Below are 72089 nucleotides of genomic sequence, written 5' to 3' on the forward strand. Positions count from 1 at the left end.
CTTGCTGAAAACGGCATGAGTCGTTATATGCCTATGAGGGCTCTACTCTACTTGTACACGTCATCATTCGTAAGGAACGCGTGAGTGTAGTGTATATGTCTTACTGAAGTGGAACAAGGAAACGACACGGTAAGGAGGTGACGGATGAATGCCTATCTCCTTGACAGGGTTCGATCCCCGCCTCCATTAACATGACGGGATGAATATTTGTTGCTAAAGGCTGCCGACAGTGTTACAGTTTCTACAGTGAAAGTCGTGCTTATCATACAACTCGTATTCCCAGAGCCTGCCAGTCACTGCAATTGCGGGCTAAGTCTCTGCTGCTCTGTCAGCATCTTCTGCTAGGGATCCTGTAATTGTGATCAGCAAGCGGAGTCCATAAATCGACCCTATGCTATGTTTCTGTAAAGCTGGAATGTTAATTCAAGGCGACATGGTGTCTGGTTTGAAATGCATCACGTGTCCTCTTGCTGTGAACTGCACCGTATAGTGTTATCAGGAAAGGAAGCAATTACCCTTCAGAATCTTCCGTTCATAATTTCTAATTTTGGAAAACCGCAAGAAAAGTTATAATTTAGACTAATAAACACCGTAAAGAACGTTCGGCTTCCAGAAAAGTTGTCGAATTTCTTGCATAGTCGAGCAGCTGTTGGTTTCTCAAAGTAGCATGCAGCTCTATGAAATTAGTTTCAACAGATATTAAAAAGGAAAGAATGATATAAACTACGAGGAAAATAGGAATTTCATCTTGTCCATGGAATCGGCGACAATGTTTCTAAAAATTGCATGTTAATATGCACAGAGATCAATATGGCTAAGAAGAAAAGGAAACATATTATCTTCCGTTTTGTAGTTTATATAACGACGGATCAGGTAAATTGCTGGTGGCCCTCGCCAGCACGGTTATTCTTGGTTCCGAGTTCCGTGAGGCTTGTGATCATTTACTGCCGCACGGCTCTGGTGCAATTCGCTTTATTTATTTATTTAACGACGCTGTCAGTAATTCAGAATATAAGTGTCGAATGGCTGGATGATAGTGATGGCGAATTCGGAGCAATACGGAAGGAAGCAGATGTGACCCAATTCAAGGTTTTATTTTAGAATTTGCCTGGACGGATTGACAGAGACTACGGTAAACGTCAATCAGAATAGTCTGTGTCTCGGTCGAGAATCGAGCCCGCTACCTCTCAAATATAAGCCAGAAGCGATCGACTTTCTCAGTAAGAAGCACGTCTGATTAACACAATACGAGCATTAAATGCTGAATTCCCTAACAGCAAACTTGCTTGTAATATGTTTTAACGGGATTTTATTCGTAAACTACCGTATTAATTAACCAAGATGTATTTTGGAAAGTTATGGCAAGATTCACAGTGACTTAAGTAATTTCAATTTGGAGCATACTAGAATTAAATCCTCAAGTTGTATCATTATTAATGTACCATTTCTGTGAGTTTCTTTACATGTCGGAGAAAGCTTCAAAAATCGTAAGTTTAGCGACGTAATTTATTTCGAGGATTTAGTCTTTGTTACAATTGCCTTCGTTATGCCTTCACGGCAGTCGTCTACAGCAATGGACCTGGTATCAACACTGGCCTACGGTAATCGCACTCACATTCAATACAGGATCCTACCCACGCGATATCACAATTCGTGCTATGGACGCTATCTGTTGTGTATGGAGGAAAGTCTCTTCATATTTATTCCAATCGTCACCTCGATATATCGCCGTCCGCAGTTTGGATGGCTGCCTGCAGGGTGGGGAGCCAGGGGAGAGACATACGAGTGTGATGCAAGCCACAGCGAGACAGCAGAAATACAACCGTACATCTTTACGCCTGTCACGCAGACCAATGAAAAAGCTGAAAGCAGCTGGTGACAGAACCGAGGGAGCAGGGATGCTTGGCTAAGCTTGCTCTGCCATGTATGCATAGAAACTGCAGCGTGTGAACCTGATGCCGATAATGAGACTATAAAAACAGTAAAAACAAAGTAGTGTTATGCGGATTGCATTTAGTAAACAAAATATTTTAATGGAATAGGTAGTTCTATAAATTTATAATGACTTGCTTTCATACCAGATGCAGAAGTTATAACCGTCAAATGAGAAGGAAAGGTATTATGTTGAATGGTTAGGAATATGGAGGGATGCGATTGGGGAATATTTAAAGGTGCTGACTGGAGAGGCTAAGAAAGACCACGAAAGATCTCTGTTAAAAGAACCCTATAACTCGGCACAGAACCGAAAAACATTTATCACTATATCAGCTTGAATAAATTGTAGCTGGGACCTTAAAGATGTAAGTTGCGTGCATGTGTATATGCATGTGTGTGTGTGTGTGTGTGCACGCGCTAGTATGTTAGCTTCGGAAAAATGCGTGTTTATTCGGTTGGTTGTAGAAACATCACACACCAGACAACACTATACTTGTGAAGATGTTGGGTTCACCATCATAAATTTATTCACGAACATAACCGCCAATCAGCACAGCAGGCATAGCCCTATTGGCGTTCAGTGATTGGTAGTATCACGTAAAGCACCATTCTTTCTGAAGGCAGCATTTCACACGCTCTACGATAAAGACTGAAATTACTATTGCTAACTCGTGTGATAATATGAAAACATGTTAAGTCTAGTACAGATTCATGTAGGAATTTAAAATCACAATACGAGCCAATACAATTTCCCTTGACCTACGATTTCTTCTACTGAGTGTGCAGTTCGTAAGTAATATTACACTGTATATTCTGTCCACAGAGGGAAATGAAGTGGCGGAGTAACCAACTACAAATCTTTCCTTGCTCCCATATTACCTCGCCTCCATTTAACCTGCTTGGCCAAAGTCAGGCCAGAAATTTACTTGTTCACTAACATCATGCAATATTTTATAGTCTTTTAGGAGTATTTCCAGCTTACCTTTTCTGTTCCATTCAGTTCAAAAGTAATTCGGTCTTCATAACAATAGCCCCTTTCTTGTTCACAAGACGTAGGTATAAAACACCAGAGATTCCTATCATGACGATTAATACACAAGCCTAACACAAGCAGATTTTGCACACATTAATTTATGCAAACATAATACATTAGCACTATGACCATTATCATATTTAACGATACAGATATTGACACACACACACACACGCCACTAGCATAACCGCGCACTTTTCCTTCCAGTAGCCAACTACCTGTGCAAATCGAATCATCATATTACTATCGGCTTTATCCATAGAGGTCACAAGCATGGAAACTTAAACCAAAGAGATCACATTCTATATGGAAAATGTGCATATGGCTGAAACTCTAAAAGATACCTTCCGTGACGTAAGAAAGAGACAGCATCTTCTGAAAATATTTATTTATTTATGCGCTTTAAGCACAACTGTCCTTCCGACCGTGTGTATTTATCACGAATCATGAGGTGGTTTCAGGTGTAATTCACATCGGAAATTTGGTACACATGTGAAGTGTCGTAAACGAATTTACCGAGAAAGTAAATAGGAGAGTAAATAAAAAAGGATATATGATTATTTTGAAGAATATATTTAAGAAAAAAATACTACATCATTAAAATTCTTAATGTTGAATGGAGGGTGGTTTACTTACAAGGGTAACTTCTTCACTGAGTTCTAAATGAAAAAGAGAATAGATTTTTGTTTTCTTCGTGTAAAGTGCTTATTATGAGAAAACTATGTTGCTGTCTCGTTACCAGAATGCAGGGCAAAATCATGATATAAATATAGGTAACAGATGTTTTGAAAATGTGGCATAGTTAAGATATTTGGGAACGACTATAACAAATCAAAACCTAATTCAGGCGAAAATTAAGTGGAGATTGAATTAGGGTAATGCTTGCTACCATTGAGTCCAGAACTCTTTGTCTTTTCGTCTGCTTTCTAAAAACATAAAAATTAATATATACAAAAGTATAATTTTGCCTGTGGTTCTATATGGGTGTGATAATTGGACTCTGACATAAGGGAGGAACATAGACTGAGGGTGTTTGAGAACAGGGTGTTGAGGAGAATATTTGGACCGAAGAGAGATGAAGTCACAGGAGGTTGGAGAAAACTGCATAAAGAGGAGCTTCATAACTTGTTCTCTTCTCCAAGTATAATTAGAATGATTAAGTCAATAGGATGAGATGGGCAGGGCAAGTAGCACGAATGGTGGAGAAGAGAAATGCGTATGAGATTTTGGTGGGAAAGCCAAAAGGAAAGTTACCACTAGGAAAACCAAGACGTAGGTGCGTGGATAATACTAAAATGGATCTTAGAGCGATAGGATGGGATGGGTTGGATTGATGTGGCTCAGGATAGGGACCAGTGGAGGGTTCTTGTGAACACAGTAATGAGCCTTCGGGTTCCATAAAATGCTGAGAAGTTCTTGAGTGGCTGCACAATTGGCAGCTTCTCAAGAAGGGCTCGGCTCCGTGACTGAGTGAGAGTAAAAGTGCTTATTATGTACTTACAGATTCTGATTCTGTTGTATGCCTCACATAGTCTCAGATGTTTGTGGTCTCGACATATTTGTAATTTTGGACTCATAAAGAGTATTCTGTACAAAATATGTGGCTATTACTGTAATGTACGTGTATCTTCTTGCCACGCGCTGTATGTGTAACCAAGCTCGTATGTTCCATTAGTTATCGCTGTCAAATAAGAAGGTTAATTAAAAAGTTCGCAGGTCGGTAATCTTGATTTACTTTCTACAGAATATTACCTTAAAAAGTTGCATTTTCTTCGAGGAACGTAATTCCAACAACTATAATTCAGGATCCTAAATTCTGTGGCCGGCGAGTAAGGCTGACAAACTTACCGCCATCTGTAAGCCGAGTGTCAAGAGAAAATGTTAGAGCCTCAACATCACACAAATCTATGGGCCTTCAAGTCCTGTTACAGGGATAACTTTACTTTTTACTTACTTACTAAGTTTTGTGGCAATATTTCGGAGAACCTGAAGGGAAGAGAAGTAAGGTGGAAATTAAGGAAATGGGGTGTGGAGGCTTGGATTTGATTATTTTGGGTGAAGAGAGGGTCTAATCGCAGGATCTTGGGAACACTTCAGTGCAGAGAATTTATTGGTCACTTGAACGATCATCTTCTTCTCAAGGAGGGCTCCGTTCATTGGAGTTAATAATAATAATAATAATAATAATGATAAATTATTTTTTCTTCATCTTTTATATCACCATCATCATCATCATCATCACCATAATAATAATAATCATCATCATCATCATCATCATTGATAAGAGTCGGGATAATTCAGTCGGTACAGCAACGGGCTGTGGCCTGGACGACCTGGGTTCCATTCCCGGCAGAGGAGAGATTTTTCTCTTCTCCACAACGTTGAGATCGGAAGGCCGCACCATAGCTCAAGCGGTTAGTCGCTGGCTTCCCACCGCGGCGGCCCGGGTTCGATTCCGGGTCTAGTCAAGTTGGATTTGTGGTGGACAAAGTGGCGCTGAAGCAGGTTTTCTTCGAGTACTTCGGTTTCCCCTGCCAATCTTCATTCCACCAATTGCTCCACAATCACCCTCACCTATCATCTGGGGCTGGATCAATAGGCCAGAAGTGGCCGCAGTAAAAGGGACTTAGTCCCACCCCACTAGCAATAAAAAAAGTTCAGACCGGTTCTGGATCCCACCCAGCCTCCAATCCAATGGGTACCGGGGAGTAGTTCCTCGGAAGTAAAGAGCCTGGGGCGTGAAGTTTACCAGTCACCTCCATTTATTGCCGAGGTAAAAATGGTGGCGCTATACCTCCACTCCCCCATATGTCTTCATTGCATAGTGCTTAATTTATTAAGAACAGAGATAAATCTAACTTTTATTTTTGTCATTGATATATGACGAAATGAATCCATACTTGCAATTTCTTTTTTTTTGGCGGGGGGACCTTTTGGAGGTCTGTCGCTGAAATGGAGATTGGATGTTAGTATTGAAATGATTGTAAAGAATTATTTTCTGATGACGACATGAAGTGAAACAAACTCATTGAAATCTGAGGTATGCCACCCCCATGGTGTATTAATTTAATACACTGAAAGGTGGGGAGGATAATAATAATAGTAATTTATTTCCGTCTTAATATAAATAAAAATTTCATTTCCGCCAATAAAAATCCTAATTTCCTCACTCCTTATTTCAGATCAGGTTCTCAGAGGAATCGTTCTATTTCATATCCTCACAACTTACTTCTTTAAGTTTAATTTTAATATCTTCTCATTTTCTTAGCCTTCCAGAAAAATTCTTTAGGTAAGCTTTTTGAATCGCCTTCCTAATGTACTCGTACAATTCTAACGACTGGACAGAGGAACAGGAGAATAGCGCAATAAGACTTAGGCGAGATGAATTTCGGGAGTCGACTCCCGGACTTGGCGTAGAAAGTAAAAATCTCCACACAATTAAGCTCTGTCAGTCATTCCAACCATTAGCTCTTATAAGAGTAGTAATATAAGCGAGGCTAATGGAGATAAATGGAATTGCTTCAATCGCGAAACGTTCTTTTCTGCTGACATTTTATTTCCAGTAAGTTTACAAGTTGAATGCTCTTAGGTTGTTTAGTTTAACCTCATTTCGTAACAGAATAAAGCTCGATCTATCACAATTACAGTTTCAAGCATAACCAATCGAAGAAGAAAAAGGTTACGACAGCCATGACTTCATATGGAATAGTTTCACATTTCTTGGTGATACCATGGGAGTGCAAACATTCGGAGAAACAACAAAATACATTTTTGCAATCATGTACCAATAAGGAGCTTTTAGAATCTGGATATTATTCGTGTTATTATTACGGTTTTATGCGTTCCTGGTACAAAGTTGCTCTTATTTCACCTGAAGATTACAGACTTACCTAAAACTTGGTACTGAAGTCTACGTAAGAAACTGTCTGACGATTTAATTTAGTTTGTGAATAAAAATCTCTACTTCATACGAAACGCAAATTTTTCTTACAAAAAATTGGCGCATGTCGTACAGTACATAGGAACAGTAATATTTAATTCTATTTTTCTTACGTACTTTGAATATTTGCCAAAATAAAATGGCAGAACCATACCCACCTCACAGCAGACACTAACACGTGGTATCGATTTTAGCCTTCATTTCTTCCACAAGAGGGCAGACCAAGCCGGAAAATGAGGAAAAATATAATTCTGATAATTCTGAGTGACATGTAAATTACAAAACTGGGACTGAAATGTACTACTTAAATATAATGAGGACGTACTAACGTTATCCATTCAATCTTTGTCAGCAGTATACTTGTATCACAGTAGTTGAGCGGCCTAAGGCATGAACCGTCTTCGCCCGCTTGTACCCTGGAAGCGTGGGTTCGAATGCTAATCGGGGCATTAATGTCTCTATGCGTTTATTGTGTATTTATCTGTATTTTTATCTGGTCCATCTGCAATACAATAATGTTCTATATAATTCCAGTAACACAGTAGGTAAGCCTATATGTTGAGTGGTTAGTTTTTATCTAAAGCATGCTAATTTTTGGAACAGGCTATACTACTTCCCCACAGTTGACCCGTCACGTTACATAAACGCATGTTTCAAGTTTTCTCTTTCCTGTTCACGTGCTAGCAAATAGTGCAACAAAATGGCGTAGCAAACGGCGGAAATGTCCACACCCAGCGATTTACTAAGGTAAGTGTGGCGTAAACTTTAGCAATTGAAGTCGAACCCCTTAATCTGCGATTATACAAGAAGAGGGAACGAGTGAATATATTCAAGTAAGTTTAATTGAGTCTCGAAATATCTTCCACTAATTTAAATATGCTCGTGGGCAGACAGCAAATTATCACCCAAACTATTCTCGCCTGTAACACATTAAATGATTTACTGATACATGTATATGTATAAAATCGACACAATTACAGTTATTCGCTACTGCCATAACACTAAAAAATCTAAATAAAATAAAATTATGTTTGATCTGAGGTTCTCACAGCCGTGGCTACGAAGAATTCTGTCTTTTGTGACATAACGTTGCTTATTTAGGTGAAAGTCAACCGAAGTTTTGGAAGGAGAATATCGCTTTAGCAGATGGTTGTCGCTTGCTTCATGCTAGTTTCTTTCTTGGTTTATTCTTCGATCCTGAAGATGGCGACAATATGTTCCTCCGAGACGTGGGTTGCCTTTCGCCGGACTATAAGACGCTATATCGAAGACAGGATTCTCAGAAATGAGACTGAATTTTGGTAGTGGTGTATCCTTAGCGCCAGCCTCAGTTTTCGCAACCTCGCGTGTTCACTGAGCAGAGTGGTGCAAAGGCAAAGCCCTGGGCTTGTATTCTAGGGTAATTGATTTGAATCGCTACCGGCCTACCACAGACATTCTGACTGAGGCTTTTCGCTGTTCTTCTCAGTCTCTTCAGACGAATACCGGATAGTACGTACTTTCCAAGAGGTCAAATCCACCCCCTTCCAGATACTTACCTGCTCACCCTTCTTGATCATCTTCCTGTGCTGTTTGCGCTCCGCAAATTCTGGGTTGATATATCTTCCTCAAATGGCATAAGGCCCAGCAAATTGGCTCAGGCGGTAATATTGCTGACATACATTTGACAGGTGCCCCGTTCGAATCTCGGTCGGGCCCACGACTATTCTAACATAAGCCTTTCGTGATTTACTTCAGTGTTTCTAGTCGAATGCCGGAATAATACCTTGGAATAGGCCACGATTTCTTACTTACATATCTTCTCCAATTCGTCATTTTTAATCATTATGCCATTCGACACTATACTCTCTGAGCTACTGACAGTGTCGTTAAATAAATAATAAATACCTAGCCTAAGAATTCAACCCTCTTCCTCTTCCTGTAACACAGACCTCAATAAAGGATGCACTAATATATCATAAAGGATTATCCGTTAAATCTTAGATGCACTAATTTATAAATATCTTTATTTCTTAGTTTATTTAACAACGCCTTTTCAAATGCATAAGCTAACAAATTTGAATGCGAATGATGAATTTGAAGGGGGTAGAAAACGTGTTGCCGGTCACGGTAGCCGATCGATCTAAGGCATGCACCGTCTTCGCTCGTTCGGAAGCCGGGATCGTGGGTTCGAATCCAACTTAGGGTATGGATGTTTAGTCTTTGTGTGGATATGATCAAAGGATATACACTGAGAGATTAAAACAAAAATATATAAAACAATGATATACCGGTGCTTTATTATGGATGTGAGGGTTGGACGCTAAACAAGAAAGAGGAATCAGTCATCAGTTCTTTCGAGAGGAAAATCCTAAGAAGAATTTATGGACCAATAAAAGAGAATGGGATATGGAGAATGAGATATAATAAAGAGTTATACAAATTATATAAGGAGCCAGAGATCTCAGTGACGATAAAGCTTAAAAGATTGCAATGGGCTGGGCATGTACAGAGAATGGATAAGGAGCGTATCCCAAAGAAAATATTATGCAGTACAATAGGTGGTAGGAGACGTGCAGGGAAACCAAGAACTAGATGGATTGATGCGGTGGAAGAAGATGCAAAGAAGTTAATGGGCGTAAGGAACTGGAAGAGAGCAGCGCAGGATAGAGAGGAATGGAGGGGCTTGATAAGGGAGGCCAAGGCTCGACATCGGGCTGTTGAGATATAGAAGAAGAAGAAATACCCTTTTTCTGTGTTTGTATACACGTAGAGGCCATGCGACGAGCTGATCACCCACCAAAGGAATGTGTAAGATGTAGGAAACCGAAGTTAAACGGAGAGTTTCGTGGAGGAAGGACAAGGATCAAATTTGGGACTGTAGCGCCAAAGGGAAAAAACAGAAGTGTTTAACCATTTCCAGATAGTATCCTAGTGTGTTATCGTAGGAACTGAGTTAATCCATACACAAATTCAGTTAACACGGACAGCAAATCAATGGCTATTTGTGTCTTCTCCGAGCAACTACGAGTATTACCATCAAACAGAACACCATTACGCTGGGCCTTACAGCAAAACGGGATATATTAAATTATAGAACATGGGCCCTAATCGACCTATCATGCACATTCCAAAAAATTCTGTAAATGTAAATCTGTAGGATTTCCTATAGTCTGTGGTTCGAAGTACGGCACGGCACGACACGACACGAACCTTGTGTTGAGTCGGATGTACTGCTCACGCGGATTCTTATACACGCACCTCGTGGGGCAAAGGCCTTGGAAACCTCAGTAGTAGTGCTGGAGAGTGTAAAGGTTTATTCATCTTCAGCAACATACGTCATACGATTTCAACATTGTTCTTTCTCCAGCACCGTTATGTTGCGGTTGTTGGCCCTGTTGTTTCATCAGTGGCGTACAGACAATAGATTCGTTTTTAGTGTTATTGTAAGAATGTTATCCATAATTGTCTATTGAATTGATCTATTGCATCATAAAGCATTTTTAAATTATAAACAGATAAAATTGGCTCCGTCAGCAGAATTGCATTTTCAACGTGTTTAATGAAATCCGGCTTCATATTTCGATGTAAATATATCACTGCTTACAAGTTCATTCTCTTCCACCAGGAAGAAGATGCTGATGGTTGCATGACCATGTCACAAATTGAGATTCCGCTGTATCAAATCTGAGAGTTCTCTCAACCGTGAAGATGTAGGTTATGACTCTGTGCATTCTTTTAGATGATTACCAGCATTTCGAATGAATCCGCTGCTTCATTCTTCAGAGTGGAAGTGCATCTGCATAGAATTTGTCTACAACCCTGAAGGCGATATGAGCCGGAAGATTTTAGTTGGTACAGGATTAGGTTGAACGTCCGAAGAATTGGGGTTTGATCCCCGGCAGGAACAATGGATTCTTCTCTTCTCTTCTCTACAGCCTCCATATCGGTCTCCTCTCCAGTGGGTGCCAGGGGGACTTTGTTCTAGGATAAAGCGACACCCCAGTCTGAAGCTGACTACTCACCTCCATCTAGTGCTGAGGTTAGGAAAGATTGGAGCTATACCTCCACTCCTCACACATCTTCATATTGTCATGCTGAATTAAACACTGACACGACTTTCCCTTTCTACTTGAATATGGCGGCTGAAGAATTCTTCAAAAAGTCATGTCGCTATCCGTTTAATAGATTGACCAATATCAAAACCCCGAATAACACAGTATACGCGCGACACTAAAATTGTCATCAAGAATTCCTCGAGATTGTTGTTGTTGTATCAATGACTACATTTTATGTACGTATATGTTCTGGCAAGCGACTGTACCTTACTTATGCACTTTCTGGATTTTGTTGCCATGGGAAAGTTTTCATTTTCTTCGATCTGTAGAAAGGTAAAACAAAAAAGGTAAAGCTATCCCTGAAACAGGCCATGGAGGTCCATAGGGTTGCGAGACGTCGAGGCAGCCACATTTTCAAGAGAGTCGACACACAGATGGCGATGTGGTTGTCAGCGTTATGCGCCGGCCGCCCTTTACCCCCAGGAAGATTCCTGGTACTCATTTTTGTTAGAGTCTGAGCCGACCCCACGGCCATAGTGCGGCTGGAAAAATTAGGTCAAATGAAAAATCTAATGAGCCCATTGGGAATCGAATCCGTCTTGTAGCATAGTGCCTCAGCCAACAACGCTATCGCGTGCCCCTCGATCTGTAGAATAAGAAATTATATATTCTTAATAATAATACTGCATAATATTATTTACAAAATATCAGTGTAATATTATTATTGCATAAGAACATATAAATAATACTTTACACATAAAAAATCTACTTGCGTAATTAATTATAAGCTTACTTACTTTGTTTAGACTATGAAAATGCAATTAATGCTTCTTAGTGAGAATCTCTTAAGTTCTGGCGTTGGCTGCAGGAAATAAGTCAGGCATGCAGTCGATTCTGACACACGTTCGCTGAGCTAACAAGCACAAATAAACCGACCTGCTTTATTGCCTGTGGGAGTCAATTTCAAGTCACAAGCTCGGCATGTAAACAACATGATTTAGAGAAACGCACAGTAGAATTATTTCCTTTTTGCACAGTCGCTGGATAAAATGCAACTGAATTAGCAGTTAATTTCCCTAAATTAACTGCTTACTTTCATTAGATCAGACCTCTCTCTCCTACATCCGCATTCTAATTACATTATGATTGGTTTGCACACATGCTCAGTATTGCTGCAGCGCCATTCACTCTTACGGTAAGAGCTCGGGGCGAATAATTCCTTCCTTACACACACCGCGACTTGCCTGACAAGCAGTAGTGGCACTAGCTGCACTTATACCAAGTATCGTACAATATTGCCGATCACGGTGGCCGCGCGGTCTAAGGTATGAATTGTCTTCTCCTGCACAAACACTGGGATGGTGGGTTCGAATTCAATTCAAGGCATGGATGTCTGTATGTGTTTATTCTGTGTTTGTGCTGTCCTCTGTGTAGGTAGCGGCCTTGCGATGGGCTGATGTCCCGTCCACGGAGTCATACCGACCGTGTATAGACTAAGAAACTGAAAAAGCGGCCAAGGTCCACAAGGGCTGTAGAGCCATAAATATATAGAGTGAGTTTATTCTTCACCGTAAAATTTTGGAAATTGGTTCATTTACAGTATCAGGTGTAAAGGGGGAGAGGGCTGGTTTCACTTACTGTACCTCTTCCAGTGATCGGGACAGGCTCTCCAACGGGCCCAGTGTATTAGTAATTATTTTCCCCTTAAATTATTCACGGAAATAGAACCACTTACGGGAACGCTATGGTTTGAAAAGAAAGAACTCAAGACCATGGACAACGTTCAAGATAACAGTCGTAGTTATGGTTATACTCTGTCATCAGGAACTTTTAAACTGAGCTTAATCAAATCTCGTTTAAAATTTATCGTATAAATTAAAAATTTGTCGGATACGTTTTCTGCTCAAAATGGTTTGAAAGAAAGACATGTTTACCACCATTCCTTTTTTTAACTTTGCTTTATAATACGACTCCGGTCAATAAAACCGAGATTAACAGCCATAGGAATCCTTTGCGCTGACCACGTGATACCCTCTATCCGCAAAAACTTCCCTGGTAAGCAGTGGTCGCTCGGTCGGTATAGTTCACTTTCGGTCTAAACGGATTTTTTTTTATAATACGATATTATGATGGTCTAAGGAAACTAGGAGGGATTGGAACTGAATTTGACGCTATCGACTTTGGTGTGTGCTGATGGTGTTAATCAATTTGTTGATAATACAGATCTTCTTGTTGTTTGGCACAAAAGACCAAACCGATCCAAGGCCTCCCGTTTTTCAGGTTTCGTAATAAAATGGATAAATATCGTAAACAAAATCCAGATTCTATCTCATAATCTTGCAAGGAGGTTTATGAAGAAGAAAATGCTGAGGAAAAAGAAAACAAATATTTGTGTCTCCCCGCCAAAATGCAGGACACGACCGTAAGTAAAGACAGTCAATAGATTATTAGATTAGATTATGTGCTGATGGTGTTAATCAATTTGTTGATAATACAGATCTTCTTGTTGTTTGGCACAAAAGACCAAACCGATCCAAGGCCTCCCGTTTTTCAGGTTTCGTAATAAAATGGATAAATATCGTAAACAAAATCCAGATTCTATCTCATAATCTTGCAAGGAGGTTTATGAAGAAGAAAATGCTGAGGAAAAAAAACAAATATTTGTGTCTCCCCGCCAAAATGCAGGACACGACCGTAACGTAAAGACATTAAATAGATTATTTCAAAATTCTGCATACTTTAGGTACCTGCAAACTGCACTAAGGTTACAAAATAGCATTCATGAATAAATTAAGAGCACCACGGTACCATTGGGTTCAGAACCGTTGTCTTCGTCTCCTATCTAAAAATGTAAAGACTGAAGTATACAAAATTATAATTTTGCCTGTTGCTTTTTACGGACGAGAATTTTATTTTTTCATTAACGAAAGAAGATAAACTGGGATTATGTGCGAACAGTCTGCTGATGGTAGTATTTGAACCTGAGAGGAAAGAATAAATAGGAATCCGAAGAAGACTGAATAACGCGAAGCTTAATTAATATTCTCCACCGAATATTATCAGGATGATTAATAAAGGACAATGCGATAAGCAGGGAACGTAGCACACAAGGTAGAGAATTTAATTAAAAGCTCTGGTAGGAAACCTAGATGGAAGGAAACTTCTTGGAAAACCTAGAAGTAGATGGGGAAAGATATTAAATATGATCTTAAAGAAATACGATATTAAGTTATGGACTAGTTTCTTCAAGTCAAACTCGTAAATTAAGAAGCCAACACGAGATACAAACATATACTTCAGAAGTGACATCTATGCTCTAACAAGGCCAGTTAGACTAAGCAGAATCCTAGAACTTTTCCGCGTTATAATTATGTCACAAACGGATCCCACATGCTGGATATTTAAGAAAGGGTAATTAAGAAGAAAGGAAATGGCGCTGTTTTGTAATCCAACGTGAAATGCGTTGAAGCGTGGGAACCGAAGAAAGTTGTTAGAAGAGACCCACTTAATCATCTGCATCACTGCTAACTTGCTGGAATACTCGTACTTAAAACCAGAAACATGGCGGGAGTGCGAACTTTTGAAGATTATGGTTCTGTAGAGAGAGAAGAGTATATGATAACTGTAATTTAGCCGAAACATACAATTGAAGTCACGTGATGTAGTTTACCATTCGTCTTACTTATAGGGTACAAAAGAATTTTGGTATCATCATAGCGTTTGTTCTCAGGTGAGGCAGATCTTTTGTCGTAGAGTATTCACATTGCCGGTGCTCTGCTGAGAATGTCTTTTTAGGCTGACTTCTTATTCCCTGTCTTGAGGCATTACATAATCAATTTTTATTATATTTAATGTTGGCTGTTGACATTAAAATGTTTCGAAATTAATTTTGTTGTGCATTGATCAATTATGACTCATGCTGGTCATGAAGTACAAGTTGTACTTATAATAACATTCCTTAGAATCGACTCGCTGTACAAGCAAATGTTGCATGACAAAATATAAACTTTCATTGTGTGTTAAAAGTGTTACTAATTAAGTAAAATTAATCTGGGCTCTTTAAAGCAGTAGAGTTAATGAAAGTTTATATTTAAACCACATGTTTTTATTCCTTTTAGAGTAAAATGGCGGTTCTATAAAAGTAATAACATACGTGTATTACGAAAATGTACCGAGGTTTTCATTTAGTATTGTTGTACATAGTTTTCAATAATTCAATAATTCAAATTCAATAATTTATAGCATCAAATTAGAAGTTGTAGGATCATAATGAACAAATGAACTGATTGATGAAGTTGTGTGTACTGCCTGCAGGTTCCACCCCGACATTTGGTTGAACAAATCTAAGAAAAATAGAAGGATACAGCCATTTTCCTACACATCTTGTTCATGTATAGGAATTGGAACCGTGTAACTCCCAATATCAAAGTAATTTATAAATACACTAGTTCGATCAATCGATATCAACATATGTAGGGTCAAGTATTCAGTTTAATCACTAGTGGAAGAGCAAGTTAGCACAACCAGTAACATTTCTGAGGTACATTCGGGAGGCGGCCGGTTCAAATACCGGCTGTCTTCACTGTTTCTCGGGGATTTACTCAGTTCCTCCAAGAAAATATCAGGACAGCACCGGTACGGTAAATTAGGCCATGACACCTTTCTTCCATATTCTTTGCAGTTTATTGTTCATTAGCAACCGATCGTTCGCTGCTATATTTCTATAGTTTGCGTTATTGACAGGGTCAGTGAATAATTATCAAATAAATAAAATATAAAACTAAGTGAACGTTAGGGATATTGACTGAAGGAAATGCAACAGGAAGCAAGGTAATCCGTCCGCCTCTGCTCTTGTCTGTGCAAGAGGCATGCAGACAACTTAATGTCAAGCCTATTCCTGTGAGGAATGGTTACTAATAGAAGCTGCTTGTGTTTCTGAAGTTAGTGTGTCTGAATTTCCCTTAATAACCGGAGGACACATCATGGACATTACACACACACACGTACTACTGCCATTGGTCAGCAACTGGAATGAAACCAATAAGCTTGAGTCATCCTGTGGCATCTATGGCAAGCTACCGAGCTAGAGTTTGCAGGAATAACACAGAAACGCTTGGGAACAGGCAGCCTATGTATCGCTGCTCAGCAGCTACTACCTAGAAGCATAACAATATGCCTGAGCCATCTAGTGCCGTCTATGGCAAGCTACCGAGCTAGAGTTTGCAGAAATAACACAGAAACGCTTGGGAACAGACAGCCTATGTACCGCTGTTCGGCAGATGCTACCTAGAAGCATAACAATATGCCTGAGCCATCTAGTGCCGTCTATGGCAAGCTACCGAGCTAGAGTTTGCAGGAATAACACAGAAATGCTTGAGAGGAGGCAGCTTATGTACTGTTGTTCGGCAGATGCTACCTAGAAGCATAACAATATGCCTGAGCCATCTAGTGCCGTCTATGGCAAGCTACCGAGCTAGAGTTTGCAGGAATAACACAGAAACGCTTGGGAAGAGTCAGCATATGTACTGCTGTTCGGTAGCTACTACCTAGAAGCACAACAATATGCCTGAGCCATAATGTGGCAGCTATAACAATGTATTGCATGTGGTATTACTGGCTAGATTCGGAGCATTAAACCAAACGCAATGATTACGGTCTCTTGGGGCGTGGGGTCATGTAGTATAGATGTTTAAAGACTTTTCGGAGGTACATGCTGCCTCCATCTTCATGATAGAACACAGTATGACGTCGTAGAAGATAGCAATATTCAGAGTGTCCGCCGTAAGAACCTCGAATACCTAAGAGATGGACATGGACTATGGCCCAACGTAATTTACTATAACGAGAAAGGAGGTTTTCAGTGTTAAATCCCATATAATTCTGGAATAACGGACAAGTCTGTGCGAAATCTCGGTATAATGACCATGTTATTGACTTCACTGTGATGTAAAGGGTACTACAATGTACCCTCAGATTTACTGGGTTTTTAGACTTTGTACATCGACCGGTATTCTAGAGAGCTAAAGAACACAGCGTTTTAGAAACTGGATCTGTTTCCATCCTCAGCTGAAGGGGTGGATAACGACTCAGTTGGGCCCAGTCGATAGAGAGATAGGGAGTAGTTCTATCGACTAGGCCCAACTGAGCAGGTTTTACCTGAAGACGGAGACCAATCCAGTCTTCGAAATGTTGTGTTTTGAAAAATAAACAGGGCGGATTTTAGATAGAGATAAGACCATGGATAATGTCCAAAAACATAATATTTGTGCCAAGTTCCGGAGGATGAGAGAATCTGCGCTCCTGGGAAACATGACCGCTGAGCTATTTCCATGTCCATTGTTACGTAAAAAAGAATTAATATGTTATATAAGTTTTCGGTAACGCTTGTAAGCCCTCCATGAAAGAGTCTCTTTCACAGGAAATGAACAAATTGAGGCATTCAGTCTATAATGACAACATTATTATAACTAATGAAATATAATAGAGTAACAGTTGAATGGAAATTGATAAAAATTACATCCGAAAGCATTGAAACAATCGATGCATGCAAGGTCAGGTTTCTCATATATAACGAGAAGTACCAGACAACACAATGACAATTGTCATTCAAAATGGCAATGTTCTGCTTCTTGGTGATCCTAGCGTCCTCTCAGCTCTTGATGCTGGTTAATGTGGTGAGTAAGCTACGAAATCAGGTTAAGTTCATATCGGTTTCAAGAAAGGAAACCCTGCTTCTTGGTGATCCTAGCGTCCTCTCAGCTCTTGATGCTGGTTAATGTGGTGAGTAAGCTACGAAATCAGGTTAAGTTCATATCGGTTTCAAGAAAGGAAACCCTGCTTCTTGGTGATCCTAGCGTCCTCTCAGCTCTTGATGCTGGTTAATGCGGTGAATAAGCTACGAAATCAGGTTAAGTTCATATCGGTTTCAAGAGAGGAAACGCTGCTTCTTGAAAAATGTCTTTAGGATATCATATTGCTGTCCACTTTTTAAATTAACTTATTAGCTCAATTTAGAAAAATGCTTCTTGAGAAGATAGCAGTCGCTTAGCTAGTGAACAAATTCTCCTCCTTTTAAGGAATCAAACGTTCACCACTGTCGTCACAAGACCCGCGAAATTGCAATTGAAACCTCGAACAATAAACTCAAAATTAACCCATACATTTTCTTTATTAAATGGTTTACTTATATTGGGGTATGAACATTCAGAACGATGATATGAAACCAGCTCCCTGTTAATATTACATACGACATCATATCCCTAAATATCCTAACCGTCTTAGCTGCTGATATGATTACAGGATCCAAGCGAAATAAATTGGAATTATATGAACAACAGGGAGCACGCGTAGTTGGTTGAGGCAAGAAGGTCGTGGGATCGTATCCTGATGAGGTCGTTGGATTTTTCAATTTACCTAATCATTCCAGCCGCACTATGGCCCTGGGGTCGGCTGAGCCTCTAACAGAAATGAGTACCAGGAATATTCTTGGGTGTAAAGGGCGGCCGGTGGGGGGGGGGCTGACAACCTTACCGCCATCTATGAGCCGATTGTCTAGAAAATATGGGAGCCTCAACATCTCACAACCCTATGGGCCTCCAAGGCCTGTTACAGGGATACCTTAACTTTTTGCTTTAATGTGAACGATATAAGACGTGAAGTCAGCAGACATTTCAGGAAGAAAAAGAGGGAATATGTGAAAGACAAAATTAATAAGCTAGCAACGAACAGTAAGAAAAAGAACATTAGAGACCTATATAGAGGAATAAATAAATTTAAGGATATACGAATATCACTACCACGTTTTAATTTCATTACAAAACTTAGAGGTGAAAAAAAATAGAGCACGCCTAGCTTCCATATTTTCGTAATGTTCACAGATAATGTTCAAGCTGAATTCCGAAGTTTCCCACCTGCTAAGTAGATATTAATTCATATTCGAGATTGAACAGATATATGAACTGTTTCATTCGTAACAGAATTCTTCATTTGCAGGTATCAGCGTCTGAAGGTCGGATCAACATGAGAGAGATTATGAACAAATGCAATGAGAGTAATCCTATAGACCCCGGTGAGTTGCAACTTACAAAACACATCGTAAGCTAAGAGGGCAGGTTACGACGACCGCGGTATCTCGTACGTTTAGGCATACTTACATACTTACTTACTTATGGAGCTGAGCCCTTCTTGATTCCTACCATTCTATGGAACCCGAAGGTTCATTATCATGTTCACAAGAGCCCTCCACTGGTCCCTATCCTGAGCCAGATCAATCCAATTCATATCATCCCATTCTATCTCTCTAATATCAATTTGAATATTGTTCACCCACCTACACCTTGGTCTACCCAGCAGTCTCTTTCTTTCTGGTTTTCCCACCAATATCCTACATGCATTCCTCTTCTCCTCCATTCGTGCTACATTCCCTGCCCACATCATCCTCCTTGACTTGATCATTCTATTTATACTTGGAGAAGAGTACAAGTTATGAAGCTCCTAATTATGCAGTTTTCTCCAACCTCCTGCCACTTCATCCCTCTTCAAACCAAATGTTCTCCTCAACACCCTGTTCTCAAACACCCTCAGTCTATGTTCCTCCCTTAATGTCGTTTAGACATCACGGTCGTAATTGCTTCTTAGGTTTCTTAACTGTGCTTCACTATGATCTGCTATATTTAATATATTCTGAGGATTAACGTGAAAATGGTGACAGCATTTGCGGGGAAGAGAGAGGTTGCGCCGTGTGTAAAGCTTGGAGGACCTGACCTAAACAGGAAAGAGTATTGTTACAGTCCTGCTGAGAAGAGGTTTCCTTGTTAACGGCATTATTTTTATTGAATACTTCTTCTTTAGTTGTATGATCTGTCAGTCTGCGAGGTGGAGTTCCATTCCCGGTTGCGGCAGAAATTTATCTCTTCTCAAGACCACACAGCCTCCTGCTCAATGGGTTATGCCATTCTGTCTCTGGAATAAAGGGGCCGGGGCGTGAATCTGAGCCTTCACCTCAATTTTGTGCAGAGGTTAAGAATTCCTGGGGCCATACCTCCACCCCCATACATCTTTATGGCGTCATTTTTAATTATGCACATATTCTCTTCAGATTAGGCTTAATTCTCTAGTAGTCCAATTTTTTCTTTTTGGCGCTACAGCCCCAATTTGAGCCTTGGCCTACCTCCATGAAACTCTGCGTTTCACTTCGGTTTAATACTCGTAGATATTAAATATTCGGTAAGACTCCTTGGGCCGGTGATCAGTTTGTCGCAAGGCTTCTACCTCTACATATACACTAAATGTCCATGCCCTGAGTGGGATTCTAACCCACGATCCCGGCTTCCGAGCGAGCGAAAGCAGTGCATGCCTTAGACCGCCCGACTACCGTGACCGGCTAGAGCCCATATCTCGTGCAGAATTCGAACACGCGATCCTAGTGTTGGAGCTGTCTAAGAACACGCGGTCACTCTTATAAATCAAAATTATAAAATAAATCGTGTAAGATTTAAGATGTTTTGAAAATGTGGCACAGTTCAGATATTTGGGAACAACGATAACAGATCGAAACCTTATTCAGGAGGAAATTAAGAGGCGATCGAACTCGCGTAATGCTTGCTACCATTCAGTCCAGAACCTTTTGTCTTCTCGTCTGTTGTCCAAAAACATAAAAATTAGAATGTACAAAACTATAATTTTGCCTGTGGTTCTGTATGGGTGTGAAACTTGGTCTCTGACATTAAGGGAGGAACATAGACTGAGGGTGTTTGAGAACAGGGTGTTGAGGAGAATATTTGGACCAAAGAATGAAATCACAGGAGGTTGAAGAAAACTGCATAATGACGGGCTTCATAACTTGTACTCTTCTGCAAGTATAATTAGAATGACAAAGTCAAGGAGGATGAGGTGGGCAGGTCATGTAGCACGAATGGGGGAGACGGGGAATGCATATAGGATATTGGTGGGAAAGCCAGAAGGAAAGAGACCACAGGGAAGACCAAGGTGTAGGTGGGTGGACAATATTAGAATGGATCTTAGAGAGATAGGATGGGATGGTATGGATTGGATTGATTTGGCTCAGGATAGGGACCAGTGGAGGGCTCTTGTGAACACGGTAATGAACCTTCGGGTTCCATAAAATGCTGGGACATTCCTGAGTAGCTGCAGAATTGGCGGCTCCTCAAGAAGGGCCCAGCTCCATGAGTAAGTAAGTAAGTAAGATATAAAGTACAGAAGCCATCTACTATGTTTAATAGACTGGGAGTACACCTGCTATTTTCCGTTCGTCAGAACTGATTTAAGGTAATTATCATTCGCTTAGATGACTCGATATCTCGATATTTACGGTCAGATTCTTCACTCGATGCAGAACGTAAAGATGTATTCCTCTTGTTTTCTCTGTTGTGTTGTCCCACGCAGGCAGGATTCTTGCGGTGGGCTGATCCCCGTCCGAGAATTCAATTTTTTTTTTTTAATTTTGCAGTAAGTGTAGGGTATAGACGAAGTCCTATGCATTTTTTCTCTCTTTCGTGAGGAATTAAAGGCTAAAATCCAGGTCCTATACAGAAAGCTTGCAATCACGGCACCCCATAACTGAAGTCACAAATAACATCTTAGTAGTACGCAAGTACTTCATTCTACTTATACCTATCATAATGATTCTGTCATGAGCCCTGCCTACCGAGGGACAATTATATCGGTGCTATAGATAGCGATCTTCAAATATGAATATTTTGAGGTATTCTCTACGTTATTAATTCGAATTCTGTGATATCATTTTACTAAGAACAAGAATTTTAATGAAAGACACGAGTATTAGGCCTATATTCTTACCGTTGTAGTGAAATTGCTCCTTTTTTGTAAATTCTGCTTTCGTTACAGAATTCTTGGAGCAGCTCAACGCGACTGGTAGTTTTTCCGATGAGAACTTCAGACCTGCCAAAGTGAGTATAAGTACACTTTAAGAAATAGGCTTAACTACACTTTATAGTATGTTGTTTATATTTTTATGAAGTTTATCAAGATGCATATAGAATGCTGATGTAATACACAGGCATTTTCTTTCTGTTGGGTTATTTCACAACTCCGTCAGTAGACGGGATTTGTAGCGTCAAAACATGCATGTAGTTAGGGGTCTGATTTTATGTGCTTGATATAAGAAATGTGCAGTTTCATTGTTTTATTGCGGATTATTTTTTAATCGCAGAATTCTGGGTTCTTTAACTAGTTACAATATGGGTGTTATATTTCTCCTGCTCCCACGAAAAAAAAAACAGTCTGAACAATTCGGGAAGTTTTTTAGAACAAAAATATAATTTTGTGAATATACAGATTTTCTAAATACTCACAAATCGGAGATTAAGACTTAAATGAAGAATACATTGAAGATTTTGGAATATGGCAAGACAGTTTTAGAGTATTCATGCGGGGGTGAGTCAGTAAATAGGTCACAATGGATATAAAACGTAAAACGTGTGATTCTAGAACCTGGAGAAAACATATAATTCTCGACATATCCTCCACCAACATTGATACATTTGTCATATCTCTTTACTGGCACGTCGAAACCTAGAGCGTAGAAGATTTTGACTGTTGTCTTAGCCACTTCCGCACCTCCATTTCAACCCCGCCTTAGGTGACAAACATTTTTCACTGTAAACAGAAAACTTTTTTTTTCACGAATACCCATTACACTGAGTCTTTTTGCCCATAAAAACGCACAACGAATCGATATTCTTCGGTGGTACACACTTCAAGGACGGTCACCATTTTGACTACTGAAAGCAGCCTCTAAACATGCGCATGCACGTCTTCTACCTAGACTTTCTTATTGAAAAATTCATGTATATACAAAAATGGCTAAGCAATGCCCATCTGGCCCATCTATCTAGACTGTCCTGAAGCCGGACTGTACTGCTACCTAGTGACACAAATTGTAAACCTATTACGTCCATTACAGCTGTTTCATTTCCGTTTGTGACGCATTTGTCGCCTCTCCCTCGTAGCTTTCAACTGAACTATTGTATGATTGGCGTGTTTCCTTTCTATGTTTCCATAAGTTATCATAAATTTATGTACCCATGTGACATGTGTCAGTGAACAAACCCACGACAGGCTTTGCGTATCACCCCATGCACACGAATACTTTCGTTTTCTACTAAGCCCTAGGCTGTTTATCAGAAAGCGATAGTTTTACGTTATACTACTGGTAAACAAACTCTACTGTATAAGCGTACATTGAAAACAGTTTTGAAGATTTTCATGAAACTTTACGCAAAGCCCATGTCATTGAAGGCCACTCCGATTTTATAAATTTGGCGTGGCTCTTCAAGTTCTAATAAATTTGTTAATGTTATATTTTAGCGTCCTGTTGCACTGATTTAAGTTCATGATTTGTTTAATCCGTCTTGCAGTGCGTACACTTATCTATCTTCTTCTCTCACTCTCACTACATGTTTCGGCATAAAAATGCCATCTTCAGGTGCTACTCAATTCACGTCAAACTAGTACATTGTATGCCTTGTCTTCACTTTAAAATAACTAAAATATATGTCCATCATATATATTGACAAATGTCAATCGTAAAAATATTAAAACTGTTCAGGATTCCCGATCGCTACGTCGTATCTTATTACGCCAGTCATGCTCATCCTACTCTGTTGGAGCTCTTCTTCCCTATCGTGTGTATTGTGTTTCTGTTGCGTCTTGTTCTCGCGACTGCGTGCGTTATGCTGTTGGGTCTGCTGGGTATGTGTGTGTGTNACAATGTACTAGTTTGACGTGAATTGAGTAGCACCTGAAGATGGCATTTTTATGCCGAAACATGTAGTGAGAGTGAGAGAAGAAGATAGATAATTGTACGCACTGCAAGACGGATTAAACAAATCTAATAAATTTTCTTCTTCGGACCCATACCTTACTTAGGTTGGGCCCCATCTCTACTACTAGTTAAGACTTCCCATAGAGTATTACGCGTTTGCTTTACTGTAGTGTAAAGTTATCATACCTCCCTAATTTGTTTGTTTCCAGTGCTTCATCCGCTGTATGTTCGTGGAAACTGGACTGGTAAGTGGCTTCTTAATAAGGGTGATTCTAAATTATCGTCGGGATTTCCTTTTATACACCACGGATTCACCGACAGTATTTTAGAATCACTCTCTATGCCTCAGGTGGCGTTACAACACACGGGAACTAAGCGGCCAGCGGGGGCATTTCAGGTTTGGAGGCAGCGCGTCTCACAGCCCCATTCTTTTGGCCTACTTCCCTTATTTTGATAAAAAAAATGAAAAAGCCGGCTTATGAGATCACCATGCTATCTGTGAATCCCCCTCTATCAACTTTTGAATGCCTGAACTATCATTAAGAAACTTTGTATGCACATCGTGGCGCCTGAGTCCGTCTCAACGGCTTCCTTCATAAATTCCTTCCATCAGTCTGTGTGCCCGTATGTAGATCCCCTTATCGTTGCTAGGCAATGGCTTGGTTAAAAATGTTACAGCCGGAACCAATATATATGCAACAGTAGAATAATTGACGGGCGCGTAATTTTCTCTGCGTTCCGTGTCGTATCAAAGAAAAGTAAGCGATTAGTTTTTCTCAGAACTTCTGGTTGTTTCATGCTGATCGAGAATACGTTCAAACTTTTCCTTTTTCATATCATAATTTGTAGTTATCTAAACATGTTACACGTCAATGCTAAGTAAACTGTATGACAGTACAGTTCATGGCACCCAAGACGGTTTGTAATGCAGTAGTGCCACTTATTTCGAGGAAGTTCTGAGAAACTTGGATTTCTGTTACCTGGGGGGGGGGCGGATGGCAGTGACGAAGGGATTAAATTTTACACGTGTAAGATTACACGTTTCTGCATTTAGTGGCCACAACCACTGTGCTCACAAATATCAACTTAAAATATTTATTAACACTCAGTATCAGAGAAATGAGCTGCTAACTGCCATATGATCTCCTGCAGATGGACTCTAACGGAACTTTGGTTTCGGCCAAGTTGAAGGAAGCTTTCGCTAAGTATGAAGGTCCTGTGGGCACCAAGGTCGCCGATCGGGAGATGTTCGTGGATGCTTGTATAGCGAAGGATGGTGAGTTCAGATCACTCTGTTATCTTTATCCAGTTGTTTCGTTACTTCCTTCTATCTTTCTTTCTTTCTTTCTTAATCTGCTCCTCTTGTACCTTGCGGTGTCGAGGTAAGTATATTTTATATTTCTCTTAATCTCAGACAGTCGGTAGGGCTCCTTGTACGGGGGATCGGCCCGTCGCAAGGCCGCTACCTAACACAAACAAAATAAACACATATACAAAGAAATATCCATGTATTGAGTCGAACCCACGACCCCAGAGTCCAAGCGAGAGAAGACAGTTCATGCCTTAGACCGCGTAGCCACTATGATCGGCTTTTTCCAGTTCTTACTTTTCTTAATTGGCGAATCATCTTCTTTGACTCTTAAGTTTTCTTTTCTCTCTAGACAGAACTGAAGATGAGCGGATCTGCTGCAGGCTCGGTAGCGTTACATTTACACAAGTTTCCTGGGCTTGCACGCACACAATAGGATGGGTTGGGAACTTCATGCAACATGAACTTACAAATATTAAATACGTACAGTTTTCTACTAACTGCTATGCTTATGTGGAGCCGGCATAACTCAGTTGGTATAGCGAGTGGTTTACGGACTGGATGACCAGATTTCGTTTCCCGACAGAGGAATGGAATTTTTTTCTTTTATTCATAGTGTCAAGATTGAATTTGGGACCCACCCAGAATCCTATCCTCTGGGCAAGGGGGCTTCACCCCCGGCGGTTAAGAGACAGATTTTTGAATCTGACCTCTAGAATCCATTTAGTGCTGGAGTTACAAATGTATCTCCACTCCCACATATGCCTTTTTGTCATAATATTACGTAATATAACATGTTGCGCGACTGAGAACCCCCCTCCACCCTCCTCTCCACGGTAACGTNGATGTTTATATGGGGACACGCGGTAGCGTAGTTGGTTGGGGCCCTATGCTACAAGCAGGAAGTTCGTGGGTTCGATTCCCGATGGGGGTCATTGTATTTTTCAATTAATCTGCTCCTTTCAGCCACGCTATGGTCCTGGTGTTGACTCAGTCTCTAACAGAATTAAGTATTAGGAATCTTCCTGGGGGTTATAAGGCGGCCAGTGCTTAAGGCTGGCAACCTCACAGATATCTGTGAGCAGGTTTTCTAGAAAATGTGGGAGCCTCGACGTCTCACATCTCTATGGGCCTCCATGGGCTGTTACAGCGATAGATTTACTTTTTTTTTGGTATTGCGAGTGAGATGTCGTTAGAAAGACGAAATTAAAGTAAAGCAACAGTTCATGTTCTGAGTACAGAACATCAGTTATAGGTTATATAAAACACCAGTCACACTGGACGGAACTGTTTTATGTTTTTATAATATAAATTACGTTTCACATACCATGCACGTACAACACTGTTCATCCCGGGCCTTTTCTATCTGTTTCACTCAAAATAACACGAGTAGTAGCTGAAGTCAGGTGTTCTGTAATGTCGTTGAAAAACTGGCAGCGTGGGTGAGATAGGAATGTAAGAAGAAAAACCATTGCGCCCTGATTGAAGCCGTCAGTCCGTGTATTTCCTGAAAGAAATGAACAGACCAAAAGAAAGCTTCGACTTGAATGGCCGAAGTCTACACTGATATTTGAACAAGGACATTTTGAAAAAAAAAAAAAGCAAGATGGCTGCATCATTATAGAGTACAGTGTGATAGCATATTCACTCATATGCCTATAACGTAACTTATCATTTCAAGGCGATTTCTCTTTGCCGCCGGATCTGGGCCGGGTTTGGACCTGTTATGAGGCTCATCCAGTCTTCTATATAGCGCGTACTGGACCGAGCTTCTCCGAGCGTTAAGCAGTGAAGACGTGAAATTGACTAATCTTGTTCTTCTACTTCGTAGGCAAAGACAATATTGAGTTATACCACTACCCCTCCATAAGTCTTCGTCACGTGGTACTTAATTAGGAAGAGAGACATCTTTACGTTTTTACCATTTCATTTCATAATTTTAGATATGAAACTATCTAAATTCCTTTACAAATCACTTATATTTTAGAACTAAACTGCTTATGACCACATCTGTATTCAGCTGAGTCTGATACTGGAACTGGCAGATTTAATACTCGCAAAAGAGAAACGAACCACAAGACACGGTTCTGAACCAACTCAATCAGATTTACTTCACAATAAGAAAGCAGTCTTCTGGGATTTGGCACCGTGTATATGTGGTGTTAACCGACGTTTCGGNCAATAGTTATTCCTTTTATAGTCATCATGATTATTGTAATTTTTATTATCATCATCATCTCTCTGTGACGCCTTGCTCATCTGTGCTTTTAGCTATATGTGTCTGTATGTAACTAAATGACAACGTTCCGCCATTTTTGCAGCTGACGTCACGTGCCAGTGCGAGAGGGCTTACCGGTTCTCCAAGTGCCTCATGACAGAGGTGAGATTGTCTTGATCGCATTTTCATGCACATTGCTGTAGAAATACATGACATATTTTACTCACCCCTCGCTCTGTTGTGCCTCCTTCACGACAGATGTCCATTGTTAGTGTTTGCTTTTTGCTCTCCTAAATCATTCTTTACATCTCCCAGAATTCTCAATGTGGACCAGCCTTTCCATTCTTCTCGTACCTCATTGATTGCTTCGTGAAGCTCCCACAGCCCTAAAAGTAATATCCAAATTTTACTAGTCCCTTAAAACCCCGATTTCAATATTTTGTAGTAAGAGAAAGTGGCCAACTATTGCCGAAAGTTGTCTTTTTGTATGGATATATGTAAGGCGTGTTTTAGTCTCTGCTTAGAAGGAAATGGTTCAGAATATGTTGAAAGTTGGGAGTTTTGATGTTCTGTTCTGAGGTTCTCTCCCCTCGGGTTAAAGTAATCGGAACTTGAAGCTGGCTACTCATGTCCGTCTAGTACAGAGGTTAAGGATGAATGGCGCTGTCCCATAACACTCCCATAAGTATTCGAGATGATGCTTGATGAAGCACTAGAACCACTATATCCTCTTTTATGCTTATAATGTGTATGCAAATATATATTTGTAATAATGCTTGGTTTTATGGGTCAATTTACTAATTAACTCAATGGACCGAAGTCCTTTTTGAGAAGCGAACAGTAGCTCAGCAATGCCAGAATTTCCTCGCCCTGTCCAGAGTCGGGGAAACAAACCCACGCCTAATTGCATTCCAGTCCGTTTCAGCACATTTCCATCCCAATCTAAGAATTCATATTCCAAGCAGACTTTTTGCTTTAGATTTTCACACCAAAATTCTCTATGCAATTCTCATCCCTTTCATGCGTGTTACTTCCCCGTATTTCTCCTTTATTTTTACCATCCTAATAATACCTGGCGAAGAGTACATATTATGAAGTTCCTCAGTATAAAATCATATCCATATTCCCGCTGCTTCCTTCCTCTTATATCCAAATATTCACCTCAGCAGTCCGTTCTCAAATTCCCCACTCTATGCTCTTTCGTTATTTTGATATGTCGCTTTCATTCACATAAAAACATCAGACAAAATTTTGACTCTGTATGTGTATGTTAATCCATGATATGTATACAGTTGCCGGCTTGTAGTGCACTCAATTTCACCTGTTACTTCACGACATGTTGCAGCAACATAGTGCCATCATCAGGTACCCTAATTACGCTAATATATTTCATTGCTTGCCTTTATAAAATTATTTAAAAAGTATTTAAAAAGTGCGTATTAGTCAACTATAATAAATTAACACACACTAAAACTTGTTAAGATTATTCATCTTATGTGTCATAATTAAAACTTGTGTGTGGTTCTTCCACTATGGGGGCCGTTTTTCTTATATTCTGTGTAAACCGTGTCTTGTGATGTGTGTTCCCTTCTTAGCTGCGAGTGTTGTAGCATAAAGGCAAGCAATGAAATACATTAGCGTAATTAGGGCACCTGATGATGGCACCATGTTGCCGAAACATGTCGTGAAGTAACAGGTGAAATTGAGTGCACTACAAGACGGCAACTGTATACATATCATGGATGCAAATCAGTGCAACAGGACGCTAAAATGCAACGCTGTGTATGTTAATATTTATAACTTAGATAGCTTACCGGAAGACAAATGGTTATAAATGTAGTGCTAGGAATTGAACCTGCTCTTATTTTCTTTATTATTCCAATTTATATATTTGTGTATCTTTCTCAGATATTTGTACTTTGCCTCATTTTCGAAGGATTAATTAACCACCTTTATGTTATGGCTTTGTCCTGAATTCAGGCGACGAGATACGAACATGTAGGCTTAATTCTTAAGAGTGGGTAAAACTGAGTCTCTTTGTACTGCGGACTCAGATGTGCCTATTGTACCAGTCTCTGGTGTTAGATAATGATGGAATATTGGTGGAATTATAATTGATAGGTGAAATAACTGTCCCTTTTCCGCCTTATCCACAACGATCCAGCATGGATTACCATGGAAATGAACCTGGGTCACTGTGGTAAGAAGCCGAGCTACGGCGCCTATAAGCCTTTTAGTTTTTGATAGCCTATAAGCCTCTTAGTTTTTGATAGCCTCTATGTCCTCATACAAACTCATACCAGCTGCCTACATACACAGCGGGTAACCTGTTTACAGTGGGGGGGGGGGAAGGGTATGTATAAGGCAGACACCACTCTTAATTCCTATGAAGCTCCTCATGCATCTGGGCCCTTCTTGAGAAGCTGCCAATTGTGCAGCTACTCAAGAATTTACCAGCATTCTGTAGAACCCGAAGGTTCGTTGCCGTGTTCACAAGAGCCATCTACTGGTCCCTATCCTGAGCCAGATCAATCTAATCCATACCATCTCATCCTATCCCCCGAAGATATATTTCAATATTGTGCCCCCATTTACGTCTTGGTCTTCCCAGTGGTTCTTTCCTTCTGGCTTTCCCAACAATATTCCATATAAATTCCTCTTCTCCCCATTCATACTACATGCCCTGTCCATCTCATCCTCCTTGACTTGATCATTCTAATTATACTTGGAGAAGAGTACAAATTATGAAGCTCCTCATTATGAAGTTTTCTCCAGCATTCTGTCACTTCATCTCTTTTGCCCAAATATTTTCCTCAGCACTATGTTCTCAAACACCCTCGGTTTATGTTCCTCCCTTAAAGTCAGAGACCAGATTTCACACCCATACAGAGCCACAGGCAAGAATATAGTTTTGTATGCATTCTTAAGCAACGTTAAGATAAAATTCTGTATAGTTAGATGCCTTTGACACGGTGAATTTCAAGACTGGGTCCAAATAATTTCGTGAAAACCCTCTTCCTACGTAGAACAAAAGGTTGACATTTTTCCTCCAAGTAAGAGAATGTGAAACAGCACTGTGGAATTTTAGTGCCAGTTCAGTTTTTGACGTGTTTACCAAATTTGTTTGTACTCAGGAACATATTCTGTTTAAAATGTGACGGATAGAATCAACCAAATTGAGATCAACCTATCAGGCTTAGAGGACAAATGCTTCGCTCGAACGCTCTGCTAAGTTAGCAGGACAGTTTGAGTACCACTCTCTGCCGAATGTAGCGTGGAACGATCTGTTTGTCAGAAGATACTGAAGTGCGGAGACTCAAGCACGTTAACCGATGAGAGAGATGAAGACAAGTACTGATGCTCCACAGCCGGAGATGTTCGGGCGGCTGGAGGAAGCGGACGCAGAAGGAGATGGCGACAGCACCATCCGGGATGCGATTACCGGCTTCCTGCGTGACATGGGTCAGACGGTGCTCACTGTTCTCAACATCCTGAACCAAATCCGGGAGGTGATCGCGTCCGCCTTTTCAGGGTGACAACCTCAGACATGCATTACCATGCCAAAATGGGTGACTTAGTGGTGAGACTGCTTTCCTTTTGAATGTTAGCAGATATGCAGTGTTGGTATGAAAGTTCTATGAAATGCTGTGTATTGTTAATACCCACAGCAAAGTCCAATATTTCAACCAAGGCTTTTATTTTATTTCTTTATTATTATTCTTAATGGGGTGAGACTGAGTCCACTTGGTACTGCAGCCACTGCTGGTCTATTGTAGCATCCTCAGATGATAGATGATGGTGATTCAATTGGTGGAATGAAGATTGGCAGGGGAAGCCGAAAAACTCGAAAGAAACCTGCCCCAAATGTCATTTATTGCCCACCACAAATCCCACATGACCTGACATGGGCTCGAACCCGGGCCGCCGCAGTGGAAAGCCAGCGGCTAACCGCTTGAGCTATGGCGCGGTCTCAGCCGAGGCTTTCTTCAAACAGACAATAGTTTAGTTACCAGAAATTTTCCCATTGGATACAGGTGGCTCTTGCCGGAGGTGAAACATTTGGAGTCTAATATAACCCATTTACCTCAGGACCTGCCGAATTAGAGAATGCGTGGATCTCAGTGTCGACCCCCATACATATTGCAGTCGTGGTGCCGTAGCACGGGGATATTTTATCGTTAAGTTGTGGTATACATATGTAGGGTGGAATCCTTAGACGGTATCGAAATATGTCACTACTTTCAAAATTATCCTTTTGATATGAAGGGTTCATGACACGCTGTTGCCTTTCTTTTTCTGAAGTTGAGGTTGATTTACTTAAAGCAAAGAATTGCACCAGTCTGAATTTATTATGGTTGCAGACGCTCTTGCCAAATTAACCTATTATAATGATCATTGCTACAGACTTTTATTCTATTATCATAGGTTTGTAACTGGTATCCTTCATGATGCCTAACGCATTCTCCAAGAGCACAGAATATGCATCTAGAACTGAAGAGCTGTGAGATGTGTCAGGCTGCGAGTTTCTCTCAAATTTAATCACGTTTATAATGGAATAGTTCAAACTGAAGACACTAGGAGTCCAAGAATGTTGTTTTGAAATTAGCACATTTTGGTATGGTAATGTATAATGTCCGGAAACTTACAAAAGCGGTAATTTGTTGACAAATTTGAAACAAATTAATCGTGATTTAATTTTTATAACATGAACTCACATTTTATTGTGGATCATATTACATACGACACCATTTCTCTACAATTTAAGAGTATTTCCTCCTTTTGAATTCATAAATTTTGAGAATGTAATGTAACAGTTATTTTAAGTTTTCACAGCACATATACATCCTATTGTGCAAGTCGAAAATGATTCAATCGGTATAATTGGAGCAAATAAATTTGTACATATTATCTTGAAGAAAACGTTTCAGAAAGTACAGTACAAACAAATTTGGTGTTGTCTCAAAATTATTTTTTAAGCTGGGTTAGTGTTAATAAATAGTGATCTGTAAATGTTTTGTGAATTTAATTTTAAAAGTTCTAGGCTCTAAAATAATACTATGACGAGCCCAATCAACTACACTCGAAAAATTATTGTCACTCAGATTGCTATGGTTACGACAGGAAATATTAATATTTTCAATAATCAAATATTAATTATGTATGTACGATAAGCTTTACAAATAAAAGGACCAGTGTGTATATACTTTAAACCCGTTAGACCTGTTGTTTTATTTCAATCGCTAAAATAATTTATTATTAACAGGAACTGAAATCAACAATGGGGAACTAGTGTATCAACCAACGAACGAACACTTCACTTCTGCACAGTCCGACAAGAGAAATTATCTCAGTATTACTACATGAAGGGCCCTTAATATGTAATTTAGTTTTATTATTCTGTCATCCCAATAATGAAAAATAAACACACTTTTAAAATTGAGATCTTGAATTGAATCACATTATGTTTTCTTTTTTTGAATTAAATTATGTATATTCAGGGCTGGTGTTTTATTGATCGTCGTCAGAAGCCCAAACTAATGACTTTATTATGGCCGATTCTTCATGTCTCTAGGAGACCTCTGAGCAAAATTAGGCAAAGTTTCCCGCCCAAGTAGTTTCCAGTGCCTCCGGTAGATGAANCCAAACTAGATAAAGGGCACTTTAACATAAATTCCGAAGATCTGTTACTGTATTTACAGAATCTTCCCAAACTTCTGAGCCAGTTCATACCCTATTTCCCTGAGACCAATATTCATATTTTCTATGCCCAAGTCTCCAATGTGCTTCTTCTACCTTTTAGGTTGACAGACCAAAATTTGTATGAATTTATAATTCCTTATAACGTATTACATGCTTCACCTATTTGATTCATCGGCATTTAATCGCCCTAAATTTATCAGATGAAGAGCATAAATTATAAACCTTCTCCTTATGTGATTTTCTTCATTCTCCTGTAACGTGTTCCTATACTCCCTGCAGCCAACCTAATAACATTTTTAGTTATGTAAAATGCCGTACACAGCGCTCTCTCTGACTTCAGGGGTAACTCTCCCCAAAAGATATAAAATAAAATGATTAAACTTGTTGTTTTTAAAAAGTAACTAATTTAACCATCACACAATTTTAATTCTCACCGACACCCTTGGCTGAGTGGTTAGAATTTTAACTTCATATTCGAAAGTTGTCCTTTAAAATATCGCCCCGGAAGCTGGGTATCTTGACAAGGATTGTACGTCATTTGTATCGTTTTCGACAGAAATTTCCAGACAGTACCTTCGAATGGGTCATAATAATTTTTCCAGTGCCTTCCTCATTCATTATTTATAATCATCCCACCTCTAGACGGTATATAGCATGTTCAGTTGAAAGGCGTTGTTAAATAATCCAAGAATCGATCGCTTTTATTATTACACCCTTCCAAATTGATGAAAAGAATGACAAAGCACTTGTTAACAATTACTTTATCACTGAGCATGTAAGGAGAGAGCAGCACAAAAACGCAAACAGGAACTTAACGTTTCTCGTGGTTTCTCTCAGTCCCACCAGACGAGTATAGAGACACTAACTCTAAATTAGGCAATGGCTTCTTCCTTTCACATCTATTTCAAATAATTATTTACGTGTGACCTAATTTTCGAAACTTAGATAAGTAAAACTGAGTAGGGAGGTTTGGTCTTACATTCAAATTTCATTCTTCAGAATGTTATAAAATAGATTTAATTTTGTTCGACTCTGTAATTCGTATAGGCTTCAGCAAAAAGAAAAACTTTGAGGTTCAACAGCCCAGTGCTTTCTCAAAAAAGTGATCATATCCCTTTGTTCCGGCTTGTTATCTTTTCCGGCCAGTAATTTTCATGAAGCTGCTGATAAGACGATTCTGCCTCTACAATTATAGAGCAGCTAGCAATAATCAGCTTGTTTTGTCAGCAAATAATGGTCAACTCCAATTATAAAACGTAAATGAACTTTTCATATTTAAAATTATATTTATTTTATATTACTTATCTAGTCGTTTATGTGAATAATTTGGTATAACTCCATTCAGATTATTTTCTTCCTGTGACATCATATATATATATATATAAATGTGTGGTTCATGTACGGGACTTCTTTCAGTTGCAGGGGGTTCCAACATGTCGCGGTTTATGTACTTTGCTTTCTTCATTACTCTACGAGTGGCCAATGTAAGTAGGTCGACACATAATTATTCTTGAACAGGTATGTCAATCTTAATATGTATATAAAGTCACGCACAGAACTTTCAATTAGGCAAGTAGCTGTATAGGCTTTGTACAAGAGTGGGAATACCAAAAGTGCGGCTTGATTGGACAGAAATAAAGGACTTCATAGCAGCATCAGCTATTTGGTGGTATTATCGTCTTGTTTTTAATGCAAAGTTAATATTTTATTCTCATAGAACTACGTCCATCTGTGGCCTAGTGGACAGACTTCCTGGCTACACATCCAGAGGTCCGGGTTGGTTCGATTCCCGGGGCTACCAGATTTTCTGAGAAGTAGTGGGTCTGGAACGGGGTCCACTCAGCCTCGTGAGGAAAATTGAGGAGCTGTGTCAAGGAAATAGCGGCTCCGGTCTAGAAAACCGAAATTAACGACTGTGGGGATTCGTTGCGCTGACCACGCGACGCTCTCTATCCGCTGAAGTGGGCACTAACTTCGCCGACAAGCGGCGGTAGCTCGGTGGGTATAGTTCGCTTTCGGACTAAAACCACGGAGTTTTACCTCATGATATTTAATCATAGCTGTTTCTAAACATCACTTGTAAAACATAACAAACAAAGCTGAAAATATTGCACTAAAAATTTATTACACGAAATAATGAAGGGCGTTTTATGAAATTTATTAACCGCACTAAGAAATCTAAATTATGAAATTCTTAGTATTTAAAGTCTCCCATGTCGAATTTTAATAAAATTCTTTCGAGTGGTTTACGGGACACACAATAAAGATCGGGATCCTTTCAAGGGTCGTTTAGCCAGTTTTTCAGTGGGGCAGCCATAAAATCTACAAAAAACTTGCATTTAAGTAGACTGCTTTTTTCATAGTCACCGCCGTGAAAGCCTCAAATCTTATTCAGGATATGTCAATAATTTTAACTCCTTTTAATATTTGGTACATTTCCTTATTTTTTCAGTTCCAATTTCTTTGAAAAAATCAAAAGGTGGGGAGATATGTATATGGCTCACCCTGTCAAGTTGACGTCCATGTATGATATATAAATTCTGAAAATACATATTATGTAAATTTCAGAATGTGGCAGTAATTTGACGAGAGTGTTCATCATTAAACAGCAATCGGGTCTACACACATCACATTTCTGTATCTGGAAACAAGTAGGAGTGAAAGAGAAAGAAGCACATGGTAGGAACATGCATCAAAATTAACCGAAAGAGGTCAGGATATCCAACTCATTCTATTCTGGACCCAACAAATTATACCAGATACAACCAAATTCGAACTCGGACCCATCGGTTGTCCAGCCCGTAGCCAGTCGCTTTCCCAGCATATGATGTTGTATAGCGTAAAAATAAAACAAATGTCTATATTTTGTTCTTAGCACCGATGTTTCTAATTGTAATGTGTAATACAGACATGTCCTATTGACAGGGAAAGACCATTTTCTCCGCGACGCCGACATCTTCCGATCCGAACAACGACCTGGCTGTGATCCGATTCTGTAACACAACCTCACCAATAAGTCTTGGTGAGTGATGATTTTCGAACGCCTGTCAATATTCAAAAGACAAGGCTGTAGGTCACATAAGTAGGTCAGCTTCTCACCACATATTTCGGGTTTAATCACACGTGTATTTTTGTCATTTTTGTAGAGTCTATGAACTTAGTACTGATTAACAGAAATCTGGCCGCTGTGGACAACGCCGACAGCTTCAAATGTTTCCTGTATTGTCTCTACAACAAGTACAACTGGGTGAGTGACATGAGTATTTATTACTGTTACAAGTGTGAGAAGGGTTTCTTACGAGATATACACGGTGTGTTCAGGATCCGTTAGGACTCATTTTATTTAAATTTTGCCCTGCAATGCCATCTATTGGCGAGATGTGGCGTTAAGATTCTTGAAGTTTCAGCTGTTGCTGCCTATAATTTCAAAGCGCAAGTATGGCTGCATCATGTGTTCTGACCTTGAATATAACAGTACTGTTCTGACGCTCGTCGGAAAATGGCGGTTGAACAGAGCCAACATCAAATTTTGTTTGAAGTTAGGAAAAACAGCCGGAGAAGCTTACGAAATGATGAAAAGTGTGTACGGTAGTGACTGTTTGAGTCGCTCGAACATTTTTCGATGGTATGCTGTATTTCGTGACGGCAGGGAGGACATTGAAGACGCTCCACGTGCGTCAAAGCCGAGAACAAGTCGCACTGAAGAAAATGTGAAAAAAGTGACCGAAATCCTTGCATCAGACAGATTTGTTTCTGCAAGACTCATCGAGGAGCTTTTGGGAATACCAAAAAGTACTGTGCATCAAATTTTGACCGAGGATTAGGGTAAACGGAAGGTCTGTGCGCAGTTTGTAAGGCACGCGCTGTCAGACGATGAAAACATGCCAGAGTGGAACACTGCAAAGACATGTTACGGTCGGCCCAAAGTGATACAAAATTTACAAAATCGATTGTTACTAGTGACAAGACATGGTGTTTTAAATATGAGCCTCCCACAAAGCGGCAGAGAGCAGCGTGGTTGAGCCCAAAGAAGCCGAAACCAAAGAAAGTGCGCATGCAAAAGAGTCGAGTAGAGACACTGCTAACCGTTTTCTTCGATTCCAAAGAAATCATTCACAAGGAATTTCTTCCAGAAGGTCAAACAGTGAATTCTGATTATCTCGGAGTCCTCAATCGTTTGTGGGCGAGAATTCTTTGAATTCGACCTGAATATCGAGAACAAGGTTCCTGGTCACTCCTCCACGAGAATGCCCCACCCCACAATTCGAAAATCGTGCACGATTCTTTGGCCAGAAAAGGGATCTCAGTCCTTGATCATCCTCCATATTCGCCAGATTTGGCTCCAGCAGATTTCTGGTTGTTCCCAAAAGTTAAGTTGGCGATGAAAGGAGAGCGTCACGACACCATCCAGGACATCCAAAGGGAATGTACCGCAGTTTTAAATGCGATTCCACAAAAGGAGTACAGTGACTGTTTTAGAAAACTTTTCAATCGATTCCAGCTATGTATTGATTCACAAGGAGATTATTTGGAATGAAAATAGTGAAATTTTGAAAATAATTCACGTTTTATATTTTTAATGAACACAGTCCTAACAGAACCTGGACACACTGTGTATGTTCCCATTTATGAATTACTTTGAATTCTCTAGATAATTAAAAGTTAGTTTTAGTTTTTAGTTTAGTTCCCTGGGGTGGGGCGAGATTGAGTCCACTTGGTACGGCGGCCACTAACTGGCCTATTGTACCAGCCCCGCATGAGAGATGGTGAGTGTGGAGCAGTCGGTGCAATGAGAATTGGAAGGGGAAATCGAAGTACTAGGAGAAAACCTGCCCCAGAGCCACTTTGTCCACCACAAATATCACATGACCTGATCTGGGTTCGAACACGGGCTGCCGTTGTTGGAAGCCGGCGGCTAACCGATTGAGCTATGTCACGGCCGTAAGTAAAAGCTGCTTCAGCTGTTCTTATTCCATGTCATCGAGGGAGATATGAATGTGAGTTTGAAATTGATGCTCCTCGGTTCATCTGTCCTACAGCTTGCTGTCCTGGCGCCATGTAACGATAGATTTACGCAGTGAACATTTGCAAACAGCGAAAGAGCTGTACAGTTCTAGCAATCATTGTATATTATTTGTACTCATTTTATTTAACCACGTTCTGGAGCAGGCTGATATAGCTGTAACCCTTTAAACTTGTATTCACGAGATGCTCCGTTCGAATCTGGACTTAGACACCGACTGTTCTGTCTGACGGTTTTCATTGTTTCCCTCTGACCCGCCAGGACAGTACCCCGAATAGACCACGACCGCTTCATTCCAAATTCCTTCAAATTCATCATTCATTAATCATTTTATTACCGGACATTCTACAGCCTCGATACTGAGAACGTTGCTGAATAACCTACCGAAAGTTGAGCGCAGATTAGGATAGTAGAATGTTTAGTGAATTATTGGAAAGACGTAGAAGAAACCGCCAGAAGCCTAGTTTGATATAGACATTGCCACGGAATTTACCGGGAGATTTTGAGGAAAACTGCACATTCAGGATAGCCGGTCCGCGAACCAATTATTACATCCAGAATATCTGGAATGTTACCCATTCGACCATAACGTTTGATGGGCAAATATACATTTATAAATATATATACAGGAATATGGAAAGTGTTTTCCCATTTACTGACAGATGGACGAGGACGGAGGATTTCTTCTGCGCAACATGAAGAGCTCCCTGGAAGTGACGAGGCTTGATGACCTCACCGCTGACTGGATCATTTTAAAGTGTTCCTCTGTTGGTGAGTTCCACTTTTCCACACCTCCGTCCCCAGGTACAGCCATCGACATAAATATTAGACACTTTCTGAGCGATTTCCTTGCTTAGAACCGCCCGTATTCATAGTTTTGCCATGACTGAGAAATGCTTTTAATTCTTGATGTCGATGACTTCATGATGAAATGAGATATTTATAAAACGGATTCACTTGTTCCCAGATTCTTCGAACAGGTGTGAGAGAGCCTTCAGATTTACTGAGTGTTTCTGGGATGAAACTACAGAGGTAAGAAGGAAATGATAATCATGATTTACTGACAATTTTGCACACTCTGTTTCGCTATACAGTTCCAAATATCTTTTCAGTGAATTATACATTTCAAATCAAACATAACGTATATTGTTTGCTATTATTGCAGTTTGCAGAAGAAGACAGTTCCTCCTTTTACAGAATACACTGACTGGTGTATCGTCCTTTGTATAGAGATATAACACAATTGTGAGATGACATAATTATTATTACAAATAAGATGAAACTTGTTTGTTGATGTAAAGTACCGATGGTCATTACATACTAAATGTAAAAATTAATATATTTAAACATATAATAAATTAATAATAAATAAATTATTAAACAAACATATATAGTAATTATGAACATTTGTTATCCAAAATACACCGCATCACATAACAACTTCACCTTTGTAGTTGATAAGTGTAAATGTCCATTGCTTTAAAAATGATTAGCTTATCATTAATCAGCGAGCAGAAGACACACTCATGTTATAATCTAGTAGAAAAATGCATACATCAGGAATAATACTCATGTCGCTATTTTAGCCAACAATATCAGAACACATCTGATGATATTAGTTTAAACTGACATGTATCCCGAACATAAGAAATAATGTAAAGAGCCTGGTACTAAAAACGGCACATGATTTCTCTCATAGTATAGTTGTGGAACATGTAAACTCATATCGCGCTGTTGTAGTACAATACATGTAACTTGTTTACAATGTAGTTTGCCCAGGGTTCTGTTAACATGAGATTTGCAGCAATAGCTGAAAATACCTGCTTGCATTTCAAGCGCCTGGACGACGCTGTGAACACTTGTACATGTGACGAATCTTCTGTACATCCCCACGACTGAAACCCTTCCTCTGGCCAACTTCAACACCAGAGATCTGTAACAGGCAACGGTTTTCGTCTCAGAATTAAGAGGAATATAATGCGCCAATTTTAGCAAACAAATTCTGTATTGAAGAGTCCTATCGTCTGAGATATATCGCCGTGTAGCCCACTGAAAGTAAACCAGCTTTTCGGAGGAATATATCCCCTCAATAAGCCAAGCAAGAAACCAGCATAAAGCAGGCAGTAAGCAGGCTCTGACTTCGAAATATTTCCATGGCGTCATAGCCAGGAGACTGACGCTTCATGCCCACTGCTGTGAGAACCTGAAAGCCTAGAAATTCTGTATTTTCAACGGTAGAAATCGGAGCTATGTACACGAGTTACGAACTTCTTCGTGAACATAAACACAATAACATACAAGGACATAACTAAGACTACTTTTAATTTCTCTTGTCACTATAACCGTTACCGTACTTTGGGCACTATGGTGGGTCTGCTGTTCTTGGAGAAAGCCCCAGCGGAGTAGTGCATGACGCTCCTGTAGTCGTAGTCTACGCCTTGCCCATCTGCCACACCCTTTTTGGCCTTCTCGAAGTTATTCTGACGGCCTGTAACAGACACAGGCAGTCTGTACCCTCATATGATATTCAGGGCAGTGAAGGCCCCTTTAGGCTGTGCGCTGCTTTGTTTCTTTCCTTACGACCGGGTTTAGATTCCCGGAAAGGCAAGGAAGTGTTCTATTTGCTACCACGGCCACACTGACTCCGTGGCCTGTGCAACGAGTACAGAGGTAAAGCGGCTGAAGCGTGAAGCTGAGTACTCACCTCAATCTAGTTCGTGGAGCATAACGGCCACTGTCCCGTTACGCCTTAATGGCTTAAGAACAGACATAACATATATGCTTTATAATTCGATACTGATGATGAGGTTTTGTTGTGGTGTTCATGTGAGACAGTCCGTCAACTAGTTCCTGGAAGCACCTGAGGGAGGTACCTGCGTTCCTTGAAACATGGTACGAGCTGCAAGAATTCAGGTTGAACTCATACGTCGTTACAGCTTTTGAGTCTCCTATCATCAGCAAGACGAACCTGATGGCTTCAAATTTCGGAGGCAAAATATCCTAGTGAAAACGGGGTCCCGAAATTTTGTGTCGTTATTTTTTATATTATTTATGGAACACTTGAAGTGTAAACTCTTATAGAGGTTTAGCTACGTTTCGAGGCAAAGTGAGTGAATAAGCACTAAGTTTCCTTGCTCATTTCTTAGGCTTACTTCTTGACTATGAAGATGGAGACAGTATATTCCTGCGAAATTTCGGTAAACACCTGCAATTATCTTTTCAGCCTACTTTGTTTATCTTGTAAAAATAAAAGCTGGCTTATGCGATCACCATGCTGTCTGTGCTTCTGTGTATAAGCCTCCTCCCGATAACTCTGGATACCTGAACCAACCTTTATGAAACCTGATATGTATATCATGGCACCTGAACCCATCTCAACGGCTTAAATCCCTCCCGTTAGTCTGTGTGTCTCTATGTGTATCCCTCATATTGCTGGAAGGAAACAGTTCTGTTAGGTATATCCTTCCTTTCGGTGCTAGGCAACGGCTCGGTAAGTACGTTCCCGCGACAACGAGCACACATGCAACAATGGAAGAAGTGATGGACGCGCAACTTTCTATGCGGTCATTGTCTTATCAAAAAATGAGCATGTGTCTCTGCGTATCCCCTTATTGTTGCTAGGTAACAACTCGGTAAAGATACTCAAGCGGGAGCGAAGAATTGTAGGAGGCATCCTTTTCTATGCGGTCCCTCTCGTATCAAAAAGAAGTAGGCTATTAGTTCTTCCCAGAACTTCTTGTAATAATACAGTAAAGCACTGCTCGATCTTCGTAAATAATGTGTGTCCCTCTTACCGTTGCGAAGCATCGGCTCCGTAAACACATTACCGCGGCAATGACTACACACGCAACAATAGAATTATTTTTGGATACGTCGTTTTCTGTACGGTCCGTGTCTTATGAGAGGAAAGTATGCGATTAGTTCTTCCCGGAACTTCTTTTTATAGTGTGCAGTATGTAGTAGAATAATATCTTTGCGCAGGTCACGAACGCTGATTGAAGAGGAAATTTCTTCCAGCGTATTAACAAGAAAAGTGAAATTCACTGTTAATCATAATTCCCATTAGTGAGTGGGTGCGTTTTCAGAAAGTTGCCTGTAGCCTCAGTTGTACTGTACCTGGCTGGATGTTCTCCCAATGGATGGTGACGTATTTGTCTCTTTCATAGCGATTTTGTTCGTGCAGAAAGCCCACAGCGTGCATGAGCTCATGAACTGGGGTTCCCAGAGTGGTCAGGCAGCCGGGGCTCTGCAGATTCAATTCCTGACGGCCCCCGATGCGCCCCACTGAGGACCAGCAGCCAGTCCGTTCACTCGTGATGAACAGGTAGTCCCTGTGGTCGCGTTGTCGCGGTACGAATCGGATGCATGTTTTCTTGCGGTACTCCTCCATCGCTTTATTGATCATCGCCAAGTCAGCGTTACCTTGCAGACAGAATGAAGATTGGCGTGTTACCTCACGTTATACTCGGCACTGACTATTGTCTGGGGTAGGCTTGTGTTACATACAGAGTGTCCGTATATGTTGAAACATTTTCGGGAATAAATACGAGGGAACTAAAAAGCATATCCATATATATAATCGGTATCAGCAGAAAGTCAAATTATCAGAGATTTCAGAATTGGCGGTATATCTCCATATTACCTATCTTTACCCCCAGGCTCCGCAGTTTTCAGAAATGAATTATCCCATAGAGAAGATCTTTTGGGTGACTGAGTACACGAAAACAAATTCCTTCACCAGCGTTCAGCGGACTTTCAGAAAACGGTTTCGTACGCATCCACCTCCTCAAGCATCGATACAGAGGTGTTCTGACAACTTTGAGAAAACCAGGGATGCATTTGCAAGAAGAAAAGCAGTGGCCGTCCTCGTGTGAGTGGACATTTGTGGGGTCACGACACTGAGCGTCTATAGAGTATGTAAAACTTTCAGAGTTCGTCATTCAAATGGCACTAGTTTGTATAGCTGTAATACTTACCTTGGTAAACAAATTAAAATTGTGTCAATCATTTAAGGATAGGCTTCGGAAGCCGGTCCTTCTCCAGTCTTCATGTAAAAACCGACATAATTTTCTGTTACGTATTATTTTAGCGTTATTGGCAATGGTTGGAATTGAACAAGGAATGGTTTTGGTTATTAGACTAGTGCACTAACCGTTAGCTATGGGCTGTACGGCCGAGGAATCGTGGTTTAACTCCTGATAATGGCAAGAGATTTTTTGTTCTCCACAGCATCGAGACCGGCTCTGGGCCCCACCCAACCTCCTATCTAATAGCGGCCTCTTTCCCGGGGGAGTGAAGCTGATCGCTCACTTGCATCTACCGCCGAGGTTGAAAATACATAACTCTATATACACATCCCCCCCTCAAGTATTCATGTCATAGTGTTAATTGATCAAACTCACGAGCAGCTTGGCTTTACCGTTACACTAACCGATGAGGTCACCGCCTTTCCTTTTGCTCTTAGATCGGTTAATTCCAAAGTTATGCACTTGAGACCTCTCTGTATCAATTCCAATAATAAACGACGTTTCTATTTCGTAATTAAAATACAATTATCGTTGTCCATTCTAATTAGAACAGCGACAGAAATATAAACGATAAGTGATACTACCTCATAAACAGGCGCTATGTATCAATCATAACATGGAGTCACTATCGAGTGACTATAATTCCTGTTTAGTTTTCGGGAGGTCCCGGGATCTAATCTCGACTATCTGTACTGAAGTAATTCGTGATTTTCTTCGATCAGTCCAAAAAAAATGGACAAATTATTACAATATGTCACTACCTATCTTTCCACGTCCATTACAGTCCATAATTCTTTCACGCATCCTGCCTTTCGGAGCTGTAAGAAAAACCGTGGCTCGCGATCCACATCAGGCTATTTTAAACTGTTAGTTCGGATCACAGAAAAGAACATTAGTCAGTCACTTTCTTGCAACGGGATTAAACATGTCTGCTGTGTGGAAAGGATATACCTGAACACCCATGTTATTCAATCAAAGTTTGCGACTCACGAACTTCTGAATATTATCACATGTGGCTCCAAATTGCAGTGAGTTTTGTCACTCCTTCTATTGGTTATAAGTTAGAGACACTCACTGAAGTAGCCTCCTATCTCGTAAGGGATAACTCCTCCAGGCCAGCGCGTGGTCTCAGCTGTGAGTCCATTGCGCGAGTTACTTGTCTTAATGTCGCCTTCCAGATACAGACCCAGTTCTTCTGGGTTCACTTCGCTGTCGTTCCTCCAGGCAGCTACTCTCATTCCTGTTACAGAAGAGAAGAAACTTGTTTTGTAGTGAAAGCGATACTTGCAGACAGTAATCACTCACTCACGGAGCTGAGCCCTTCTTGAGAAGCCTCCAGTTATGCAACTACTCAAGAAATTCTCAGCATTTTGTGGAACCAGAAGGTTCATTATCCTCTTCACAAGAGCCCTCCACTGGTCTCTATCCTGAACCAGATCACTCCAACCCATACCATCCCATCTTATTTCTCTAAGATCAATTTTAATATTGTTCACCCACCTACGTCTTGGTCTGCTCTCCCATTCATGCTACATACCCTGCCCATCTCATCCTCCTTGACTGTTTGTGATTACTTGTAACCAGAAAGCATTTCAATGTGATAACTGGGGGCGGGGGAAGAAATTCCCTTCTTTACGCACAATGTTATCTCTCGTCTGACAGATTACTGATGAATGAATGAATGAATATTAAAATTTCCCTCACCCAAAGTGCAAGATTCAGTCGCCTTTAATAACGTCCGTTTCTTCTGTGCGTTAGCCAGCTTCAACAGGTCACGTATCTAATTCTCTGGTATGATTAATTTAAAGTAAATTAAATCGTGTTTTTAAAAAAAATTACTCGAATCTACTTCGAGATGAAGCATAATTAATTTATAATTGTTAACCATAAAAGAACAAGAGTCGATGTGAAGCGACTATTAGTCGCCAGATTTGCCTTATCATACTGTGACAGTAGTGTCTGTAATTCTCATAGCGGGATGTGGAGTACAGCTGGGTGCAGTCGGCACGTCGGCCACTGACTGCCCTATTGTACCTCCCCCGGGTGATTATGATTATGGAGAATTTGGTGGAATGAAGATTGTTAGGGGAAACCGAAGTACTTGGAGAAAACCTGCCCCAGCGCCACTTTATTCACCACAAATCCCACTTGACCAGACCTGGGCTCGAACCCGGGCCGCCGCTGTGGGAAGCCAACGACTAACCGCTTGAGCTATGGCGCGGCCGTCTATAATTATAGCCAACTGCATGGAGAAATATCCCTTTTGGAACGCAACAGTTGCTTCCTTGATAAAAAATGGTCCAAATGTTCATTGCCGTGTTCACAAGAGCTTACCACTTATCCCTGTTTTGAACCAGATGAATCCAATCACCACCCCTATATCTACTTATTTAAAATATGTGTTAATATTACACTTTTCCTGCGATTAGACCTCTCAATTGGCCTATTCCCCTAATAATTTCCGACTACAATTTTGTATAAATTTCCCATTCCTCCCACATGCCCGTCCATCTCATCCTCCTTGATATGATGGCTGTTAATATTTCCTACGTATGCAATTTTCTCCAACCTCGTGTTACTTCTCTCTTAGATTCAAATATTATCTTCAGCAACCTGTTTTGAATCACCCTCAAGCTGTGCTATTCCACTAATTTTAGAGACTAAATTTATGCAAATACAAAACAAGGGACATGATTGCACTTCACACATAATTTAGTTTTGACTACTTCAGAGAGCCGACGGGAAAATAAAATATTCTCTACTGAATGGCAGCAAGCTTAGTTTCATTGCTATATCCCTGTAACAGGCCGTGGAGACCCATAGGGTTGTGAGACGTCGAAGTTCCTTCATTTTCTAGACAATCGGCTCACAGATGGAGGTAAGTTTGTCAGTCTTACGCGCCGCCAACTCTTTTCATCCAGAAAAATTCATAGTACTCATTTCTATTCGAGGCTGATTCGGCCCCAGGGCCATAGTGCAGCTGGAAGGATTCAACTGAAAAATCCAGTAATCTCATCGGGAATCGAAACATCGATTTTCCGGCTTGTAGCATAGCCCCTTAAACAACTATTGTACCGCGTACGTTAGTAACTATTGGTCACTTTAGTAAGTGAGTAAAGTAAAAGGTAAAGCTATCCCTGTAACAGGCCGTGAAGGCCCATAGGGTTGTGAGACGTTGAGGGTCCCACATTTTCCAGACAATCGGCTCACAGATGGCGGTAAGGTTGTCAGCATTACGCGCAGGCCGCGCTTTACTCCCCAGGAAAATTATTTAATTAATTCCTGGTACTCATTTCTGGTAGAGGCTAAGTCAATCCCAGGTCCATAGTGCGGCTGGAAGGATTAGGTCAATTGAAAAAATCCAATGACCTCATCGGGACTTGAACCCGAGACCTTCCGGTTTATAGAATAGTGCCTCAAAACTACACTAGTTCTATCCTTAATGTTCTAAGGTCAATTTACTCTTGTACTTTATCTAGTGCTACGTACAGCATATGATTCATATACGTATGTATGTATATAAGCTATATACAGTGAAACAAACCTGCTTCCTTCGCAGCTGCTTCGTCATAGAGAATTGCCTTATTTTCAAGATCTAAACCGTTGTCCTTCAGCATAGGAAAGCAGTAGTTGGGGGTTACCAGCAAGAATAAGAACACTCTTCCCTTCTCCATACCTGCTGGATCGGCAAACACAAAAACAGTGTCTCATAAGCATAATGTAGCAGCAAGTGCACAGTGTAGACTGTGTGTTCATTTCAAAACTCCGTTGATATCAAAGTATTCGAGAAGTAAAACATTTAAATAGAACTACAATAACTAATCTATTAACATGTAATTTCCTTTGGCTACTTCTGTTAGAACATGCAAAGGCAGAAAATTCATAAGCTAAAGTTTTAAAACTATGAACAGAATCATAGAAGCAAAATTGTGAGCTATCTGGTGGCTTCCGGTATGTTTGGTGCGGTAATCATTTGATTCAGAAGCAATACCATAGACCTCACTCACTCAGTCATGGAGCTGAGCCCTTCTTGAAAAGCCGTCAATTGTGCAGCTACTCAAGAAATTTCCAGCATTTTATGGAACCCGAAGGTTCATTACCGTGTTCAGAAGAGCTCTCCACTGGTCCCTATCCTGAGCCAGATCGATCCAGTCCACGCCATCCCAACCTGTCCGATCTAATATTAGAATAATTACTCCAACATTCTCACATACCACTAAACAATCACTGTATTGTAGCACTGCAAGACTGAATAAGGTAGTAACTATTTGAAAGCTGGTCTATGTAATAACAACGCACATTGAGCTTTCCAAAAAGCTGTGGCGAGATTACTTACTGTGAAGGAAAAGTGAATATTCTGTGTGTCGGCACCTGACCTGATAAGCTAGGTGCAACGGCTATCTCGGCCTATGCCCTTCTTTACGGCTCACTTGCTGACGTCACGGTGCGATGCTGCTATTTTGGGAAAAGCGAAAACATAACGTTGAGATTGTTGGGTCTGAGATTATCTCAACAGTGACTAAGAAGGATACAGTCTTCTGGGTTGTAATTCCGTGTAGTTCGGAGAGAGCACGACGTTTCGGAGAATATATCTCTTCTACCTTCAGGATTTTAGAGTAAGCCAAGCAAGAAATGAGCAGAAGATGACGGCAAGTTGAGTTCCAGCTTTTGCTTGGCTTACTCTTAGATCATGAAAATGGAGGCGATATATTCTCCGAAACGTCGTGCTCTCTCCTAACTACACGGCATTGTAACCCAGAAGACCGTATTCTCCACTGTGTTGAAATTGTTTTAACTTTTGTCAAGTTCACATAAAGGTAAAAGTAAAAAGGTATAGAGTTAAGCACTACGCCATGAAGGCGTATGGGGAAGTGGATGTATAGAGCCACATTATTTTCTTGACCTCGGCATTAGACGGATATGAGTGGTCAGTTTCACACAGTTTCGCTTAACCCCTGGGGGAAAGAGCCCCCGGTACCCACTGGATAGGAGGCTGGCTGAGTCCAAGATCCGGTCTGGACAACGTGGAGAAGAGACAATTCTTGACCCTAACTTGACTCGAACTCCGACCTCTCGATCGTCCAGCCCGTAACCAGTCTCTGTACCGACTACGCTATCCCGACTCCATGGTCTTAACTTAGTAGTAAAAATTAAAATAAAATTTCTGCCTGAAATCGAATTCCTCTCGTCCAGTTTGAAACCAAGCCACTCTGCTGACTAAGCTGTTCTTTCACAGCATAAATGTATTTGTTATTGAATATTTGAAAAAGTCTTGAAGTAATGCATTAATATGTGTGACGATTCTGTGCAACTGTCAGAAAGAGATCAGGGTTCAGCCTTTCACAGGTTTGTCATCACTGTTCTTGGGCAACAACGCCCTACTGGTATCATGGAATTCAGGTTTGCTCCCGAGGCGGAACCTCACAACAAACATTACAAAACACTTCTTCAAAGATCAGCGAAGTTTAAACGAAGGCTTATGTGAGACAGTTCCTCTATCTTAACATGCATAATGCGACTACGCCAGGCTGATAATAAGACAGTTCACAAACATGTCTTTATTTACGAGCGAAAACACGCGTGTAACTCAAACAGGTTGTGCTTTCTGGTTTTTAATTGATCAAGTGTGTTTTACATAATATTGCTGCTTCGTATTCAGAAAGGCGGGGCACGCGGTTAGCATATTTAGTTGAGGCGCTATGCTACAAGCCGAAAGGTCGCGGGTTCTATTACCGATGAGGTGGATTTTTTTTAATTGACCTAATCCTTTCAGCCGCACTATGGCCTTTGAGTCCACTCAGCCTCTAACAGAAATGAGTACCAGAAATCTTCCTGGGGATTAATGGGCGGCCGGCGTATAAGACTGAAAACCTTACCGCCCTCTGTGAGCCGATTGTCTAGAAAATGTGGGACCTCGACGTCTCACAACTCTGTGGGCCTCCACGACCTGTTACAGGGATAGACTTACCTCAGATTTACACATTCAGAAAGGCCACGATCTGAACCCGAAAAGCACCTATCCTGATGCATAGAAATCCTCAATTAATTCCTTGCACTGAGTAAATGAAACTAATACCTAAAATAGAAGGCATGCCTGTCTATTGGTCCGTCTCACTTTTCAATTCTGAAGCTATCGAACAAAGTTTCGTTGAAATTATGCAGTAGCGCCTAATATATAGGGATGGTTTGCAACAGTTTTGCGATACTTACTCTGACATGCTTGAACTGATTTGATGTCGGGACTAAATACTTTAAGAAGACTGCGTCTATGGTTACCGTTCACGGTGGCCGCGCAGTCTGAAGCGTGAACTGTCTTCGCACGCTCAAACACTGGGATCGTGGGTTTGAATCCCACTTGAAGCATGTATGTCTGTGGGCGTTTATTTCGCGTTTGTACTGTCCTGTGTGCAAATAACGGCATTGAGACGTGCTGATCCCCAGCCCAAGGAGTCCTACCGAATGAGTAGAAGCTCAAGAAACTGATAAATCGGCCATGGTCCAACAAAGGGCTGTACTATGTAGTATACAGGTATTATATGTTTGTATGTGTGCCACGCGGCCGCGAGGGAGTGTATTTTTTTTGGCGGGTCTTTAGAAAAAGGAAGCAGCTAAAACTGCAAGTGAATTTGTATATTTTCATTATATTGAAGCTGTACATGTGTAAAGTAAAATCATTACTTTAACTAAAGAACAAAAAATCATGACTTCCAATTTCCTTAGAATGTTTAAATCAAAGACTATATATTGAGGATAGCAGGGACTGTAATTAATAACTGCATAACTTAGAGAATCACTTCTCTATGTACTTTCAACTAGTACTGGTTCCGACTAACACATTAAAATTTTCCGATAGACTCGGACAGATGTCCTTATGATCTACCTCGACAGAAGATTTTGCAAGTCTAGTTACAATGGTTCTTTACTTAACTCCATCAGACAGAAAACTGAATAGGCCTAGAAATAGTTTTTCCCCTTTAGCGCTGCAGCCCAATTTGGGCCTTGGCCTACCTTTATAAAACTCCTTTCATTTCTGTTTACTAAATTTTAGACATTCGGTAGGACTCCTTGGGCGGGTAATCAGCTCGTCGCAAGGCCTCTACCTGTACACAAACACAGAAAAACGCACACACACACACACACACACACAATTCTAAACATCCATGCCCTGAGTCGGATTCTAACCGACGATCCCAACTTTCGAGCGAGCGAAGAGAGTGCAAGCCTTAGACCGCTCGGCTAACGTGGCCGGCAGTGTATAAGAATAATATATATGAATTCAGTTCGTACCTCACATGAAACAGATCCGAACTCACGATCCCGGCTTCCGAGCAAGCGAAGACAGTGCATGCCTTAGACCGCTCGGCTACCGTGGTCGGCAATATAGATATTTTGCAGCAAAATTTATGCGGCCTGTATTTTTTATCTATTACCACACATTACTTTGACATTCTGTCCCAGTGCATTACTATCAGTCCCATCGCATCGTCAATATTGTTGTTCAGCTAAAATTTATTCTTGGGTTTAATTAATTATGTACCACGTAATTAAAGCGTACTGGCAGTGGAGGTATGTCTCCACCATTCGTAAACTCGGCACTATATACACGCGATGTTTAATTTTAACATACAGTGGAACAATTTAGCAAGGTAGACAGCACCTGATGATAGCCGTATACGGCCGAAACATGTAGTGATAGAGAAGTAGGACAAGATAATAAGTTGCATTTTTAGTCTGAAATATATGTATAAGAACTCCGTGGCCTGTAGCCCGCAAGCGAACTATACCGACCGAGCGACCGCCACTTGTCGGCGAAGTTAGTGCCAACTTTTGCGGATAGAGGGTGTCGCGTGGTCAGCGCAACGGTTCCCCACGGCCGTTAATCTCGGTTTTCTAGACCGGAGAAATATATATATATATATATATATATCATCATCATCATGAGTAATCTGTCAGACGACAGGTCCACAGTCTCTTCCAAAACAGTTTCTCCACTTAATGCGATCTTCTGTTTTTGGAAAGTGACTATCCAGGAAAAGTGATAATGTGGTAGTTTTTCCATTTGCTTTCCACATCGCAGTACAACAGCCGTTCAAACGACTCTGGTCACGCCTGTTGCTATACGAACTTGAACCATCTCGAGCATCATTTCCTCTGTGCTTCAAGTCGCTGCTGATGACGCTGCTTCCGACCCTTTGATCTGTCCAGCAAGGGAGGCCCTGCCCGTAGCTACGCTACCGCTGGTATAGCTCTCAGGGTCCTTGGCATACTCAAACCCCCTCACCACGATAAGGTGGAGACACCGAGGAGGATATATATATATATATAGTAAATATTGTACATTATGCAACAGGATGCTTAAATGCTATCCGTTAAAAAGCTTTCATATTTACGCCTCGTCATTTGCCGTGAATTTAAACACTGACCTATGCCACCCAGTTAGTAGTCAATGAGCTGGACTTACCGCCACGTGATCTTCTTTCAGCTTTAAGCTATGTGTTTTAGGGCGGCTACCTTTATACTACAAGACTGTTTGGGTGTAATTGGGGACATGACAGATAGCAGGCGATTAACACCGCACGGGCAGAGCCGTTTTTCTGAGTAAGCATTACGAAATTATTACAAGGAAAAGGAAAAACAGTCATAATTTTTAAAAATTGACTTTATTTTCTGGAAAGGGACGTCTACTAACCAACAGTGTCGGAAATAATAATTTACTGTCACCAATAAATGTCACTCCACTGGAAACATGAAAAAAAAAAAAAAGAGGTAGAAAGTTGACGATCTACGCTTCATTGACACCAACACAACGAACACCACTGAGTTGCCTGCATTAACTTCTTTATAACATAGCAGTTCTTAATTTGAACAAAATTTTTCTACTTATTTTGCAATTAACAGCGCGAATTTAAAATTAAAAATATATTGAAAAAAGTTAAATTTTAGAATGGCAATTCTTCTCAGGAAGTTATTGTTTATGTTCTTTGCTTCCCTTCTCCTTTATTCAAATTCGGATAAGGAGTGGGGGTGGAGTCCAGCTGGGTCCACTCGGCACGTCGACCACTGATTGGCCTATTGTACCTGCCCCTGGTGATTATGATGATGGAGACTTGGTGGAATGAATATTGGCAGGGGAAACCGAAGTACTCCGAGAAAACCTGCCCCAAGGCCACTTTGTCCACCACAAATCCCACTTGACCAGACCTGGGCTCGAATCCGGGCCGCCGCTGTGGGAAGCCAGCGACTAACCTCTAGAGCTATGGTCCGGTCTTTCTTCAAACTTAATTAGACATATGAATATCAGCATGGAGCAAGCATCTTCACTTGAGTGAAAATTAATTTTCAAAACTAGATAGACACTTCAGTTCAGAACTTTATACAGGCCTGAGCTCTAGGTTAGTCGAAAAGCATAGTTGATAGCAAATGCATATTACATGTCTGGGAATTCATTCACACATGTATCGCTGTTGGGGACGATAGTTGTGATGTCTTAAGGCACTGGACATAGCTTCCTTAAAAAGGACGCCCTCTAGAAACCAGTAGGCAGTGTACGTCTGCCTATATTTCCGTTTCTAGTTTGTACTTTCATTTGGGAAAGACAACTATGACCTGGAAATAGCTTCGTTAAGAAGAATGCGCTCTCGACCTCAGCAGTCGCCGTCTTCCTGCAATTTTCCCATTTCCAGCCCTGAGCTGCATTACTGAGACTATGCTTCAGGTCCTAAAATTTAATGTATATAATACCGACATTCTGTGCCTTTATCGCAGTCAACACTCATGTCAAGTCTTTCACGAACTGTTGCGTGAGAAAGTTTACCTCGCTTTTACTTGAGAAAGCTGCGATAACACTAATCACTTTCATGGTGTACGTTACCACATTTCAAAGTTTAATTTAAGTGAAAATATCGCCTGTAGTTGCTACATATTAATATAAAACTATTTTATAACTAAATGGAAAATGTTGTAGGGTCAACCTTCTTTTATTAAGAGTAATATATGTTCATGAAAACTTTCCTCTAAAAACAGCTTTAATGTAAAATCACGTCCATATACAACATGTTCAGATAATTGTTATAATGAACAGTCATCGATTTATTACATAGTCGCTTACTAACTTCATGGAGCTGAGCTCTTCTCGTGAAGCCACCAGTTGTGCAGCCACTCAAGAATTTTCGAACATTTTATTATTTCATTACAGGGCCCAAAAGAGTCGTCCAATAGTCCATACCCTGAAACAGTTCAACCAATCCATACAACCCGTTCCAGCTTCTCTAAGAGTCATTTTAATATTATCCACCAACCTACGTCTTGGTCTTCCTAGTGATCTGTTTCCTTCAGTTGAAAATCAACCGATGTTTCGGAGGAACATGTCGCCTCCTTCTTTAGGACTAAAAAGCAAGCCAAGCAACAAACCAGCGTGAAGCAAGCAGAAATTTCTCCATGTTGGTTTCTTTCTTGGCTTACTCTTCAACCCTTAAGATGCAGCCAATATTTACCTCCGAAACGTCCTTTAAATTTTACCTGACTACACGGCATTATATACCAGAAGACAGAAAGCTTCGTGTGCAATGTTTTTCGCTGTAATGCTGTTTGTTAATTAAATTGGCGTTTCCCTGACTAATAATATTTTGACCATGGTATTTATGTAAACCACACGCCTATACTAAAACGTTTTCTGGTTGAAAAAGGGAAAAGCCATGTCTGTAACAGGCCGTGAAGGTCTGTAGGGTTGTGAGAAGTCGAGGATCCCACATTTTCTAGACAGTCGGCTCACAGATGGCGGTATGGTTGTGAGCCTTAATTTCTTGTTCCAGTACATGAATCTTGAATTTTTTGTCGTTTGTTATGTTGCATTCATCTTATCTGCACGATGCAATCGAACTGACGCAGCGTGAAATATTTGCGCTATAGTGTGCCGACAGATCGGATCACGCGCTAGTTGCAGATAGTAAGCGTACTACGTAATTCTGTCGTTAGGAGGATCTGCTAAGAATTCTTTCTGCTGTAATTTTCATGAAAAATTTGTATTTAGAGGAGTTTCTTGAAACGTGAATTTTCTTCCCCCCCCCTTTCCCTAGTAATGGATGCTACTATGTTATGAGTGGGTGGTGAGCACTTTGAGCTCCTAGTATATGAAATAACATCGCCATCTGAAGTATGTGAGATCAGCCTTCAACACAGATTCAGTTATTGGGTTATGAAATAGTCAGGCTCGACAACAGGAATAGTTACATTGATAATTACTTTTCGTATTTTCGTTAATGCGTTTAAAGAATTCGCTGCAAGGAATCATCAAATACATATTGGAGAATATAACAACATACAAGAAAAACGGAAAATAGCGTAAAGGAAAGTGGAATTTGGAGACTCGCGACTTGAGCATAAAAGAAAGAGAGAGAGAGTGTGAGAGAGAGGAGAATAATTACCAAAATTGTTACTGTGTGAGGTGGTAACACTGTCGCAAAACAGTACAGGACGATGTCTTCAAACACGTGGCCAGAGATTTTAAGTGCAAAAAGTGAAAATCGACATGAATTAAATCTTTCTGGAGCAGCAGTATCAAAGAAAATAGAAGAAGATGGTTTGGACAAGGCGTTGTTTTCATTTTCCGGTCTTAATTACCTGTGTATTAGCCAGACATGCCTGGATGTGTTGCCAGAAGATATTGGTAACCTAACAAATTTGACAAATCTTGTTTTGCATTCGAATAAAATCCGGAAATTACCTACCACTTTGGGAAGACTAACAAACCTTAAAATGCTCGACCTCTCACGAAATAAACTTGAAGCAATTCCGAATGAGATTACACAGTTGTCACAATTGTCGACTTTGAATGTATCATCAAATGTATTAAATGGTTTCCCATGCATGTCTGAAAATACGAAGCTAAGTATTTTAGATCTATCCGGAAACCAGTTTGAGGAGTTCCCAGACATTTGTTACTCAGATCTGGTACATCTGGCTGAAGTGAAACTGAGTAGTAATAAATTAAAGGAAGTACCACCAGCTGTGAAGGAACTAAATTCGTTGAAAGTTCTTGATCTTGGAGACAATAGTCTGACATCTGTACCTGGTGAAATTGCGGACATACACAAATTGAAAGGCAAGTTTTAGCATTATTTTAGAAAATGTACGAAATATTACAAATATGAAACAAGTTAAGTTGTTTGCATTTGGTTGTGTTACAGTATGTTACATATGGTTTACCATTATCATTTAGAAGATTTGTGTATGATGGCTGTGATAAGTAGTTTAAATAAATGTAGTAACCTTTGAACAAGATAAAGTGAACTAGATGGATCATCACTAGCTCCACGGAATTAAAAAAGGTTTCCTGCAAGGATAGAATTGAACAGAACATAAACCATTGTAAGATACTTAACCTTGTAACCTGTCAGAAGGAATCTAAAGTACTTAACTTAGTAAGGTCACAATTCAGATTTCAGTGGCAGTTAATTAGGCTTATTCCTTAACCTCTTTTCAAATTTAGCTGATGTATACAAACACTGGCATAAAGGAGTAAACTGTACCTTCCCCTGCCTCCTGACCTATCCTATCATGCCCCATTCATCAATAAGAATTTGCATGAAATAGTATGGGAAAGCTGCCAGTGACAACACTAAAGGTGTCTGTCACTTCCTGCACAGTATCAACTTTGCCAATGGTGAATTCATGCATCTAGTGTTAGTTGCATCCACTCTCCTACCATTCAGCTGTGTGCTTGTAACAACAACTGAACTAAATCGAACCAAATGGTGTTCACTGAGGCCAGTGGAGTAGAAAAGAAACTAGGGAAGTTTTAATTGCCTGACAAGTACTGCTACTTCCTATATGTCTTGAGGAATTTTGGTGTTAAGTTACCTTTTTATTTTATTTTAATTTAAATTTATTTTAGTATTAATTTTCAAGTCATAAGCACAGTCTGTGCCATGAGATGGGTGGTAAAGTACTTTGGGGTCAGTGACCTTTAGTTGTTTCCAGGCTAATGTAACTGAATACTCTCTTGCTGAAGAGTCACTCCATTCCACAGTGAACCTGGCCCCTTCTTGCACGTGGATTCCCACAATCATTCCTTTTGATAGAAAAGAATGATAGTTGGTAGTCACTGTTATTCCATTTTGCAGGTAGTCAGTATGGATGCACCTGTTGTCTCAGAGGATGGTCACCACAACTGTCTGCAGAGGGTTTACTAGTCACATTCTTTCATGTAGGAAAACTTAGGTGTTTCTTCTCTTGTAATGCTGTTTTGCTTTTCAGTGTGTAGTAGTGTACCTAAATTTTGTAACAAGTTGCTGCCCTGCCCTGTGCTGCATGGTTTTGCGTGGTGATTAGAATTGCAAGCATCAACATGCAGATGTTTTCATTGGTGATAGCAGGATGCTTTATACCAGTTCTGATATCAAGTATAGACTTCTACCCAAACAGAGAAATTTGTCTGCCATTCAAACCTCTTTGATAAAGACACATCATTTTGAACATTGCTGAGTTTTCACACTGCATATATCGTCAATAATGAGAAACTTCATTTATCTGTGGCCTATTTAGTAACATTGTTAGTAACCCGGACTATGTAACTTCGAACGGTAGGGTGAGTAATGATCAGTTACTTAGAAAGGCTGTGGAAGGAAGCAGCCATAGCATAATTTGAAACACTATTCCTGCAGTTGTGTGGGGGTCTGAGGAAAACCATGAAAATCATAGTGAGTACTGTCAGTATCCAGGCAAAGTTTGAAACTGGGCACCACCCAATGCTTGTGGTGAGAGAAACTTTGTGGACAGCATTGGCACGTGTACATATGCTTGCTCCAACATCATTTAGAATAACAATGAAAGTAATTTAGTGCTAGAACTCATACTTCCATCAGATGCATGCAGTGTGGAATGTACTAGGTCTTATTTCATTCAGAGCACCAAAGTATGGAATAAAACTGCTGAGTCCTATAGTTTATTGTATGGTTCTTCTAGGTCCTAATGTTATTTGTAATTTTAGTGTAAATAAATTACTGATGTCATCTTTTCAGTGTTTTAAAGCTGAGAATTTCAAGTGTCAGACCACCATCGTTTCATTTTCATGTTAAATTATCTCACAGTCCGTTACCATCCTCCAAGCTTACAATGCTGATGTTGAATTCTTGTCCTAATTATGGAGTGTGTTCTTTACAGAACTAAACCTGAAGGGAAACAAGTTAAGTGACAAGCGTCTATTGAAATTAGTTGACCAGTGCCACTCGAAGCAAGTGCTGGACTATATAAGGCAACACTGCACCCGCTCCAGCTCTGGGACAGACACTTCAGCTGCTGGCAAGGGAAAGAAGAGCAAAAAGAAGAAAGAACCTGCAGATAGAAATCATGTAGAAGAAAATGTAACTAACTCAGCAAATTGATGCCCTTACCCATAGGTTGAAGTTGTTATTATGATGTAAAGTAAAACATGTATTAGTGTTATTTTGGTAGTTATGTCATCATTTTGCAATAATATGTGGGTGCCTACTAGTTTTGCTTTGCCTGTCTATTTTTCTGGACTAAAGAATAAATTTTGATCATATTTTGATAGTTAGCATCATCAGTTTTTATGGCTGAAATTTAATTTAATTCAATATGGGTAACATAGACTGGTTGTAACTTATGTAACTTAACCAGGAGCTCTGGGTAGAAGTTGTAAAGCTTACATATTTATAATCCAGTAATAAAATGCAGTTTCCCCCATGGGCTAACATGTTACAGTTCTACACAGTTGGTCATAAGATTGAATTGTAGTTGTTTCAGATTTGTTCTTCTGTTCGTAGTTCTAAATATCTTACAGGTTATTATCATGTTTTGTGGAAGAACTTATCGTTTAAATACAGATATTGCCTTGCCATGCTTATTGACTTAAAGTAGTATTTCATATGAAATTTGTAGGTATGTTTATGATTTATCTTCATTTTGAATTTCAAATGCCTAGCTCCAGTGGTTAATTATTTATTGTCAGCAATCCAGCAGCTAAATACAGAGTTCAAGTAGTTGCCATGTTGTTGACTTACAGCCTGTGAAAAAGATTCATACTAAAAGTTGCATGTTTTACAAAGGCCTGTTACTGTACATCGTGGTGCTGGTGTCACTCCCACCTCAGAACTTTGTGCATCTGCCATGTTGTTTTTACTGATTGTGGAACATGTTTTGTGGCCTCTAATGATGTATTGGTCATGCCAGATTTAATGAAAGTTGGTAGTTTGGTTCAAAGGTTAGAAGATGGGAAGGGGCAGCTACAAGAAGGTAGCCGCATAATATCGTATGTGCTTTTCCCCATAAAGAAAGGAAGATAGGCAAAGAAATGTTGGATACAATTGTAGTCACTAATTACTGGATATTTAAGATTATGTAGAGTTTCTAACGAGTGAATGGGGGTGGCAGATGATGTATTTGTTTCTCCTTCCAGTATGTGCGGTACCACTGTACCACGAAAGTAACATTTTTATTTTATTTTTCATAGTGTTAGCAGGACTAACACTGGCACTAAGAGCTCTTTTTATGAGGGTAAAGTGACTTGAGTGTGAAGCTGATCATTCAGCTCCATCCAGGGCTAGGGATGAGAATATGTAGAGCTTCACCTCTGTTCTCCTTGTATGCTTTTGTGGCATGATGCCTCACATAGGGACAATTTATCATGTTAGAAAAATGACTGTTGCTACTTGTGTAAGAGTAGCTTGCTCTTGTAGTTTAACTGACATTTCCAAATGCCAAGCATCTCCTATTGTTCAAGAGGTAATGTTTTGTTACTTACATGAGGTGGGAAAACTGTGCCACAAGCTGGAGGTCACTCATGTGAAGGAGTCTGTGCCGTCTGTCGTGCTAGATGAAGCTGTGAAGGATGTGAGACAGCATATAGTCTGCTGCATCATCACGGGCATCAATTTTGTGCAGCATACATTCAAGAAATTCATCCAGCTCCAGGTAATTCATAATATAAATATGGACCACATATATTGCTTTTATTGTTATATTATATATAATATATGCAGTTTTATAGTCTCCTTTCATGTTGTTTGAAGAAAGGTCCATTTGTAAGACCTTTTTATTTTTTTTTTTCATATATTAACTTTCAAATCAATAAAACAATGTAAGGTAATAGTGGTTAATGGTTAGTGTATTTAATGCAGTGAAAGGATTAATTAAAAGAATATGTCATAAACAAAGGTATGCTGTTTTTGAAAATGATTTAACGTTTTACGTGACTGCTGTTTGCTGTTAACTATTACGTAAGAGTTGGTTTTAATTGGTAATTGACTTCAGGTTGTTTCAGCAAATTCATTAGTTCTCATTCCATTGATACTTTGCCATTTATGATTGTTATTCCTGAGTTTATGTTGCTGATATCCTAGGGATTAGTTTAATTTCCTCTTATTTGTTTTCTGAGTTTAATTGTGTATTAGAAGGTTTTCCTGACAAGCTGAGGCAAATTAAAATGTTCAAGTTTAACAACAAAGTTGGTAGAGCTTTTTTGGGGGTGAGGGGAGACAGAAGAACAGAAGCTGAAGCACACAGTTGGCTACAGTTGCTGTTTCATGGTCCAGTTAGTCACATCTTCAGCAAGATGCTGTAGTTTGTGGCAGACAGATCAGTGTTTTGACAACATGAAGTTTCATTAGAATTATTCTTGTGTTATGCCTTGAAGGTGACATGACATGCCTTCTTAACCCAACTATTGATAGAAATGAGTGATCAGTTTCACACTTCAGCCTGGGGAACGTGTTGCCTGCTACACAGACCACAGAGCTGTTTTAAATGTGATGCTAAAGAGAAAAATCTAGTGCCCTACCATAAAATGAGCCTGAGACATTGAGCACATAGCCTGTGATTTCACTAATTCAGCTGCGTCACGTGTATTTACATTCATTACAAGTGATTTTGAAGATAAAAGAGATGATGGCAGATAATGAATTTCCAGTCCAGATATCCTTACAATCTTGCACATGAAGGGTTGCATCATTTTTAAAGAAGTTCTCTTTCATTCATTTGTCCAATCATTCTGTGAAGGTTAGGCTGGAATATGGTTCCACCGGCACAACGTCGTGTGGTGGTTTTCTGCAATGCTACCTTCCTTTTGAAAAATGTTGAATTAAGTCTTTGGAATCCTTCCACCATCCAGTCATAAAGATTTTGCCTTTCTGCCTGATCTTATGTGTAATGAGTATATATTATCTTTTAAGAGACGGGCCATTTAAATTCCCGTAATGGCAGCAGGCCGGAGTTAATTTAAATGCCCGCCATTGTAGAGTGTTAAAAATTGTAAGCATGTTACTGAAAATGCTGTGATTTCTACAACTTTATAGTAAATTAAAATAATAATAATAATAATGATAACACTCGTACATTAATTTTAATGCTCACACACCTTAATACACTAATCCCACTGTCCCGGCACAAGACACATTGCAAATTTTGATATCCCTCAAGAAACCCATGCAAATATTACCCTGTCACAATGACCTAATTCATGGAATAAATAACAAAGCTAAACAGTAGACATTCCCATGATTTGCACTAATATTCAACAATCTACAAATTAATTATTTTTAAAATATATAGTTACGAATGACAAGTACTAAGACTTTTCCCTAAACAAGAAAAACTTGTCTATACTATAAAAACAATGATCAAATAGGAATTTTTTTCAAAGCATTCTTAAACTTATATAGTACTAGTATCTCTCTAAAATAATGTGGTACATGATTTAACATACAAAGTCCAATGTTATTAAAGTTGTTTATGCATGGACTAGTATTACATGGAACAATAAACAAATCAACTTTATTCCTAGTATTATATGAGTGTATTCTTGAAGATTCAAATTGGATTTTTTTTCCTTGTATTATATGAGTGTATTCTTGAAGATTCAAATTGGATTTAATGTAAACTAAAATTTCATATTACAACCGCACTTCGGCTGTCACTTCTCGCAGCCGTTGTTCGCCACTTCTTGTGACCGTTGCCTATCTATCTTTATGTTTATTTATTTGTTTGCCCGCTTCGGTAGAACACTTGACTCATTTATTTGCCCGCTTCGATAGAACACTCTTGACTCTTCTCAGGGTTGTGCCACGGTAATAACTGGGGCAACGTGGAGACTGCACATTTAAAGCTAGTCCACTGATAGAAATAAAATACTCTATTTCTGCTTAATCACAATATTGTTTAATTCAAAAGCAAACACTATATCTTTATTGGCGAGTAGGGAGTAATGTGCCCTTGTTTATTATCAAAGATTAATCGAACCAAATAAAGTATGAAGAAAGTAGTCTTCTGGGTTTAGGCACCGTGTATTCTTCGTTTTGGCCGACGTTTCGGAGGAACGTAGCGCCTCCATCTTCAGAGCAGTTGAATNCCTTTAGCGGTCACCCAAGCTGCAGGTAACGGAACAAGGCAGTTGTTCCTGTCTAAATGCGAAAAGCATGTCAACTTCTTAATGGATGGGTCTCCCTAATAAATCAGTCACTCTATTGAAATGGCTAACGAGGAACATAGCGTCCATTAAAGAGCATTAAAAGGTTTGGACGGTTACAATATATATATAAACATGGTAAGGGTAATATGTGTAAATATTTAAAATATTGTTTGGAACTAGTAGTTTCTGGGATTTGCATCATAGCTCTAATAGCTCTTTTCTGCAACCTAAAGATCAATTTTGCATTTGCTAAATTACCCCAGAATATCAGTCCATATAATAACAAGGACTGAAAGTAAGCATAATACAAAGTACGAACAGTCTCCAACCCTAATACTCTTTTGGCTACTCATAAACCAAAACATATTTTACATAACTTTTTTGCCAGTTCTTGAGTATTTATAAACCAGCTTAAATTTTTATCCAGCCAAACTCCCAAGAATTTTAGCTGTTCTGACAATTGAATAACTATCATAGATCTTTGTTAAAGGACATTTAAAATGTACTTTTGAGGCTGGTGAAAGGATATTGCTATTGTTTTCTCTTTGTTGATAACTAATCTATTCCTATCAAACCACTGTAAATATATTTATTATTTCATTTATTTTACTCTGGACATTATTAGCACTATTTCCTTCAATAAAGATACTTGTATCATCAGCAGAAAACGTTGGCCTTCCATGCTCAATGCAGGATATATAGCAAACAACACTGGTCCAAGAACAGAGCCCTGTGGAACACCGTATCTTAGGGTCTCTTTCACGATAAACAGTTAATAGTTCTGTTGGTTTCTTTACATCTATGTATATGTAATTTCCACAATCTGTTCTCTGTTTTCTAAATATGATTGGAACCAATTTAAAGCTACCCCTCATATTCCCATTCCTGGCATTTTCCATAACAAGATATTGTGATCCACTAAGTCAAACTCTTTTGACAAATCCAAAAATAACCCTATACTTATTTCCCTCTCATCCAGAGATTTGTAGACCCTGTTAATGAACTGCGCAATTGCAGTATTCATTGATTTCCCTTTGCAGAAACCACGCTGTTTATTATTAATTATACTAAATTTATTTAAAAATGATGAAAGCCTTTTATGCATGATTCTTTCAATTGTTTGTGAAAAACAGAAATTAGTGAAACTAGTCTATAATTCCCAACATCTGTATCAGGTCCTTTTTTATACAAAGTTTTCAGTTTTGCAATTTTTAGCTGGTCAGGAAAACACCCAATTAAGAGTGACGAATTTATTATATATGTCAAAACAATTATAATCCTAGGATAACATTTTTTGATAATATGCTCAGAAATATCTATACCCATTGATTTTTTATTATCCAATCCTTTAATTATGCCTACCACTTCCACATCAGTAGTTGGAGTTAAAAACATGCGTCTACAATTATATTTTATTGTATTGACACTAACTTCAATATTTCTTAGTAATAAATTATTGCTCAGAATATTATGGGCAAGACTAGTGTAATAGTCATTAAAAACATTGGCTATAACTTTTGGATCCTGAATATTTATGCCATTCACACTTAATTCAATATTCCTAGTTTCTTTTTTTCTGTTTACCTAGTTCCTCCTTGATTAGGTCCCACATAGCTTTTGATTTATTCCCGGACATACTATATGTATTTGCGTGTTATTAGTTATTTTTTGGCCTCACTAATAACTTTATTATATATTTCTTTGTACTGACAATAGTATTTTTTAAATTCTTCTGATATATTTGCTTCCTTCATTAGTCTGTTAAGAAACCTAAGTTTGATACTTGATACTGTTACACCTGAGGTAATCCATTTATTTTTTAGCTGCTTGATTTTTACCCTTTTTCTAAGCATAGCTATATTACAGGGTGGGGTGCAGAAACTTCCTTTTTTTGAAGGCGAATAAAAGAAAAATTATTGCAGATAGACAAAATTTATGTTTAGCTAATGAAAGAACATACTTTAAAGTTTTAAATCACGTAGTTTTAAACAAAATATCTTGAAGGTGGTGACCACCGTTCTCTGTGCACTGATGCAACCGTTTTCTGAAGTTCCCCTCTGCATGTTCCAACATGTGCACCGGAATTTGGGCTACTTCCTCCCGAATAACATTCTTCAGCTGAAGCAGGTTTCTGAGGTGATGTTTAAAAACCTCTGCCTTGAGGTATCCCCATAAAAAAATCACAGGGCATTAGATAAGGTGAGTGCGCTGCCCACGGGATGTCACCTCGAAGTGAGATGAACCATCTGGGGAACTTTGCCCTCAAAACTGTCATCGAAGCTCGGGCTGTGTGGGCTGTGGCACCATCTTGTTGGAACCAGACAGTTCCTAGATGCATTTCTTCAAGAGCTGGTTTGAAAAAATTTTTAATGATGTCCACATGATTGTCTTCTTCAAAAAAAATAAGGGCCAATAACTCCAACTCTCGACAACGCACACCATACTGTCACCTTATCACTGTGAAGTGGCCTCTCATGGAGCTCTCTGGGATTGTTACCACTCCAATAGCGCATATTCTGCTTGTTGACATATCTGGATAGGTTAAAATGTGCCTCATCGCTAAAGAAAACAAGTGCCTTAGAGGGTAAAGTTTCCAATAACGTTTCGCACGCCGTTATTCAGTTCTGGAAATCATGTGGTGACAATTCTTGCACAACAACCACCTTATAGGGATGGAAATTAAGATATGTCTAGGGCGACTGCATGTTTGCGAGCGGAGCATCTTGGAGATCTCAAAATCGACTGTTGAACTGCCTCCAGATTGTCTGGCATCATAACGGTCTGTTGTTGTCCTGATGATTTTTTCACCACACTCCCGGTTGTCCTAAAGTTCTCTACCCACAAAACAATTGATTTCCAGTCGGGAACTGGACCTCTGGTCTTAATTCCGAAGTGAGTATGGAACGCACGCTGCACCACCACGTAGGAATGGTTGTTCGAAAAATAGGCTTCAACAGCAAACACACGCTGCTCACTCATCCACCTCATGTTTCCTACTGAGGGGTATTAGACAGAAACTTCCACGACTGCTGCGTTCACCAAGCCTATCTCCACTTTTCTGCGACCTCCCCCCCCTTCACAATGCGTCTTCACAAAAAGGAAGTTTCTGCACCCCACCCTGTATAATAGTACTGAAAAATACCTAGAAATTCATTGTATGCGTCGTTCACTGAAGTTTGCTCAGAAACAAGCTCCCAAGTGTCTTTCTGTAATAAATAATTTAAATACTGAACATTCTCTTCCCTACAAGAGCTAACAGTTCTAAATTCTTCTTTGACAATAACTAGGCTCTTTTTCTTCTTATACTGCATCTGTACATCTAGTATTTGTGCATAATGGTCAGAATATCCTGTCGTGATCATCTTAAAGTTGTAATTCCACAAGGACTTGTTTAATATTATTTGATTTATGGCTGTTTGACTTCTTGATCCTATTCTCGTTGAGACATCCACTATTGCTTGCAAGCCATATGAATTTAACATTGTCTGCAGTTGTAGATTTATGCTTCTGCCCAAGAAATCTATGTTGAGATCACCAAGAATAATAATATTTTTCCCTTCATTTATTAATTTACTAAGCATAGTATCCATAGTTTCAAAAAATATATTAATATTACTATTAGGAGATCTATATACAGAAATGATAATTTTATTAAACTGGGTTATTTCAATTATACTGGTCTCGAAATGTTCTTCTTGATTCAGGCTCCCAAACAAATTATGAGGCTTTGCTTCTAAATTTGTTCTACCATAAATACATGAACCTCCGTGCTGTTTATTTTTCCTACAAAATTTCGACACAAGGGAAAAGTTCTCAAAATTATAATAATCAATTTCATTTTCCCCCATCTAGTGTTCGGTAATGCTACATATGCTACAGTTGTGTTCAAAAGAGAGTCCCAGAGCGTGCAATTCCATAAATCAAACATAGGAAATACTATAATATTATATTTAAGCATCCTGTTGCACTCTGTACGATAAATGATACAAACTCCGTCCTAAGTGCAAACAATATATATTTATATGTCTTTGATCTTGTTCTTTCTACACTACATGTTTCGGCCTCTATCGGCCATCATCAGGTGTATACTCTTAACGTTGCTGCCACACTGAACCCAGTCTAAAACTTAACATTTAAAAACACAATGTCACATTCTTCGTATTATCAACATCTACATCGTTGATATGTGTCTGGTATGTAGATTATGTTGCACACGTCAAACCCGATATTCTTGTAGTAGCACTCTNAATACTATATTGAAGGTTCATTATTTCCTGAATAAGTAACAGTAATAGAAGCACAGAAAGGGTTGTGTGTGGCTAGGCCATATTTTTCCTTCTCCCCTCCCAGTCCTTCTCTGCCACCCATACAATATTCTGCTACTGTTTCCCCTTGCCCTTCTCAGTTTGGGGCAAGTTATGTGCATTAAAGTGAATGCTAGTAATTGAAATGTTGCCCAGTTAATTACATTAAAATGAAATCACATTTTCAAACTTTCATGATCAGAATTACATGTATTATTATTCTGTCAAGTTAAATTAGTAAAAATGTAGTTTTCTCATGACAGGAGGTGGGAGAAAACTGCATAATGAGGAGCTTCATAAATTGTACTCTTTTCCAAGTATAATTAGAATGATCAGCTCAAGGAGGATGAGGTGGGCAGGGCATGTAGCATGAATGAGGGAGACGAGGAATGCATATAGGATATCGGTGGGAAAGCCAGAAGGAAAGAGACCACTGGAAAGACCAAGGCATAGGTGGGTGGACAATATTAAAATGGATCTTAGAGAGATAGGATGGGATGGTATAGATTGGATTGATCTGGCTCAGGATAGGGACAAGTGGAGGGCTCTTGTGAACATGGTATGAACCTTCGGATTCCATAGAATGCTGGGAAATTCTTGAGTAGCTGCAGAATTGGCAGCTCCTCCAGAAGGGCTGAGCTCCATGAGTAAATAAGTAAGTAAGTAAGTAAGTAAGTAGTTTTCTCTCCATAACTTTTCATGCTATTGCGGTTAAGTATTGTCATGTGTATGTGTGACTATAGATGGGGTTTTGGATATGAGATTGGATTTATTAACCACTTATAGTTCATAACTACAAATCACTGTAACACTATTCCTAATTTCCACGCTTTACAAATCGCTTCTAACAATGGGGATTCTTCAAGTGCACCAACCAAGTCTTTTCTTCACAATTGCCATTACACCACTCTCTCTTACAACTGACTAACTTCTAAAACTTGTCGTGGTTATGACATCTCGGCACAGACCGAGTAGAAAACACTGTATATTGTTGTACTCCAGTTGTTTCCATGGGTACGTGTTCATTTGTGAAGGTATTTCTCAGTAACATCTTTGTATACTTGCTTATTAAGAATCTGTTGCATAGCAGAGAATGTTGTTTTGTTTTTTCAAGTTCCTTACCCAGTGACGAGTCTACACACTACAGTATTCTTGAAGAAGGTTCTTTTAAAGTTTCCCAGTGAAATTACAGTGGGCTTTGTGCTAGTTAAGCATATTTGTGATATAATAATCATAACAAAAGGAAACATGTTTTATGAATCTCTTATATAAATTTATTTACCATGTAACATACTAGGCCATCATTTAGTTTGATGGATATCTTAATATTATTTCCATACCATAGTAGCATGAAAATGAAGATTTGAAGTCTTATAGTAGTGCTGGTCTACGTCACAATTAAAATTTGTCTGAAATTGTATAAAGGTAATACATCATAATGCCTTTGTTTTGCAGACAAAGCTGCATGACACAGTTTGTGAGAAGCGCAATGCAGCAACCATAGCAACTCATGACTTAGCTTCATTGTGTCCTGGGAACATTGTCTACACTGCCTGTCCTCCAGACAAGATCAAGATTTGTCCACTGGGAAGAGCAAAACATCTAACAGGCTCTGAATTATTTGCTCAGCTACAGCAAGAAGCAGATGAACTGCGAAAGGAAAAGAAGAGGAATGTTTACACTGGTATCCACAAGTAAGAATACATGTGAATAACTTAAATGTGTATCATTGGATTGTAAGATTTTGAGATGAAATTGCACTGAGAGGAAATTGGTCAAAGTTTGTTGGGGTGAAATTGAATTGTCAACATATATTCTCAAGTGGTTCTTTGGTAGTCATTTGAGTAACAGAAATCAAAATACAGTATCTGTGAGTTGATGAACAACTTTGAAGCCTAAATTCTTGATCCAAAATGTCATTACTGACAACAATTTAGTAAATTATCTACTTGTGAGCTGGGATAGCTTAGTCTATATATGGAATTTAGCCTTTATGGAAATTTTAAAACAATCACAAAATGCATTATATGAACCATAAATTTGACCTTAAAATCTTTTGAAATGAAGAATGGAAAACAGCATACTCAGCCAGAACTATTTTTTAAGGAAATGATTATTAAGAAATTCAGTAATAAAAGTTCCCGTTGTAGCAGGATACTGTGTAGTTATGCGCATGCTTCGGTAACTGGTAGCCGTGGATGCTATTTCCATTTTGCCACCACCAATTCACATACTACTCAAAATTTGTAGTGAATGAAGTTTGCTTTTACCTTTATTTTTGTTTGCCTGCTGTTATTTCTAACATGTGAAATGTGTATATTTATTACAACTACGGATTGAAAATACACCCATAGAAATGCCTCTCCAAGAGAGTCAGTGGAAAAATATGGTTTTCATTATGGAATTTCATGATATGGATGCTTTTCTAAGAGCACATCCCTTCTCATCCCTTCTGTAATGCTAGAACATGCTTTCTGTGTGTGTATGTGTCTCTTTCTTTATACACATATATCTGTGTATGTTTAAAGTATGCTACAAGGCAGAGTAAGTATTGAGTAAATGAAATTTATAAAATGTCATGAAAAATATGTTCATTCAAATAAAAAAGTTTCTGTTACAGGTACCTACATTTGCTGGAACGAGAATCTGTTTATCCATGTCTCATGAATGGGGGGCGTGTAATCTCCCTGCCACCAATTACTAATAGTGACTCTACGAAGGTTAGCTCCATTCCAGTTGTAGTAACCTAATAGTTCAGTCTCTTGGCAGTTTTGTGTGTGTGTTCTACTCTCTTTTGGTTGAAATAAGATGATAGTATGAACGTTAACATGTATGGTTGGCTGTTTCTCACATGTGCATGTCACAAATACTGAACTTATGCAGTTTCTCATGTCAGTAACACATTCCATTTTTTGAAGACGAAAGAAAAAGTTTCCTTACAACAGAAATATCTCCTATGTTGTATGACTTCTGTAAAGTTTTTTGTTCAGTATTTTCGTTGCTTTGATAGGAGTTTCCCTTCCTGCAGGAAGAAAGAGTTATTAATATATCAGAATTAACATGTGTATGTTTATGAAGTGGATAACAGAAGGAACCTTATTATTGAAAAATATTTTCATTCTTCACTATTAATTGCAAATGCTCTGTTTGATTGTGTATTTTCAACTGATGAAGTTTTGCTACTTTTAAATTGCTAGAGCAAACTTTGTAGCCCATTGAATTGTGTCATGGCAGTTCTTTGAATTGTCCAACATAAAATCAGTCAGGCCTTATAATGTATAAAACTGCTAAATGCTTTTTAAGTGATTTCTGTAGCATTTTGAATCAATTTCATGCTGCAACTTGTCTACTACTGAATTAATACATTAAATTACAGACTTTCTCATACAAGGTGCATCAGAAAGAATGGATGGATTTTTATCTTATTGCCCTGTGAAATCCATCCATTCTTTCTGATGCATCCTGTATGTAAGCTATGCTTATAGATCTTTAAATTACAGGATACTGTGATTGTCCAGTGTAGATTTAATGACGCTCTACCTAAAATTTATTTTTAAGTAATAGCTTTGTTTCTGTCTTTATAGATTTCTGAAAATACTAAGTCCATATTTGTGGAGGTGACAAGTGCAACATCACAGAGTGTGTGCCGACATGTACTGGATGCCTTGCTGCATGAAACACTACTGCTTGGAATCAGCTCCAGTGAGCCCCCAAGTGAGGGTACCACTTTGCAATCAGCACACCACACTCTAACAGTACAACAAGTCAAAGTTGTTGATAAAGCAGGTAATCTTAAAGTTGTGTACCCATCCAGGAGTGATCTGAATTTTGAAGATAACACCATATCAGTTATCCGGGAATGAGGAGTGGTGTGAACGTGATACTATTTGCAGTCTCATTGCTGTGATGTAAGGTGTGATAATCACTTTTCTTATTTATGTACTGTTTTATCACTTTAAAAGTTGGCACCCACAAGTTATGAGAGTATGATTATAAACGAGTATTCATTTATGTGGCTAAATTTTCCATCTTGTCTCCTTCGAATACTCCACATAGGAGTTAGTACACCAAACCCCATTATTCTGCCACTGTTGGAAGAAATTCTGAAATTCTTCATTTGTGATACACCCATTTAAATTTTTCTATATGTCCAAAACATTTATTCAGCGTTTCTTTATTTATCTTTCGGAACAGGATGAAATCACAGAGCAAAGTTCAGAGACCAGGGGGAGGCAGGTAACTGCAGCCATTTTTATTTGTTGTCATGAGCCATTGAGCAGGTGAATTTTCATGATGAACCAGTTAATCTTCATTTAGCAGTTTCTCCATAGACATTGCAGCACAGCTGTATAATAATTGATGATGAATTCGTGATCCACATCCCCATCAGGATCAGACAAAATGGTTATCATGCTCTTTGACTTTTTTTTTAATCTGAGCTTCTTTGGACATGGTGAGGTTTCCATCATGATGACTGCTGTTTTGTTTCTGATTGTACCCATAAACCTAGGTTTCATAATTTTTACTGACCTTTGGCAAGAAATGTGCACTATCTTAAATATGTGTTTCAAGATTATGACATACATAAGACACTTATCCTTTCCTTCACGCAATAACAGACAAGGAACAAATCTGGTATGATAAAATGCATCGACAGTTTCTGTAAGAAGGAATAATCTTTTTGCACAAATCAAGAATAGTAAGAGACTTGTCCTAATGAACCAATACTCTGACTCTTTCAGAATTTTCATTCATTTTGCTTGTGTGTGGCTGTTCACAGCATTCTTTGTCTGCATGGAAATTTGTCCACTTTTAATGTTTTCAGAATCTGTTTCACAGGCTTGAAACAGAACCCACTGTTCCATTGATTTTCTCATTTAAAGAAATACTAGTCCTGATGTAGTGTACATATTTTCATGAAACAGCATGATGTAATGTGACACGCAGAATACAGAATGATGTATGCAAAGTAAACTACTCAGGAAAATATAGTTTGTTACCACCTTGCTTGAAAAAGTCATATATATATATGCAGTTATCAATGGAATCAGTCTTGTAACTTCTGGATAATAAGATACAATAGTTTGTAGTGGTATATTAATACAATTGCTGTGTTTTTGGATGATGGATAATGTTCAGAAACACAATAATTGTATTAACATCTGGATAAGTTTGGCTCTGGAAAGTAATAATGAGTCATAATTCGCAATTGAAAGTGGAAACTGTAAATAGTGAGAGAGAATTACTGAAGATTTACTTGGGTTCCCTTCCGAGTGCCACTGTAAAGCCTGTACACATTGCTACCACTTTGCTGTCATTTTGTTCCCTTCTGTAATATCGTCTTGGAATGTGAATAACTATAAATGTAGATTTTATTCTTTGGGGAGAGGGGAGTGTTCAGAATTGTGTTCGTAATTTGTTGCAAGAGTCCAGTTTTATTACTGCCAGTTAATACTGACGATAATTTATCTGAAACTGCATTTTCATCAACATTAACAAGTATTTTAACAAGGTTTTACAAAAGTGTGTGCGTAATTTATTCCAAGATGTTTGTTCCAGTCCAAAAATTAAAATTAAGTCCGCTGATGATGTGTATAAAACTCGTTAATTTTAAGCTTAACGAGTAAAATGGGATCTTGTAATTATCTTCCTAGTAACAGTGTAATCATTGCTCTCTTATATCCTAAGCGTCAGTTATATACTGGCATATTTTCTAATCACAGAAATTTCTCATTTACATGTTCTATATTTTTCTTCCCTTCACCATATTTTCCTTGTGTTCTTATTAGTGTTTTCCATACTATTTGGTCTGCCTAAGGCACCATTGAACAAAATGTTATTTTGTTATTACATTAATTTATAAGTTTCCTTTTTGTTATATACCAGTACTGTATTCATAATTGTGATTACTCCTGTCAGGCATATAGTTCATTGTTCGTGCATTATTTTAAATATCCTTTGTAACATTATGAGAGGGTATTTTGTTATTTTTACATACTTTTGTTTCAATTTTTGTATGAGGATATGTGCTTCATTGTTCTGGACTGGATGGCTATGGTCCTCCATATCACTTCCCAAATCATCTTGGGGGAGGCCTACTGAGCTTCCTCCCCAGTGGGTACTGGGGCTGTTTCCATAGAGTAAAAGCATCTGAAGAGTAAAGATGACCATTCATCTCCATCTTGAAGGTCTGTAATACGAGGGGGGACCCAAAAATAACCGGAAACGACCTGTTGCGCGCGCATGCTTTGTAGTTACGAGTTGTGCTGCTAGGTGGTGTTAGCTGGGGGTCTCCCGCGAATGTTAGTGAGCTGGCGTCAGTCTGAGTTAAGTGGTT

At 39.4% G+C, this 72089-nt stretch overlaps 4 protein-coding genes across 6 annotated transcripts; 3 read left to right on the plus strand and 1 right to left on the minus strand.

Annotated features, from left to right (window-relative positions):
* Window positions 1-17545: 17545 nt before the first annotated feature.
* LOC111869386 lies at window positions 17546-32717 on the plus strand. 3 transcript variants are annotated; one of them, XM_023860882.1, is made up of 8 exons: window positions 17546-17619; window positions 18938-19013; window positions 21812-21873; window positions 23960-23995; window positions 24903-25026; window positions 27381-27439; window positions 30646-30857; window positions 32541-32717. In XM_023860882.1, exons 1-7 carry the CDS (start codon window positions 17557-17559, stop codon window positions 30811-30813), a joined length of 588 nt encoding a protein of 195 aa, XP_023716650.1. In that variant the 5' UTR covers window positions 17546-17556; the 3' UTR covers window positions 30814-30857; window positions 32541-32717. The 3 variants fall into 3 exon arrangements, with proteins under 3 accessions (XP_023716650.1, XP_023716651.1, XP_023716652.1); XM_023860883.1 differs by having other exon boundaries at window positions 30646-30786; XM_023860884.1 differs by lacking the exon at window positions 30646-30857.
* A 1687-nt stretch (window positions 32718-34404) lies between these two features.
* LOC111869394 lies at window positions 34405-39302 on the plus strand. Its single transcript, XM_023860897.2, has 6 exons — window positions 34405-34461; window positions 35903-35999; window positions 36124-36224; window positions 38663-38771; window positions 38968-39032; window positions 39166-39302. The coding sequence occupies exons 1-6, from the start codon at window positions 34411-34413 to the stop codon at window positions 39205-39207; spliced, it is 465 nt and encodes a 154-aa protein (XP_023716665.2). The 5' UTR covers window positions 34405-34410; the 3' UTR covers window positions 39208-39302.
* Window positions 39303-39831: 529 nt separating this feature from the next.
* Window positions 39832-47416, minus strand: LOC111869343 (zinc metalloproteinase nas-13). Its single transcript, XM_023860801.1, has 6 exons — window positions 47364-47416; window positions 46572-46706; window positions 44103-44267; window positions 42117-42422; window positions 40355-40488; window positions 39832-39933 (listed from the first exon to the last, which is right to left on the minus strand). The coding sequence occupies exons 2-6, from the start codon at window positions 46699-46701 to the stop codon at window positions 39832-39834; spliced, it is 837 nt and encodes a 278-aa protein (XP_023716569.1). The 5' UTR covers window positions 46702-46706; window positions 47364-47416.
* A 6811-nt stretch (window positions 47417-54227) lies between these two features.
* Window positions 54228-71986, plus strand: LOC111869383 (leucine-rich repeat-containing protein 47). Its single transcript, XM_023860878.2, has 6 exons — window positions 54228-55127; window positions 57188-57387; window positions 58793-58957; window positions 67208-67446; window positions 68373-68472; window positions 69337-71986. The coding sequence occupies exons 1-6, from the start codon at window positions 54503-54505 to the stop codon at window positions 69613-69615; spliced, it is 1608 nt and encodes a 535-aa protein (XP_023716646.1). The 5' UTR covers window positions 54228-54502; the 3' UTR covers window positions 69616-71986.
* Window positions 71987-72089: the final 103 nt, after the last annotated feature.

The sequence above is a fragment of the Cryptotermes secundus genome, unplaced genomic scaffold (assembly GCF_002891405.2).
Source record: "Cryptotermes secundus unplaced genomic scaffold, Csec_1.0 scaffold584, whole genome shotgun sequence".
NCBI classification, from domain to species: domain Eukaryota; kingdom Metazoa; phylum Arthropoda; class Insecta; order Blattodea; family Kalotermitidae; genus Cryptotermes; species Cryptotermes secundus.

Bases quoted from the DNA above. Each gene is read 5' to 3' on its own strand.
- LOC111869386 (XM_023860882.1), top strand. From the start codon at position 17,557: ATGGCAATGTTCTGCTTCTTGGTGATCCTAGCGTCCTCTCAGCTCTTG. The intron at 17,620-18,937 runs GTGAGTAAGCTA...CTTCATTTGCAG, and splicing joins TCTTGATGCTGGTTAATGTG to GTATCAGCGTCTGAAGGTCG. The intron at 21,874-23,959 runs GTGAGTATAAGT...GTTTGTTTCCAG, and splicing joins AGAACTTCAGACCTGCCAAA to TGCTTCATCCGCTGTATGTT.
- LOC111869394 (XM_023860897.2), top strand. From the start codon at position 34,411: ATGTCGCGGTTTATGTACTTTGCTTTCTTCATTACTCTACGAGTGGCC. The intron at 36,000-36,123 runs GTGAGTGATGAT...TCATTTTTGTAG, and splicing joins AACCTCACCAATAAGTCTTG to AGTCTATGAACTTAGTACTG. The intron at 36,225-38,662 runs GTGAGTGACATG...ATTTACTGACAG, and splicing joins TCTACAACAAGTACAACTGG to ATGGACGAGGACGGAGGATT.
- LOC111869343 (XM_023860801.1), bottom strand. From the start codon at position 46,701: ATGGAGAAGGGAAGAGTGTTCTTATTCTTGCTGGTAACCCCCAACTAC. The intron at 44,268-46,571 runs GTTTGTTTCACT...CTTCTGTAACAG, and splicing joins AGCAGCTGCGAAGGAAGCAG to GAATGAGAGTAGCTGCCTGG. The intron at 42,423-44,102 runs GTGAGTGTCTCT...TCTGTCTGCAAG, and splicing joins CGAGATAGGAGGCTACTTCA to GTAACGCTGACTTGGCGATG.
- LOC111869383 (XM_023860878.2), top strand. From the start codon at position 54,503: ATGTCTTCAAACACGTGGCCAGAGATTTTAAGTGCAAAAAGTGAAAAT. The intron at 55,128-57,187 runs GCAAGTTTTAGC...TGTTCTTTACAG, and splicing joins GGACATACACAAATTGAAAG to AACTAAACCTGAAGGGAAAC. The intron at 68,473-69,336 runs GTTAGCTCCATT...CTGTCTTTATAG, and splicing joins CTAATAGTGACTCTACGAAG to ATTTCTGAAAATACTAAGTC.